The 57,578-nt window shown below is 48.2% G+C and overlaps 2 protein-coding genes across 4 annotated transcripts in view; one reads left to right on the top strand and one right to left on the bottom strand.

The window, feature by feature from the left end:
* GGCT (gamma-glutamylcyclotransferase) overlaps nt 1-1,590 on the bottom strand; it is a 6,486-nt gene extending 4,896 nt beyond the window's left edge. For 2 of the 3 annotated variants that reach the window (XM_040964965.1, XM_040964966.1), the window contains exon 1: nt 1,335-1,590. In XM_040964965.1, the coding sequence (XP_040820899.1) occupies nt 1,335-1,475 (141 nt within the window). In that variant the 5' untranslated portion in view covers nt 1,476-1,590. The remainder of the gene's footprint in view (nt 1-1,334) is intronic. The other variant, XM_040964964.1, reaches the window with a different exon arrangement.
* A 22,258-nt stretch (nt 1,591-23,848) lies between these two features.
* Nucleotides 23,849-56,086, top strand: GARS1 (glycyl-tRNA synthetase 1). Its single transcript, XM_040964583.1, has 17 exons — nt 23,849-24,154; nt 31,134-31,235; nt 31,762-31,864; nt 33,080-33,221; nt 34,273-34,361; nt 35,933-36,009; nt 40,032-40,177; nt 40,856-41,005; nt 43,535-43,697; nt 44,248-44,412; nt 45,115-45,222; nt 46,142-46,287; nt 49,390-49,475; nt 50,282-50,391; nt 53,739-53,832; nt 54,439-54,629; nt 55,790-56,086. Exons 1-17 carry the CDS (start codon nt 23,933-23,935, stop codon nt 55,913-55,915), a joined length of 2,220 nt encoding a protein of 739 aa, XP_040820517.1. The 5' UTR covers nt 23,849-23,932; the 3' UTR covers nt 55,916-56,086.
* Nucleotides 56,087-57,578: the final 1,492 nt, after the last annotated feature.

The raw sequence follows: 57,578 nt of genomic DNA, 5'->3' as shown, positions 1-57,578 counted from the left end.
TCTTTTGTTCCCCGGGTCACTCACGATTTTAGGGAGGACATTTGTGAACCCTGTGGGCAGCTCAGTTTCATGATCATGGCAGCTTGCAGGTCTCCTGATTTGTTGTTTGTTTGTTTAAGCTGGCCATACCTATAACTGAGCAGTTGTCAATTTGATCTCTTTTCCTCCTAACCAAGTGTTTGCTTATTTGGGAGATTCCCTAACCTTATGAACTGAGGGTCTGGGGTTCCAGCGCCTGACTCCATGCATTAATTCTCTCCATTTTGTTTGCAGTCAGGGAGTGGGTACATGGCCAGGATTTGCCAATCAGGACACCCATCTGGGGTTTTGAACTAGAAGCGGTGCCCAGTACAGCTGGGATTCCACCCGGGTGGAGGCTGCCACACAACAGGGCACAGATGTGGGACACTGGCAGGCACGGTCGAGCGCACGTGGTGCTGGTGCTGGGTCCCAGCCTACCAGTGGAGTTCTGTCAGTGCTGCCAGGCGGGCTATCCTAGGTCAGTCCTCCATACCTGCCTATTTGGCCAGTGTGTCCTACTGCCTTGCCCCATTCACTCTGTGAGCCCCTCCAACATCCTGTCAACATATTCTGTCGTTTTGCTTGAATCAGCCAGTGGCTGCTGCTTGCAACTCAGAGTTCTGATGGGGTTAGCAGAAATGACTTTGTTTAGGTCAAAGCTGCCAGAAGAGTTTGTGTGCAACCTGCCCACACAGGTCTCCTGCCCACTGGCAGGCTTCCAAGCAGCCGCTTCCATTGGTCACTTTTGTTCCCTCCTCCCCGCTCAGGGCTGCAAGGAGCTCATGCTTGAATGAACAGATACATTCTTATACTGGCACCTGGGGTTCACCAAGCCCCCTGACCTAGACTGAGCACTCCTGCCTGGGCACAAGACCCAACACCAGCTTCCAGCAAAAGGATGGAAAACAGGATTATTTACAATAGCTGGTGACAGGTAACAAAGCACGTACAGAACAGAACACGGCAGACTCCCTGAATCGGGTGGGAGATTTCTCAGAAGCACCCATGGGTTGGGTCCCAGGAGGATGTCCCCAGGAGTTAGTGGACCCCAGTCGGAGGAGGCGAAAGCCGAACGGAGCCGGCCGTAGTTGTAGGCAGCTCAGGGCACCCGGAGAGGGCCCCCCGCTGCCGCTGGGCAAACAAGTTCAGCAGGGGATGGACACAGGATGGTGGGGAAGCTGGGTCACCCAGGGAGCCCCGGTTCACCCTCATCCTTCAGCCCGTCCTGCCCACGCGTGCCTCCCCCCAGGAAGTGGCTTGCGGCGACGCACTGTCGAGGACAGCGTGGGAGGGAGTGGGGAGGGTGACCTGACCTGCAGGCGGGCCACGCAGCAGAACTTGGCCGAGGGATTTCGGAGGTGGATCCTTTCGGTCAGCAGGTTGCTGCCGTACGCGAAGTAGAGAAAAGTGTCCTCCCCCTGGGCCGAGTCTTCCTCGCTGGCCGAGTCCGCCATGTCCCCACCACACGCGTCGGGGGGCTACGAGCACGAGCGTCAGGGACGCGGAGCGCAGCACGGCTGCCGGCGACCCGGACCGGCCCAGCGGACAGCGCCGCCGCCCGCCGCGGGCGACTCAAGAAAAGGCGGAAAAATGTGGGATGGGCGAGTCGGGCGCTAGCTCCTTTCTGATTGGCCGCCCCCGCCCACAAACGCAGGTCCACAAACGCCCCCCTTTGGTTGGTCAAGCCCACCCTCCTGCTCTCCGCCTTCTCCGGGACGTGAGCGCTCAGAGCGGAGGCGGCCCCAGGCCGATTTCTCATTGGGCAGGCGCGTCTGACAGCCCGCCCCCTGTCTGATGGACGGGCGCGCCGCGGAGGCGAGTGGTGAGGAGTGGACTCTGAGGCCCGGGGCCGCGCGGCTGGTCGCTCACGCTTGGCCTGCGCGCGGGGCGTTCTGCGGCAGTTTTTTGGTCTTGACGGCTCTGCGGCCAGATCTGAGGCGGCGCAGCCCGGGCCTGGCCACGCCTCTAACGGCTCCCTCACGCCGGGGCTCGGCGGCGTCCTTGAGGAGGAGCCGGTGGGCAAGGGTGTGCGTGTGCGCCCCGCTCACTGGCTCCGACACGTGTGGCCGCAGCCGCCAGTCTGATACCTTGATTAAGGACACTTCGAGCCTGGAAAAGCCCCCTCGGAATGCCCAGGGCTTCCTTGCCCAGGGCTTCCTTGTCGTGCCCCGGGTTCAGATCCCTCTTATTGCCCCAGTCACCTAGGCAAGCTGGAGTTAGGATAAGCAAAGACGCTTATGTGGGTCATTTTAAATAAAAATGTGAACTCGGGACCTGCAAAGCAAGCAGGGGCTGGGAGGGGGGACTGGGACTGACCCGTGCACGACCCTTGGACCCCCTAGTATCGTCTCACCCTACCCAGTCAGGAAGCGGCCAAAGTCCAGGTTCTTTCTGGAGGATTGGGGAAGCCGCCTGAAGAACGACCTGGTAAAGGCAACAACTGGAACAGGGGAAAGATAGCAAGGGCTGCAGAGTGACTGAATCTGCCCACTGGAAAGATGTGGACGCCAAATTAAAGATACATAAATGAACCTCAGTTGCCGCGGCGTTGCTGGAAACGATTACAGATCTTCCCTCTGAAAAGCAGTAGTTTCAGAAAATATCTATCCTTTTAAGAGCCATTGCATTGCAGGATAACCCCCAGCAAAAAGTATGACAGCAATATAACACTCAATGCATGAAACGCTTAGCATTGGCCTTGTAGTGTAACTGACATCCTGTATGGGTGCCAGTTCAAGTCCCAGCTGCTCCAGTTCCCATCCTGCTGCTCAATGGTTTGGGCAAGCAGCTCAGGATGGTCCAAGGATCTGGGCTGCTGTACAGACCTTGGAGACCCTGAAGAAGCTGCTGGCTCATAACTTATTTCTGGCCTTGTCCTGGGTTTTGTGGCCATTTAGGAGAATGAACCAAGAGATGTAAGATCTCTTTCCCTAACTCTGCCTTTCAAATAAATAAAAGGAAATCTTGCAAAAAGAAAATCACCGTTTAAAAATTCATTTGGAAGGCAAAAGGAAACACAAGCGAGCTTCCACACCTAGGGCAGGGCCACGCTGAAAGCAGAACTCAGGTACTCTGCACTGGCCTCCCGTGCCGGAAGCAGAGGCTCAAGTTCTGAGCTGTCACCAGCTCTGAGTGAACCGGAAGCTGGAATTGGAAGCCTGTGGTTCCTAGGGACTCAGACCCAGCACTCTGCGTTGATTCATGCCAGGGTCAACTAATGTGATGAAAAGGCCATGGGAGACAGGACAGTCCCAGGATGCCAAATTCTCATTCAGGAATTACTGCTGGCCAGTGAGGTCAGGGGTGGAGTGGAGCTGGAGGAATTTTGTTCTTCCTATATTAACCCGGTTCAATCTTATCAACACTAAAGGTGGACAGACCTGAGCTTGTCTCCTGATGTGTTGCAGTAGGAACCTTCCAGTATCTTCTATAAAGTGCCGTTGCCAAAAACTTGCATTCTCAGCCTCGTGAGGCCATGAGGTCTGTCCTTGATTCCTCAGGATATACTAAGAAGAACCAGCAAGACCCAGAAAAAATGACAGACCCTCCAACTGGACAAATGACCCAGGCACTTAAATATGTCATTGTCATAAATAATAATAATAATGAAACAGCGCTGGGGGAGGGCTGTTCAGAGATGTGATAGACAAGTATAATGGCTTGTCCTTAGTCAATCATGGTTTAACAAACCAGGTGTATTTTAGGAGCAACTGAAGAAATTGGATTTGGATTGAGTTGGCAGGTGACAGCAGACAGCTGTTTTTAGGTGTGGGAATGACATTGCACTTACGTCTGTTTTTAGACATGCACACCGGTAAATTTTAAAGTGAAATGCTTGCCACCTATATTTTTACACAATTCTCAAAAGCACAGAAAATGGTGTTAAATGTTGTGATGTGAATACGAATATTCATGTTATCCCATCTCTTCTGTGTTTCAGTGTTCTCATGGTAGGAAGTTGAGAAGTGGGACAGAGTGGTCTACAGAGAGTGTTAGGCAGAGTGAACCCTGGGTAAATGAAGGATGCCTCGTTGCTCCACGATCTGCAGATCAGAATATTCCTGTCGTTCCCTCCCGTCAGGCCTCACGGCAACCCTGGGAATGCATACTTGGCCGTTTCTGAGAGCATGCTGCTCCTCTTGGCAAAGCCCACTCTCCCATCAGACATTTCCATAGCCTCTGCTTCACAGCACTGCCCTTAAACACGCCCTACTTTTCAAATATCTAAAACACATTATCTCATGATTCTGAAGAATACTTTTTTCTCCCTGTGTTGACTTCCAATCAGTTTTTCTCCGCAGTAGTTGGCAAGAGTTCTCCGAAGTTACGCATCACCATTTCCTTAAACACTGAGCTTCTATCCTTACCCTAGGCCTGCATCTTCTCCACATGGGACTCAGTGCCAGCAAGGAGCAGTAGGAAGCAAGGGTAGCTTTCGATTTTTATTTATTTTATTTATTTGAAAGGCAGAGAGAGGTAGAGGGGAAGGAGGGATCTTTGACCTTCTGGTTCACTCCCTAAATGCCACAAACAGCAGGTCTGGTCCAGGCAAAAACCAGGAGCCTGGAACTCCGTCTAGATCTCAGATGTGGCTGGCAGGGCCCCAAGAGTTTGAGTCAGAGCAAGCTGCCTCCCCAGGTGTGCATTAGCGGAAGTTGGATCCAGAGCAAGGTCAGAACTGGAATCCAGGGACTTGGATAGGGGCTGTGGGCATCCTAAGCAACAACTGAAATGCTGTACCACTTTTGTATTTTTGTAAAATATAACCAAAGCTTGGTTATTATTGACTAGCATTCACTGAGCACTTATTAAGTGCCCTCCATGGGTCTAAATTCTTACCTAGTATGTGTCAGAATAGAAAACCTGAAAAAACACCCCTATATAGCAAGTGTTCATCTGGTACTTCTGTTACAGTTAAGGCAGGTTGGGCCCAGTGGGTTTACTACCTTGCCCCCAGGCTATGGTTAACAACATCTGAAGCAGACACTGAGCCCCACAACCTGCATCCAAAGGCACCCCTGGGTGCTGTTTGGGTGCTGCTTCCCAGATTTCTTACCATTCGTTATTAATGGTGCTCCAGAAGCAATTAGTTGTTGATAACCCACTTTCAAATGCAATCTCTGTCTTTGCTACATGATGAAATAATGATTCCAGGCTTCAGCAACTTGATGGTTTCTCCCAAGTATCATCATTTAATCTAGTGATCTATAAAGGGTGGATATTACATCATCAAAAAGCTCTGTGTACACAATCACAATTGTCTAAGTATGCCAGTGTATATGCATAAATCTAATAGTAGTATGTCATAATGATAATATATACTAACAATAGTACATCAGGATACTTCACCAAGTTTGAGGAAAATGGAATTTAACAGGTTTTTGAAGAGGGAGGGCCAGCATTGTGGCACAGCAGGTCAACCACCAACTGAAGCTTGCATCTCCTTTTGGAGCACCAGTCATGTACTGGCTTCTCTACTTCTGATGCAGCTCCCTGCTAATGCCCATGAACTTGAATTTCTGCCATTCATGTGAGAGACCCAGATGGATTCCAGGTTCCTGGCTTCAACCTGGTTAGTCTTGACCATTGAATAAATCAGTGAACGGAAGACTCCGTGTGTGTGTGTGTCCGTGCACATGTGCAACTCTGTCTTCCAAATAAAATTTAAAAAAGAAAAAACTAGCTTATTTTGAAGCAGAAAATGTTTCACTCTGCATACAAGAGGTATGGAAATGTATATTCTGAGAAAACTTTGAAGAGATTTATATTGTTTTTCTGAAAATAAATCTTGAGTACTCCTAGGAACTGCCCATTTGAATTTTGTTTCAGAGGTAGACACAGAGTGAACTCTGCCCTGCAAATGCCTGCAATGGTAGGGGGCTAAAGCCAGGAACCGGGAACTCAGTCTAGGCTGGCTGCATCACTCGGGTTATCACCACCTCCTCTCTGCTCCCACACTTCCCTCCACACCCCTCCTGCCACTGCCAGCTCCCAGATGACTGCAACAGTGGGAATGATGTGATGTAATGTGCATAATGCATTAACTAAGGCAAGCATAACAAAATACTTTGAGAGCAAAAGTCTTTAAAAACTGTTTTTTAAAGGTTTATTTTTATTGGAAAGGCAGATTTACAGAGAGAAGGAGACACAGAAAGATCTTCCATCTGCTGGTTCACTCACCCAATGGCTGCAATGGTTGGAGCTTAAGTGATCCGAAGCCAGGAGCCAGAAACCTCCTTCTGGGTCTCCCATGTAGGTGCAGGGTCCCAAGGCACTAGGCCAGTCTCCATTGTTTTCCCAAGCCACAAACAGGGAGCTGCATGAGAAGTGGAGCAGCTGGGACACAAACCAACACCCATGTGAGGTGCTGGCACTTACAAGCAGATGATTAGCCAGTTGAGTTATTGTGTCAGGCACTTTAAAAACACTTTCTAGGGCCCAGCACAATAGCCTAGTGGCTAAATCCTTGCCTTGCATCCACTGGGATCATATGTGGGTGCCTGTTCATATCCCAGCTGCCCTGCTTTCTGTCCAGCTCCCTGCTTATGACCTGGGACAGCAGTCGAGGATGGCCCAAAGCCTTGGGATCCTACAGCTGCATGGGCGACCTGAAGGAAGCACCTGGCTCGGATCGGCTCAACTCTGGCCATTGCAGCCACTTAGGGAGTGAACCAGCAAATTGAAGATTTTTCTGTCTCTGTTCTCTGTATACCTACCTTTTCAAAAAAACAAACTTTTTTTTTTAATCTTAAAAACACTTTTTAAAATCCTGCTGCAAGGTAACCTCAGTACTTGCCACCTAAACTGTATGCATTGCCAAAGAATCTTTTATTTTATCATTGGTGTGGTTTAGGTATAAGACTTGCAGGAGCATCTGTGAAATTTTAAGTACACATTCACCAGGGCTGATTTTTCTGGCTCTGCTTGTCTGTGGAGATGGACAAGGGATGTTGGGGACCAAGGAAGAGAGGATGAAAACCCCAGGAAGTTGGCACACATAGAGGTGAGGTTGAGAAGTGGCAAGGGGTTCCTGTTCAGTAGAGGGTTCCTGTTAGGAAACGGGACACAATACCAAGAAGAGACAGACATCATTTATGGGAGGGTTTTGGGTTTCACATGAAGTTCAGCATGTTTTGTGATGATAGGAGGGTCACTTTTGGCTTTGGAGCAGAGATGAGCCTCCTTACACCCGAGGAGATCAGTCTTGTGGCTGGGCTGAGAGTGGCTTGGGAGAGGGTAGAGAGTGCCATGGGCAAGGTCCTCAAAGCCCAAGCCAGGGCAGGCATTGGTGACGGAGTAGACATAAAAGGACAGAAGGGAGTGAGTGAATGAACTTGGCTCATATTCCATCTTATTGTCAAAACTGGTAGAAGCTGTGTTACTCATTATTTTCCAAATGCAGGCTCTTGTGCAAGTCCTGCCTTACCTGATTCTGTTCTGTCTGGCCCATCTGGTTTTTCAGATGGCAAACCCTCTGGGGGCAGGGACCACGCCTTAAGTTTCAGCCTAACCACAGCACTCGCTACAGCACAGAGGAATGATAAATATTTGCTGATTAATTCAACTCAACTCGCCATCTCTCTTACTTTACACAAGCTCTCAAGCCATTCTAATTTTTCCCCACCTTTCCTTGATCCACTGAGAGGCACTTGCTGTTTCATTCTGACTTAAGACTTTAAAATGTAGACTCCATGTGTTAGCATGTTTTTTCTTTTTTGCAAATTCTATCGGCTGTCCTTGTATGTCTCCTTCCAGCTTATGGTGTGTCACATGGCTGGGCAGCATGCCAGAATATAGAAAATCAGAAATATTCTGGAGAATGAAAGAAGGTAGAAGGTACAAATCCAGTAGGCAGCAATTTTGTAGAATGTTTTTACAGATAAGCTGTTTCTTTCCTTCTTTAAGAAGCAGCAAAACAGAGAGGAGAGAGCACAGGAGCCATCACCACTGTCTCCCAGAGTCTACATTATCTGGAAGCTGGAGTCAGAGCTCAGTGTCCAACTCAGGCCCTCCCATTGGGACATGGACATCTTTTCTTTTTTTTTTTTCTTTTTATTATTATCATTTGATGATACAGTTCCAAAGGCCCTGGGATTTCCCTTCTCCTCTCCCCAATTCCCTCCCCCTCACTGAGTTCCCCTATACTATTACTATAGTATAGTTCTTCTTACACAGTTATATGTCAATCATTGCAGGCACAGACAGTGGCAGAGAATCTAGCATCCTATTGTCAAGATATAGTAAACAGTTTCATTGGGAGTCCATCTTTGTCTGGAAGTAGAGATGCATACTGCATTGTATCCTCACATCTGGATGTGATAGTCTCCATTACACAGTTAAATGAAAAGCTACAAAAACATAATCAACAACAGGAAGAAAAAAGAAAGAAATGAACAACACCATGAAGTTAAATAGCATGCTACTGAATGACTAAGGGGGACACAGACCTCTTGGGAGGCAGCTATGCTCACCACTACACCACCAGTGCATAAGACACGGACGTCTTAACTGCTTCAGTGAACACCCGCCCTCCTGATAACTTGGATTCTTTTTTCGAGAGGAACCCTGTAAAGAAGTCCCAGTGTCATTTATTCTTCAGTGCTATCCCCGGATGAGCCCATATCTGCTGTTCTAACTATACACGTGGGGAAGGTGTGCGGCAGGCTCACACCTGTGCTGCACTGCAGGAAGGGACTGGTGAGGGAGCCAACAGAACAGAAACCATTGCCGTATTTTTCTGTCTCCTTTCGTATTTTTCCCCATTGAGTATATAGTCTTGTATTGCTTTTATCATCTCCAACTCTAGCAAATACAAACACTATAAACATTTGGAATCTATCATCCTGCCTTTGGGTTCTGAAGTCAGCACAATCACTTGAGGGTGATGGTTAATGGGAAAACAACACAGCGAATAGCTTCCCAAGAAGTCCTGTTTCCTAGCACATGAATCAGACAATCAGGCCAGACAATCTCAACCTGCCCGAGCGGCTCACGGCTGCAGACACTCCTGGTACCTGTGGTGGTCTGCCCTCTTGGCCTGTGGAGACGTCTGTGAACCCACATGGTTGAAAACAGGACCAGCAGCCGTGGGTCTATGTGTGTATGTGTTCCAGACCCTGCTGCCTACCACTTCTGTAAGTCCTCAGAAATGCATTGATCACAGCGACATTACACAGAGATGCTCTAATCCCCCAGCCACCAACTGGCCAAGTTAATGTATTCTACTTCCTTAGCTTGTACATGCATATATTTCTCATGCTTGAACTTTAATGCAAATTAAAATGGAAAAGAAACATCTTTTCGAGTGTATCTCACCAATAGTCAAAGTGATATAACAACATCTTAAAGGAGAATATAGAATCACTTTAAAAAAAAAATCTCTTGGGTATAAACCTCATCCGTTCCTTCTTAGAAAGCAACGTGAGTTTAGAAAGTCCCTCTGATTCTATATCATGGTTAGATGAGAGCCAAGCATTTCACATGTACCCAGAATAATAATAGCTTTGGCAGGAGGCTGAGATTCAGCATTTGGAAGTGTTTATGGAACGTGAGAGCCATGCTTGAATTCTCTGCCTAATTCATGTGCTCAGAATTCATGTGTTCTGTCTACTCAACACTATGTGATCAATAATGAACACTTCCCGGAGGCTGACACTCCAACGAAGCACTTCAGTTCACTCCAAAAGAAAGCAACTCTGGATGTTTCAGAATCTTTCCAGAATTGCTGATCTAGTGCTGATGTCCCCCTTTTGCCCCACATGAATAATGCCCACCTCCCAATAATGGAGCTGCCCAAAGGCACCTCTGCGTATTGTCTTTGTTGGACTCTTATTGGCTGAGAAGACAAAAGAAATTCTATAGAGCTGAGTGACTGAAACTCAAATGGCTGGCTAAAAACTGCACAGCTACTCATGGGAGAAAGCGGTGGGGGGGGGCGGTGTTGTGTAGTGCAGAAACTTGCTTTGTAGGTCATTCTCTGTGCTCTCAGTGGGTAATGCATTTTATGTATCTTATTTACAAATGCATTCGAAATTGTGTCTCCAGCTAGTTAAATTATGAGCTATTTTAAACACTTTTTTTTTTATTTGAGAAGCAGACACAGAAAAGCAGAGAGCTGTAGCCACTGGCACTCCCACAATGCCTCAGGTATCCTGTTGGGCCACAGGAATCCAATGACTTGAGCCATCATTGTTGCCTACCAAGGCATACATTAACAGAAAACTGGAATCTGGAGCAGAGATGGGACTTGGGCCTTCGGATATATGATGTGGGCAGTACCACCCCCATGCAAACATCCACCCCCATAGAAACAACTCAGATTGCCTTGGAATGCTGCAAAATTGTAGTTGCAAAACTTTCTGTGACCCAGAAATGCCACTCTTAGGTGTACCCCTCCATGGATTGAAACCAACCACTTGTATAGGAATCTTCCTAATAGTACTATTCACCAAAAGTGAAAACTCTCCAAATATTTGTCAATGAATGAGTGCCTGAACAAGCTGTGCTATAGCGATATCACAAGATGTTAGCCATGGGATATGAACCTGAGAAGGCAAACAGAAAACAAAAAAGCAAAGTCATGCTATTTACAGGCAGCCACCTGTCAAGTGAACCCAGTTACATAAAAACACAAAATCAGAAAAGCTGTCCAAATGGAAATCCAATTGGTCGTTATCAGAGACAGAGAAAGAGGCATTGGTGCTTGGTGGGCAAAGGGGCTACTTGATGAGGTGGGTTTTACTGGCTGGTAAAAACATTTTGGAAGTAAAAAGCAGGGAAGGTTGCACAACAGTTGAATGTACTCTGTGTGCCTGAACTCTTCACCTGAAATGATTTGTTATATGTCAACTTCATCTTATTAAAAACAAACCCCAGAAAGCCTTCCTCCCCAGCAAAGCCTGCTCAGTGGTTGTGAGAAGCAAAAGTCGAATGGTGGTGGACGGCTCAGACATCAAGTTCCTTCGATGTGAAATGGGCTGAAGGCTTTCAGAGATCTGATGTGTCCCTCTTCCCACATGCCCTGCACTCAGTATATTTGAGGCCCTTGTTATTTCACACGGCAGAGTGACAAGAGACCTGAACCTGGTGCAGGCCTGGTAGATTTTGTGGGAAGTGAAAATCACCCCTGACCGATTAGTTCCCTCTGTGACCTCTTATTCTCACCACGTCCAGTGCTCTGCTAACTCCTCGGGGTGGTGAAAAAGAAGAGTTGAACTTAACATTTCCCATGGTGTGATCTGCAGGTCACCAGTCCCACTGTGGGTCACCAATCCCACGGCCATGGTGGTTAACGAGCTGGCAAACAAGATGCAGTCATCACTGGGTCTGCTTGGGGATCAGGGTTCACCTTCCCCCTCCCTGACAGGTATCCAAGTCCATGGATGCTCTAGTCCCTTGTGTAAGATGACATAATACTCGCACATACCCTCTGCTCATCCTTCTGCGTACTTTAAATCATGTCTGGATTATTTATAAAACTAGTGTAATATAAGTGCTGTGTAAATATATGTTGCACAACAAAGGTTGTGGACATTTTCAGTACCGATGCAATATTGTTTTCAAGTACTTTCAATCCATGGTTAAGTTCCAGGCTCCCAGCTTTGGCATTTGGGGGGGGGGGGTGGTGGGCAGAGCAGTAGAGGGGAATTCTTTTGTTCTTTGTCTCCCCAAAACCAGAAGTTGGATTCCAGACCTGTGCTTGACTGTGTAGGACTACAGATTCTTATTGTTAATCTGGTATTTTAAATCTGTGGTGGAAGCTGTGGATGCAGCACCAATGGTATTTTGTCTCCGTGTTTCCTCCTGGACCAGTGGGTCATGTGCATTACTGCAAGAAGGGGACAGGAGAATTCCCAGTTGTCAGGTACTCTGTAGGACACCTGTTTTGCCTAGAGTTTCCCAAACCCCTTTGATCAAACGACCCCTTTGATGTGGAAAGCACATGGCAAAGAGCTTGGGGGGTCACTGCTCTGTTGGTGACACCGTGGCCGTTTAGGATGGTGGTTCCGGTTTCTGATCCAGAAAATTGAAGGCAAGCAGTAGCGGGTCAGCAAGAAAGGAAGGATCCCAAGTCTCTGTCCTGTTCTGTTGTGTTCTCTTCTACTATCTCGTTTGCATGTGCCCTTGCATGTGCCCTTGAAGAAAGCTTTCATGATAACAAGGAAGCCATTCTTACCAAGTGGCCCCTGGTGGGTGGGACTCTTTTAGGAGAAGACTGACTCATAGCATGGTTGCATGGCTTTGCTAGTTAAATAGCTAATGAGCAGTTTGAAAATGCAGGGCTGTGGCTAAAGTACCCATCAATGCTAATTAGTACAGTAAGGTTGTAACTATGGGGGGGAATAGGAACCCACTGCAAGGCAGGGAGCAAGGGTCCCTAAACTGGTCCTGAAGTTTTGATTAAATGCCAAATAGACTTGGGACTTCCCATGTCCCATCTGTCTCCCTTTTGTTCCTTTTTTGTTTCCTGGGATTGCCCAAGTCCTTCACCCACTGAGCAGAGCAGGTTCCACAACTTTGTGGAAAGGTACTCGATTAGCGATTAGCGTTGGCAACAGGGGCAGGGCCTGTGGGGCTGGTATGGTTTCTTGGAGCAGAACACTCACGCTGACTCCTGAAAACGTTTTAGTGTCAGGATAGATGCATGTTCCTGAAGTCCACTTTAGAGGACCCTGTTGAGCCTCACGGGACTCAGTCAGTCACTCAGAAGTTGACAGTGATGGAGCAGATGATGGCATTTGGCTCTTCTAGGTCCTTCTACTATCCCGTTTGCAATACCTGATGGTTCCCTGTACAGCTGGCACGGTGAGGCGACCACAAGAAGCCCTGTTCTGGAATGGAGCAGGACTGTTCTCTGGGCTGTCAGCCAGGCCCTTGAAGAAAGCTTTCATGATAACAAGGAAGCCATTCTTACAAAAAGATTTATTTTATTTTTATTGGAAAGGCAGATTTACGGAGAGGAGAGACAGAAATAAATATCTTCTGTCCACTGGGTAGCTCCAGGAGTAGCTGCAATGGCTTAGTATGCCATAGTGCTAGGCCCCAAACCTCTGTTCTTCATGAGCTCCAGCTTCATGTCTTTTGATATAATCACCAAGAGAGGCCTGATTCAGCCTGTGAGAAGTGTTGGCCTCCTGCAAAGACCTTTGCCACTTCATTTTCCTAAAGAATTCTTCTTTCTTCCTCTACATCTAGTACATGTCATCTTGTCCTCCACTTACCAGGGAGGTATGGCCTCCTATATTTGTAATATTTGTAAAATTCCTTTACTGTTGTACTAAAACAGCTGATTTTTAAAAATCTTTTTATCTCTCAGACTATGAATCCCAAGGGGACAGGAGTTAATAGTCACTCAACTCACATTGACCAAATGCTTCCCGTGTGCCAGGCCACCACATTGGTGTTTTTATTCCCTAACAGTAGATCATGCTTACTCCACACTCAGGAGGCCCTCCATAGTGAGCTGCTGGGGGATTGAACAGCTGAGCGAGTGAATGCTGCAATGGACAAACGGGTGCTGCTGTGTAATGAATGTGTGAAAGACCCTAGTTTTGAGGCTTCCCCATCTGTAAAGAGAATCAGCACCTGGGAGAAGCTAAGTTAGCAGAGAGCAGGGTTGGTCCTTCTGTAGGGAGATGTGCCAGCTCAGTGCCTGGTGACCTGCAGGTTTTCAAGAGCCTGGGACTAACAAGGCTCCTTTAAAATCACGTTGGGAGAGGGTAGTCCTGGCCAGGTCCTTTTAAGTGCTGGAATTCTGTGCTGCTCTGAGATAATGACTACAGACTGGCGATCACATCAGGGGAAACCAGGGGCTGCTGTGAACAATCAGGGAGGCAGGTAGGAGTTGGGGGGAAGACAGTGTAAAAGAGAGTCCCGGGGGGCAGGGGCAGTGTGCTGGGCCCAGGCGGAAGAATACTGCCAACCTGAGGCCTGGGATAACAGGACATTGCCAGGTGTTAGCTGCAGATTCTGTGTGGCTTGTCAAGCTCCCTCATGGAAGCCTGTGTTCTGAAAATGTATCCCTCCTCGTGAGCAACATGCTGGACTCTACTGAGCACTTGCAGATCGTCTCTGAAAGCAGAGAATGCTTTCTCAAGATAAGCATGGGACCAGCCCCAGTCCTGACCCACCTTGTCAGCAGTCGGCCTGGGTGTGGGCCAAAGGCCACTCAACTTCATCCTTGATGTGAAGGCTGCTGCTGTGGAGGCTGAGTCCGGGCCATCAGGAGCCTTGCTGCCTGCTTGCCAAGCCCTTTGCCCTGTGTTCTGCACAGCATTTCCAACCCCTTGCCAGAGACATTGAGGCCACTCATCAACAGCAGCTGATATGCCTCGTGTATGAATTCCACAGAGAAAATGAAAATCGTGTGGCACCCCACATTTCTCCTTTCCATACTCTGGCACTCTGATGGTCTTCTGTCTCAGAGAAGGAGTGTGAATGAATTATCCATTGCTGTGTAATAAATTACCCCCAAATGCAACAATGTAGAAGTCTTGTTGAAGAGCTGGTGCTGTGGCTCAACAGGATTATCTTCCACCTGCTAGTGCTGGGATCTCATTAGGGCACCAGTTTGTGTTCCGACTGCTCCACTTCCCGTCCAGCTCCCTGCTTATGGCCTGGGAAATCAGCAGAGGATGGCCCAAGTGCTTGGGCCCCTACACTCCTGTGGGAGACCTGGAAGAAGCTCCTGGCTGCTGGCTCCGGATCAGCTCAGCTCCGGCCATTGTGGCCATTTGGGGAGTGAGCCATCAGAGATCTCTCTCTCTCTCCCTCTGCTTTTCCTTCTCTCAGTTAATCTGCCTTTCAAATAAAAATAAATATTTTTAAAAAATAAAAAAGAGGAAGTCTTGTTGAATCAGGAACTTACAAACAACTTAGCTAGCTGGATGCTTCTTCCCCAGGGTCTCTAGGTGGTTACCCTCAAGGTATGAGGCTGGGAAGCAGCCACAGAAAGGGTGGGGCTAAAGAAACAACTTCCACAACAGGGGGTCGGGGGGGTTACTCACAGGGCTCCCAACAGGAAGCCTCTGTGCTGCACCCCAAGGGCCTCTCCACAGGGTCCAGGCATGTTGTCCTTGTGAAATATCAAGATGGCTTCCCCCAGACTGAACCAGTTCAGAGAACAAATATGGAAGAAGCTGTGATGTCCTTGGTCACTTACTCAAAGCTGCACATTGACACTTTGAGATGGCCTGCTGAGCACCAGCTGCCCTTGGGAGCCTGTGCTAGGAAGGAGGGGACTGTGGGCTCCCCTGGCTGATCAGGGTCTGGTCCTCCATCCATGAGCCCCACCCCAGCTTCCCCACTTGGACTTGGCTCAGCAGTCATGCTATCTACTAGAGTCTTTTCTTTAAGGTCTATGTGTTTGGAAGGCAGAGTCACAGAGACAGAGGTGCAGAGAGAGATATTCCATCTTCTGGGCCACTTCCCAAATAGCCATGACAGTTGGAGCTGGGCCAGGTCAGAGTCAGGAGCCAAGGGGTGGTGGGAGCCCAAGCACTTGGGCCATCTTCTGCTGCTTTCTCAGATGCATTAGCCAGGAAATGGATTGGAAGTGAGGCAGCCAGGATTCAAACCATTGTCCATATGAGATGCTGGCTTTGCAGGTGGTAGCCCAGCCCAATGCATCACAGCACCAGCCCCTCCTAGTGTCTTACCATTGGGTCCCCTTCACGGAGTGTTTAATATGACCCAGTCACATGCCACATTTTACTCAGTATAAGCAATAACCCCGTAAGGCAGGAGACTCCCAGCTTTTCAAACGAGAAGGCCAAAGCTTGGAGGTTTAAGTCCAACATCACATGATTAGGAAGTAGAAAACGTACCCTTTGATCTCAGCCCTGACTTCAAGTTGTGTGTCTCATCCACTTACGTGCTCTATTCTCTGGTCCATGCCTTGGATCTCGCCCCCCGCCTAGCCCCCATGCATCTCTTCTCCTTGGCCTTCCAACAGACTCAAGTTAATCCTCAGGTCTTCCTGCCGCCGTGGGTTACGTGCCATCCTGGTAGCTGGATTCCAGCTGCCCACCGGTGCAGCTTCCCATCTTCCAGCTCCATCCTCAGGCAGTCCTGCAACACAGGTTTCTCCGAGTCCCGGTCCAGTGCTTCCTCTTCAAACCGTTGTCTTCTGTGTTTCACTGGCTCTGAGATGTCGAGTTCAGCATGTCTGAAGTCGACAGGTCTTCAAATCAGTGGCACGTGAACTGGATGGCATCGTAGTCTTGTCATTCCATTTTGTACTATGGCTCGGTTCCTTCTCCTGGGAACTGCACTGTGTGGTGTGGACCCCCCTTAACAGGCAGGCTCTCCTCCACCCCCTCCAACAGCTCCACTCCGAGAACCCACTGACAGTCTGTGTGGGAGATACTGAGGAGATTCCAGGCTCCTGGTTTCAGATTGGCACAGCTCCAGCTGTTAACAGCCACTTGGGGAGTGAACCAGCAGATGAGAGATATTCTCTGTCTCCCCTTCTCTTTGTAAATCTGACTTTCCAATAAGAATAAATAAATATTTTAAAAAAGAAAAAGAAAAATGTATGTAGTGTGTTTCTCCAAGCGTTGTCTGAATCCACATCCAGATAAGCAGTGAAAGGGGGGAGGTCATAGTGGCAGTGACCATTCTTGCTCCCACCCTCCAGCGCAGGATTCCCAACGCCATGGAAATTCCTCCCTTCCAGCCAGTGTCTCACCCTGCAGGACCCATCATTGCCACCAGGTGGCAGCACGAACCTAGCTGGGCTCCGCTCATCCCTGTGCTGGTGGAGCGCTTGGGGGAGGCTAAGCTACAACCTGGGGGTAGTTCTGGGGCTGATGGGCACGTTCGATGAGGGCTTAGCTTAGTGCCTGGCACATGGACTGCAGTTAGTCAGGGTAGAGCTCATGGATAGTCACGGGACCTATGAAAGGCAGCTGGTTAGCGATGCTGTCTGGGCGTGGGAGCTGAGCTTCTTTTACATTGCTTCCTTCTTTGCCAGTTCCTCTCCAGGAGGCTTTGCAATCATAAAAAGGTTGGTGGCAAGGTGCTGGGGATGACGGAGTAAGATGCAGCTGTGCGCTGCTCAGTGACGAACAATTTGTGAGGCACACATCACTGTGTGACTTCACACGCCCGCATGACAGAGTCCTCACTCTGTTCAAGTCCAGGGAGGAGATGTGCAAGGCCCCTGCCACATGACATCATGTTTCACAATTTGTATGTTGTTGCTCAGTGGAAGAGGGGTACTCCAAACTTCCAAGTTAACAATCAAGCAGTGATGTATAGCCAGGCCATGAACCAGCCACGCTGTCATTGTCACGTTTAGGAGCTATGCATAGACCTCTGCAGCCGGCCCACGCAGGTGGCAGTGCTGTGGGTTTGCTGGCACATTATCTCTACAGAACCCCAAGTCGTGCAGTGTTTGGTGGCCTTCTGAAGGCCATAACATCTTGCAGGCGATAGAACATTTTTTTTTCGCTCCTCTGTAATTTTATGGGAGCTCCAATGATCCGTTGTGTGATAGGTGATCACTGATGCCAGTTATTTCTTTTAGAAATTGCGTTTGTGTGTTGTTTCTATGTCTTTGAGAGCTCTCCCCTCTGTTGGGATCACCCCTCAAATGGGGCTGAGCCAGGCTACAGTCAAGGGCCTGAATTCCATTCAGGTTTCCCATGTAGGGGGCAAGGACTCAAGAACCCGTGGCCTCCCAAAGTGTGCATTAGTGCCTGCAGCCCAGACACTCTGGTGTGACATGCAGGGGTCCCACACTACGTACAACTTAACCACTACTACCAGTGCCCGCCCTGATCCCAGTTCTCGTTGATTGCCCGGAAATGTACTTTCTCCCACATATTTATTTCTTTTTGTGTATTTTAAAGGCAGAAAGAATGGAGATCCAGAGATCTTCCATCTGCTGATGCATTCCCCCAAATGCTTGCAACAGCAGTGAGAGCCAAGGCGAAGCCGGGAAGCCTGAGGCCAAGTGCTTTCTGCTTTTGCTCCCCTGTGAGTTCTCGAGGAATCTTTAATGTTGATGGCCTCCTTGGGCGAGCAGTGGGTAATCAATGACTGTTTCCTGAGCAAAATCTCCAAGGTCATCACTGCAGGCTTTCCCAGTGTAAATCAATATCTTTTTTTTTTTTTTTCATTCCGAAAATGTTTTTCCATGTTAAGGTCCAACTTTGAATCCTTTTTACCAAATTCATGAAATGTTCTCCAAACCCTCTCTAGGCGGATTGCTCCTAGTGGGCCAAGTTGGTTTTCTGCAGGTTTGCAGGAAGCTCATCACCTGAGCTCCTTGACCTTGCCCAGGGACGGGCTGGGCTGCACCCTTGGTGAGATCAGATCATGCAGGCAGTGAGTGGAAAGCCAAGGGCTACGATGATCCAGTTGACACAAGAGATGACACCAGGATGATAACACAGGGCAGTGACACCTGCACAGCCTTCCCCATGCTCCTCTGCCTGGTGGGCCCCCCCCGCCCCCGGTCTGACAGCCCTGCCATAGTGGAACCATGCTAGGTGTGAGAGTTCACACTCAGCAGGCCCTTTGTTCTGGAGAAGAGAGAGGAGGAAGAACTGGACCCCATTCCCTAAAATGCCTGTTGGGGTCCGTGCAGTGGGTGTGAGGAACACGAAGGTGTGAAGAGTATTGTTCCATTGCAGGCAGGGCCCAGCAGCCATCTCTACAACCACCTGAATGCAGCTCCTCCTTCCTTTGCATGGACACCGGACCACCCTGTGGAAGAACTCTAATCCATTCAGGCATTGTTTGCTACTGTGGAGTTGGCCTTTTACTCAATGTGAGCTTGGAGGTTAATGTCAATAATAATGTCTTGCAAAAGGGCCTTCTATTATTTCTACTGTCTTGGCTGTCCCCATTGACCCTATGCTAATCAAGGGACCTGTATTTAGGACTTTTTTTTAGGTGAAACAAATGGCAGAATTATTCTTGGATACACCTACTTGACCATGACGTCAAACATCTGTGCCAGGGCTTGTGATTGCTTCTGTATAAATAAAGGGGACAGCTTTCTCGCATTGTCCATTATGATCATGAAATTGTCTTTTCTCTTTGCACCTCATCCACGCACCCTTCACGAGTTCCGAATGCAGCTGGAGCTGGACTCCAGCAAATGCCCCTACTACATACACACTGGGTGTGTCTGGAGAGGTGCCCATCTGCTTGGAGGTATGCCCTGCCCCATTAAACTTTGCAACCTTGCTGACCCCTCCTCTGAGTCTCACATCTGAATTCTTCCTTGTGCAAAGAGGAGAACTGTCTGTCCCCGCCCTGCTAACAAGAGTACAGAGTGAGCCATGGGGAAGACCACCAGCCAGTAGGAGGAGGAACATGAGATGGGAAGAAAGTGGGAAAAAGAAAGGAGCCGGAAACACCAGCTGAGAGTCAGGGTATCTGAAGGACGTTCAAAGAGAAGGAAGGACAAAATCCCCGTAAAGGGAAATGGAAACAGCAGAGTTGAGAAGCACCGAGGGAGACGTGGTATGGGGAGGGCAGTCACAGGCAGCCACGGCTTCTGTAGGACGTGCCAGGTGCCACCCAGGCACAAGACTCCGTGACCAACCCTGGCCTTTCAAAGGACGCTGTGTCCTGTCTCCAGCTTTCCAGATCTGCTGTTAGAATGCACCTTTTGTGGCAAAGGCCACTCAACAAAGGGCCCATAGTCCGAGCGTCACAGTCACGGTCTCACGTCGTCTCTGCTCTTGGGCATCTGGAGTCTTCTGCCTTTGGGATAGCCCCCGTCGAGGCCCTCGTGGGGACATGCCTTCTTCCTGCCCGTGTACCTCAGTGAGACAGCCTGGTTCTGGGTCTGTGCTGCAGGCTGTCTTTCCTGGGCCCGAATGTCACTGGGCTGGAGAGGGGTCCTTGGCTGCAATACAGGTTAAATGAGATCCCAAGGTGGTTGTTTAAGCCATCCAGTTCCTGGTTCCTTGTCACAGCTGCCTGAACTGAGACAGTCGCTGGATATGGCTGTTCCCGAAAAGGCCTCATGCTTGTGTCACTTCCAGAGGCGTAACCAGAACATGTCTATCAGGAATGGGGGATAGGATAAGTCGACCTGAGAAGATTCGAGATTTTACAGTAGCCATTCCTGGACATGATACTTTTCTCTTGCCCTCTGAAAGCGATACTATGCCATGCTGGTGTCCACAACCCACCACAACTGGATCTTAACTTCTGATTTTGCCATTTGAATTTCTTTGTCTTTATGTCTTGGGTCATAAACAATGTCCAATTGCCAAGAGCACTGCTTGCTGCATCCTTCTGCAGCCCACGGGGTCTCTGGACACTCTGTGAATGTGTTATGAGAACATGGAACTCCATTTTCACTTCATGTTCTACAGAGATAAGAACTCCAAGCAGAGGCATAAGGGACAAATGGACGGAGGACTTGTTTCATGGACAGAGTGACCAGACCTGCACCTGCTGGGGTGGGCCACCCCTAACTCCACAGGGACCAGGGAGAAGGGAGGGTGAGGGGAGGCCAGGGACGCCAAAAGGGGGCTACTCCCAGATGTAACAGTTGCCTGTGTGGCGTAACTGAACACTCAAACGGGGTGGCGCTTGGTGGGGGGGATTGGTGTGTGTGAGAGGTTTCCTGGTCATTTCCTGGTGCCTCTGTGTGGAGCTTCACTTCCACATGGGCATCCTGACATTGCCTCCTTCCTGGACCCGGGTAAGGCACAGGTGCATGATGGGCAAGCGAATGGCAGATGGAGCTGCAGTGCAGAAACTGAGAGAACTGTTCCAGCTCTCCTACCCCTAACCAATCTTCCTGTCCATTTCCCCCAGCTGAAGATGGACTTTATTGTTCTCCTGTAGAGTAAGAGTAAGGGCCAGATTTGGTTCAAGTCTCCTGATGCCCGAGTGGCCATGGTGATGTCACAGGAAGTCAGTGATACTGTTTATAGAACCTAGTGTACAAGTGCCAGCTAGGGTTCTTTGGCTAATGGCACCACCACACACACACACATACACACACACACACAGAACTCAAACTCAAGCACACACACACACATAGAACTCAAACTCAAGCACACACACACACACAGAACTCAAACTCAAGCACACACACACACACACATACACCCTCTTGCACCTTGCTCTGCTGCTTCTTACACCTGCTGTGTTTGGGGTGAGCACATGACATTCAGCTGGCCACACGTTGGCGTCTGGCCAGTGGCTACTGCCAAAGCTGACAGGATGGATGCTGGGCCAACCATGACACGGCTGAGCTGCCTTTCCTGTTACAGAGACCCTCCTACTCCTCTCCCTAGGGCAGGTAAACTCCGCATGGCAGGATTTCTGTCCTGGGACATGTAAAGGGCCCCTCTCGCCCATGCACACTTAGCTCTCATGGCAGTTTTCTCTCCCACCTTACAGTATCTGCTGCTGCCTCATGACAGATGTTTGCAAGGTAAAGCCTGTGGGTCAGTCGTGGTCCCCAGCTTGTTTTTATAATGCCTTTGACTACTGATGGTAGACACAGAAGTTATATGCCTTCCGGTGGCTGGTATGTGTGTCTCTGCTCCCCTCTGCTGGACAGACTGAAGCCTGCTGGTCTGTTCTCTTTAAATCCCAGGGTACAGATTCATAGTTGGAGAGACCAGGAAGCCAGAAGGTGCAGCTCCCCTCACTGACCATTGGGGAGACCCAGGCCAGATGGGTAAGTCATGTCTAAGGTCACACAGGGTGGGAGGAGGAAGTCCTTCCCTCCCACACCTGGTTCTGGGGAGGAGCATGGTGTAGGATCCTGGATGTGTGGCTGGACAAAACAAAACAAAAGCACCTGGCCGAGTTCCTAGTAAGGTAGCCACACTTACCTGTGGGTTGGGCCGTGGCAGATGGCACACAAGAAAGGCTGGGGACCCCATTTCTCAAAGACCAGAAGCCCTTGGAGACTGACCCAGAGAGCAAATCTGCGCCACCAGTTCAATGCACTCACTCGACAGAAGCTCCATCGCTGTGTGAGTGAGCCAGCTCTGCCCAAGTTCATACTTCTATAAAGTCACCTGTAAGCAAACCTGTTGTAAATGAAGTCACCCTTTGACCCTCTTTCTTCCCCCTAGGTCTCAGATGCAGTTTTTGTGGCTCTTATTTATTTGAAAGGGAAGAAGCGAAAGAGAATTTCCATCCTGGTGCATTCTTGAAACAGCCACAACTGGCACACCTGGGCAGGGCCGAAGCCAGAGGGGCAGAGTTGCTTCAGGGTCTCCCTTGTGGGCAGCTGGGTGGGGCTGAGTATCTGGACCATTACGGGTTGCCTTCCCAGGTGCCTGTGCAGGGAACTGGACTGGAAGCAGAGCAGCCCTTGGCACTCCGAGTTGGGAATGCTGGTGTTGCAAGTGCTGGCTTTAAACCACAGCACCACAACATGTTAAAGAAATAAAATGTTAAGGTGTGGGAGAGGCTGCTAGAAACTTCTGGATAAGAGAAAGTGAACAAAAAAACAAACAGCCCTGAGGTCCAGCCTCACTTTTCCCTCCGTGGCAGGGACAGCGCAGGGGAGACAGGCTCCCCATGGCTTCTGGCGCCCGGGACTGGGGACACAGTATGCCTTGGGAAGCAAGTGCAAGTAATAGCGACGCCCTTGGCCCCTAGGGCACCTGCTTCGGCAGTTCAAGAGCAGGCTGTGGTGAGGGGACAGATCCGAAGCTGCAGGTGCCTGGGGAGCTTCCTGGGAATGACCTGGCTTTGCCAGAGCTCCTCCCTCCTTCCCCCAAGCAGCAACTAGGTCAGAGGAACCCAGGGCGCTAGGAGGAAATGGTTTTTGACTATGCTGGGGAATAGGAAGGGAAAGACAGATGCCAGCTAAGGAGACTGGGACATGGTGACGGCAATCATGTTATGAGAAAAGAGGGTGAGGGCCCAATGCCATGACTTGGTGGCTAAATCCTCACCTTGCAAGGGTTGGCATCTCATATGGATGCCAGCTCCTGTACTCTGGGTGGACGGAATTTGATTGCTTTAATAAAGCTGAAATAAAAGCAAAAATGGAGGCGTTTTCACATTTGAAAGTTACTTAAAATGTATTAAAGGCCAAAGGATGAATAAACGTTAAATCCTCTTTTTTTAAAAAAAGATTTATTTATTCATTTTTTAAGTTTTTATCGCAAAGTCAGATACACAGAGAGGAGAGACAGAGAGGAAATTCTTCTGTCCAATGATTCACTCCCCAAGTGACTGTAAGAGACGGTGATGCGCCGATCTGAAGCCAAGAGCCAGGAATTTCTTCCAGGTCTCCTAGACGGGTGCAGGAGCCCAAGGCTTTGGGCCGTCCTCGACTGCTTTCCCAGACCACAAGCAGGGAGCTGGATGGGAAGCCGAGCTGCCGGGATTAGAACCTGTGCCCATATGGGATCCAGGCGTGTTCAAGGCGAGGACTTTAGCCTCTAGGCCACCGCGCCGGGCTCTACACGTTAACTCTTGAAATAAAAGATTTACAAGTATGAACTGTTGAATACTTTAGAAAGTTATTTAGCCACACGTCTTACTTACGAAAAACTAATTCCGTAGAGTTGAACCTGGGGACAGCGAGAGTTGGTGACCCCGACTTTCACAGGACTGCTGAGACCACCCCACGCGCAGGGGGCCTCGGAACAGCCCCAAAGTGCGTGCTCCAGCGGGTCGGGCCGGGCTCGGTGCTGGAGGACAAGTACGCGCTCCGTCGTTCTTCCTTCGTGCGCCTCAGGCGGACCTGCGTCCCGGCCCGCGGCCCCGTCCCGGGCCGGCCTGACGCGCGTCTCTCCTCCCTTCCGGGATTTTGTGTCGAATCTGCCGAGGCCGCGGCGCGCGGCGGGGACAGTGCGGCTGCGCGCGCCGCGGCGTTTACGCGGCGATTTCATCATGCTCGGGGCCGCGCCGCTTCCGCCGCTTCCGCCGCCGCCCCCCGCGCACCGCCCCGCGCCGCCGGCTCATGCCCTCTCCGCGCCCGGCGCTTCTTGGAGCAGCCCGCGCCGTCCTGCTGCTCTCGCTGCCCGCCCGGCCCTCGCTCCAGCCCCGCCGGCTCCTCAGCACGCCCGCCCGCGCCCGGATCGCCGTCCCCTCCGCCGCCGCCGCCGCCGCCTCCCGGAGCAGCATGGACGGCACCGAGGCTGAAGAGGTGCTGGCGCCTCTCAGGCTAGCCGTGCGCCAGCAGGTACCGGCGATCCGCGCCCTTGCTCAGCCTTGCTGGCCTCCCCCGGGTCCGGTCCTGTCGCCCTGTCCTTCCTTCCTTCCATCCTCCCCGGGTGGCCGTCCACCTCGCTGCTTGCCCTTCTGCCTTCATCCTTCTTCCTCGTCGTGCCCACTTTGGAGCATGTCTCACCACGCATCAGCCGGCCCCAGGCCTCCCCGTTTTTCTCGGATGACCCCCTGTGTAGGACATTCACCTCGGGACGGCAGCCTTCCTGTGGCCGCCTGCGCCTTTGCTGGCTCCAGTGAGGCTGGATCCCGGGGGCGTCGGGTCTCAGCTCGGGTCCTCGCTCAATGACCCTAACTTGGGCTTACTCTTTGTGTACCCCAGAACTACTGGGTTCCCTCTCCCTGGGCCTGGCTTTCTTTAGGATGCTCCGGCCTGACCCCTCCCTTGGTGCGGAACTGGGTTGGTGTCCAGGGGGCGGTTGAGAAGATGCAGGAGGGAACATGAATGGAACGAGGCGTCCAACTTTTCTTCTGAGAAAGATGTGGACCCTTTGGCCTCCGCCCTGCCGTAATTTCTGGCTCCGAGGCCCCGCAAGGCCGTGCGTGTTTGCTGAGGTCCTCGGCTGGCACAGCCCTGCGTGCGTACTGGGGAGGTTTCTGGGCTGCGGGACTGGGTGTTTTAGTGCAGGCCTCGTTTTTTTTTTTTTTTTTTCGCCTTTGCATACTGACGTGGATTCAGAGAGGGCAGCCGAAGGTGGTTTCTCATGATTGCCCTCATGCAGTGAGTTGGTGCCGGTGGGACCCCCGGGGATTTGATGATGACCTCGTAGAGGAATCGCCAAACGGGTTCCTCCTGCACGGGCGCCTGATGCAATCATTTGCTTTGGCCACTGAGCGTGGTGCTCGGAAATGATGCACTGGGGTAGAGCTGCTGTGAATTCACCGAGTCTTCCCTGCTGCCGGCTGCTCTGAACGGAATGGTTTAATGCTGCTGTGCGGCGATTTTTTTTTTCTTGTTAGTTTCAAGGGCATCGTATGCTCATTCTTTCACTGACCAGGTACAATTAGGTGTGGTTCCTCTGTTTTTTCTGTAACTGTTATTTTTTCCCCCTGTCCTTCCCTGTAAAAAGAAGACTACATCTAATTTGGGAAAAAAAAACCCATAGGCCAAACCCCTCCCCCTGCCACGTTAGCCTGTAGCTGCACGGGATCCCTCCGTGCTGAGATGGATCTAGTTAGCCGAAGGAAAGTTTGATTCCGGACCAGCTTGTGTATGTGTTATGGTGTGTTAACTTGATGGCTGATCTTTAGAGTTTATTTAAGTTTCTTAGTGCATGAGAGGTTAGTGTAAATTAGGTTGGGCTCTTTTTCTAATGATCCAGGGCCACACATCTGTCAGTTACTGGCCAAGAATTTTGAATCATGCCGAATTCAGGGAATTTAAATCTCATCTGGTTAAACCTTATTTACTTATTTATTTTTGCGTGTGAGAAAGTGAGACATACTGTCACTTTTACCCTCTTTGTAGATTTCCAAAATGAAGTCGGTGTCATTGAAGACCTCCCTGGCGTGAGATTTTTCGCGTGCTGAATGACTGGTTTGTGGCGTATGTGCTTCCTGTAAATTTGCTTCTCTGGACAGTGACCACAGGGAGCCTGTGACTTTAAGAAAGCAGCTGTGTTTGTGGCCAGTAGCCAAAGCCAAGCACACAGGACGCTTAGAACTGTGGGGACCCTGTGTGCATAAAGACTTTTCTGACGACTGATGATTCTAACAAAAGTGACTCTTGGGGTACAGTATAGTAAGTGCGTTGATAGTTGGACGGTCTGTATAACTCACTGAACCCATATTTTCCAGATGACCAATGTATTATATTATAAAACCAAAGTATAAGATGTAATAATGGGTGGGGTACAGCATGATGGGTCAGTTGGCTGATTCTCTGCCTGCAAGCACTGGCATCCCATATGGGTGCCAGTTCATGTCCCTTCTGTTCCACTTCCTGTCCAGCTCCCTGCTTGTGGCCTGGGAAAGCAGTTGAGGACAGCCCAAAGCCTTGGGAGCCTGTACCTACTTGGGAGACCCAGAGGAGGCTCCTGGTTTCTGGCTTCAGATTGGCTCAGCTCCAGCCGTTGTGACCGCTTGGGGAGTGAACCAGCAGGTGGGAGATCTTTCTGCCTCTCCTGTCTGGAAATCTGCCTTTCCAATAAAAATAAATGCATATACTCTTAAAAATATGTAATAGTAGATTTAATAGAATACAAAAAATTCATTCCTATAGATTCTGAGTTAAAAATAACCTTAAAAAAACTACCGCTTGTTGGAGAATTGCCATAGTATCAGGGAAGAGTGCCTAGGTGAGGCATTGGAGCTGGCGGCGAGAGCTGCTCATCATGGCCGTGGGTCCCAGTGGAGCGCCTGTGTGCAGGACCTGGCTCCACGTTCACTCCTGCCCCCACAGTGGTGGCCCGGGCGGTTGGGTCCTGGCCATCGGCGCAGGGCCCGGGCTGGAATCTGCCGCTCCGCACTGTGGCTTGGCCCAGGACTGAACACAGGCTTCTCAGAGTGAGCCAGCAGGTGGAAACATACTCTCTCTCTGCCTCCCAATCCACTAAGTACAGTTTATAAGAATGTCCATAATTTTCTGAAATGTTTCTAAAATCATTTTTCCAACTGCATAGGAATCTCTTCATATATTTTTCTCACAACCTGATGTTATAAAAAAAGAAAAAGCATGCATTAAAAATCTCTCTTGTGAAGAACTTAAAAGATATGCAGATTTTTATTATTCTCACTATTCTAAATTTTATTTAGGAAAATAGTGCCATTTTATTCATTTTAGCATGTTCTAAGCTTTTATTATTTTATGTTATTTATTTATTTTTATTGGAAAGGCAGATATACAGAGAGGAGGAGAGACAGAGAGGAGGAGAGACAGAGAGGAAGATCTTCCGTCCAGTGGTTCACTCCCCAAGTGACTGCAACGGCTGGAGCTGAGCTGATCCAAAGCCAGGAGCTTCTTTTGGGTCTCCCTTGTGGGTGCAGGGCCCCAAAGCTTTGGGCAATCCTCGACTGCTTTCCCAGGCCATAAGCAGGGAGCTGGATGGGAAGCTGGGCTGCTGGGATTCAAACCAGCGCCCATATGGGATCCTGGTACATTCAAGGCAAGAACTTTAACTGCTATGCTATCGTGCCGGGCCCGCTTTTATTATTTTAAATAAATGAGTGTTTTTAGTTTTCTGTTTTAATTTTTTTTTTTTAAGATTTGCTTCCTTATTTGAAAGGCGGAATATGAGAGAAAGAAAATTAATCGATCCTCTGTCTGCTGGCTTGCTCTTCAAATGAGACCGAGCCAAGCTGGAGCCAGGAGCCAGGAGCCTCATCCTGGCCTTCCACACCGGTGCCAGGGGCCCAAGCATTTGAGCCATCTTCTGTTGTCTTCACAGGTGCACTAACAGAAAGCTGGATCAGAAGCTACTGAGACTCTGGCACTGTGGGATGTTAGCGTTGCAGACAGTAGGTTAAGCCGCCGTGCCACAGTGCTGACCCTTCTGTTTTCTAATAGAGATGCTCTTTGACTTAGGTCGAGGACTATATCCCAGGGATCCCATTAGAAGTTAAATATCCTGAGGTAGAAATGCATCAAGCACAGCTGGTAGAGGGGTTGTTGCCCGCCCAGTGTGGAGGAGAATGACAGCGTGTAGCCTCGGGAAGAGACGGAAGTTAGTGCGGTCCCTACCCAGGACATCGTCTGGTGCACCGTCATGCGGGCAGGGGCTGTCTGACCACCTACACAGACAGAAGCTTTTGGGGGTCTTCGCTGGTTCTTGGCGCTTCACGGACGTCCAGAGAGACTTCAAAACTTGAATTGCTGCTTTAGGGGAATGAAAGTATCCAATTTATACAAAAATAGGTTTCAAGTGCAGTCTGGAACACAGAGTCTCCCCCGAAAAGGTTCCCCTTTCCATCGTATGTTGGTTTGTCTCCTGACTTGACAGCCATGGTTTTTATCCTGTGTCTTCAATGTCTCCACTTTCTCATTTTCCTACACTCTGCCTTTGGTCTCAGCCACCACCCTTGCCTTGTACCCCAGTTGCTGTGATCAACTTGTTCTGTCTTCTGAATTGCACTGTGGACCGCTCTCTGCTTTCACGAGTTGCTGTGCCTTGCTTGGAATTGGATGCCTCAGTGGGCTGCTCCTGGCGAGGCGTTTTTTTTTTTTTTTTTTTTTTTTTTTTTTCAAATACTGAGCAACTTTTTCCTTAAGGCATCTCTGTAAAATCATAAAGAAAACAAAGTGTATTCTTGCTTTCAATTATATTTTCTAGTGTGTATTCTTGGAAAATTCAAGTTAAGTTAGCACTGTTGGAAAATGTTTGATTAGATGAATATACAACTGAATTAGTTAAGTTTCAGGTAGTCGAAAAAAAAAAAAAGATTTATTTATTTTTATTGGAAAAGCAGACCAGATTTTATGGAGAGAAGAAGACAAAGATCTTCCATGCGCTGGTTTGCTCCCCAAATGGCCACAGTGGCTAGAGCCGAGCTGACCTAAAATCAGGAACCAGGAGCTTCTTCCAGGTCTCCCACATAGGTACAGGGTCCCAAGGCTTTGGGTTGCCGTCTACCGCTTTCTCAGACCACAAGCAGGGAGCTAGATGGAAGTGGAGCAGTGAGGACAGGAGCCAGCATCCATATAGGATCCAAGCACTTGCAAAATGAGGATTCATTGGGCCCAAAATAATTACTTTAAAAACAGTATTATTATTTTAGTATATATATATATATATATATATATATTTTTTTTTTTTTTAAATTTGAAGAGAGTAGAAGAGAGAGCAGCTGGAATATGGACCAGCACCCATATGGGATCCCAGTGTGTGCAAGGCGAGGACTTCAGCCACTATGCTACCGCACTGAACCCAAAATGTGTTCACTTGTTAGAGAGAGTACGAGCAGCAGAGCACTGATCCGCCGGCCGGGTCCCTACTCGTTCACAAGAGCCTGAACTCGGCAAGGTCGAAGCCAGGAGCCAGGAACTTAATCCCCGAGTCTTCAGTGTGGGTAGCAGAAAGGAAAACCATCACCACTGCTTGCTAGAGTCTGCAATTAGCTAGCAGAAAGTAGGAACCACCTATTGGATCTGGGTGCACTGATGTATGACCTGGGTGTTTTAACCTGTTTCTTTATAATTCTTTTTTTTTTAAGATTTATTTTATTTTTATTGGAAAGGCGGATATACAGAGAGGAGGAGAGACAGAGAGGAAGATTCTCTGTCTGATGATTCACTCCCCAAGTGAGCGCAACGGCCGATGCCATGCCGATCCGAAACCCAAAGCCTCTTCCGGGTCTCCCATGCGGGTGCAGGGTCCCAAAGCTTTGGGCCGTCCTCGACTGCTTTCCCGGGCCACAGGCAGGGAGCTGGATGGGAAGCGGGGCCGCTGGGATTAGAACCGGCGCCCATAGGGGATCCTGGGCGTGCAAGGCGAACCTTAACCACTGCGCCATCGCGCTGGGCCCTTAACCTGTTTCTTAACTGCTGGGTTAAGTGCCTACTCCAAATCAAATAATAATCTTTTTTTTTTTTCCACCTCCTAACTGGAACATTCTAAAGTAGCATGAGCTGTGCAAAAAGGAGGCTGTCAGTGGATGGACGGAGTAAAGTGGAGCTTGGAAAATGACAACCGTGAGCAGAAGGGGTGTTGGCAGGCTCATGGGGAACTGGGGTTACAGGAGGCGGGGAGAAGGGGCGGAGGGGTACAGTATGGCGTATGCAGCCCTTGAGGAGTGTGGAAGGAAACCCAGCCTCTGCCACAAGAGGTGGCTTCAAGGACACACCCTCAGGAGCAGGTGTGAGGCAAAACTATGTGAGGAATGTTTGTTAGAGGGATGTTGGAGGGGAAGCACTTAACCACTTGGCTGCAGTGATCACTAGATGAGGGTCAACAGGAGAGAGATTAGACTGGGAAGTTTGAAGTGAAGTTGACCAGATGTTGAGATAAAGGAGGTTAATTTTATGTCTCTGCTTGGAAAATGGTAGATTTTGTGGCCATGAACAGATGGAGACCATATTCAACAGAAGGAACAGTTTTGGATAGAACCAATCTTTCTGTTGGGAGTAAGTTGAGTGGGAAGTGTGTGTAGCCATGTTCAAGTTGAGGTGCTGCATAGCGTAACAGCATCTGACATTTTTTGTCCTCTACTGTATGTTATCTGCTATTGAAACTTCTTGATTTAAAATGTCTTTGACAATTCAGTGACACAACATTTCCCTGATTTTACAGTTGAGGAAATTCAGATGTTTAGAACTTGCTCAGGGTCTCCCAGTTTCCTAATGGGAGATGAAAGCTCGTGTGACTGTTTTACTGGAGCTTTTTTAGATGTGATTTCTGTGTGTGTGTGTCTCTGTGGATCTGCATACACTATATTTCTTCTTTCTTGTGCTTCCTCAACCGGGAATTCATGTTCTTGAGCAGTTGTAGAGAAGTCACAGCCATTATCTTTTCAAATAATTTACTTTCAAATTTTCTTTATTCTTCTGCATTCTAATTGCATGAGAGAGTTAGACTTTTCTGTCTTTAAATTTGTTTACCTCTCCAGTCCCTGAATGATTCTGGATATTTTCTTTAGATCTGTTTTCTAGGTCACTAATTCTTTTGACTACTGTTTTCCCTGCTGGGTGGATTTTTCGTTCGGGAGTTATTTTCTGTAGGATGTATGTGGTTCTTTTTCAAACTGCCTTCTCCATCTGCTTTCCCCAAAGGAAAAATATTGCCATGTGAGTGTCATTATTTGTTGTCTATCTGTTCTTCTGGACAATAAAGGCTGAGGGCAGACACCTTCTGTTACATAAAATGACCCCTCATGTAATAAACATTTCAGTTGCATTATTCTTACACAGATCTCCTGCTTTTTAAAAACACGCTTCAAACCACATTAGTAACATTCTTGTTGTCTGAAACCGATCCTGAACATGAATCTTCTCGGTTGGCTAGGGAGATCTTGTGCGAAAACTCAAAGAAGACAAAGCACCCCAGGTGGATGTAGACAAAGCAGTCGCTGAGCTCAAAGCCCGGAAGAGAATTCTGGAAGCAAAGGTGAGTCTTGAATGCTAAAACAGGAACCTTCCTTAACATCTGATCGCAGGGGAGACCTAGACCGGTTTCTGAGTGTGTCATTTTGTTTCTCCGTTTGTCTGGGGGTCTGCTCCCCTGCATCCTCTACTTGGTAGACTCCCTGTCCATTCACAGCACAGCCCAGGAGGTCAGCTTTCCTGTAAAGCCTAGCTGCCGCCTGCTCCCAGCCCCACCCTGAGACTCAGGGCCCTGAATTTAAAACAATAAGCCTCTCATGGCCAAACTCAGTTTGGAGTTTTAAAGTCATTGCTTTACAGTGGTGAGTCACTGAAAATTCAGGTTAGATTTCTGCTGCCTATCCATCCCTACAACTCAGTAAAGCTAGGCCTCACCGTCTTGGAAGTGTGATTGAAGACATAGGCGGAACCAAAGTTTCCCTCATGAACTTTATGTTAAATGTGTTTTATGTTGAACTGAATTCATGTATGGATATGTGTCAAGTTTCCATTCATCCCTCTGGTCACACCGTCTGATTAATCCCTTGTAGGAGTTGGCATTACAGCCCAAAGATGACATTGTAGACAGATCCAAAATGGAAGATACTCTGAAGAGGAGATTTTTCTACGATCAAGCATTTGCTATTTATGGAGGTAGGGGACTAATGGTGGTGTGGGTGGCTTTAATGTTATTCTCAAGTCATGAAAATGGTCGGCAAGTCAGCGTCTGATTCTAACAGGTCTCATGAAGCAGGACAGGTGTTTGTGCTTGTCTAGAGCTGCCATCTGATGTAACAGTTGTTAATGCTCTCTCCCCCTGTTTATTCTCGAAGTCCGCTTCGTTTGCTTCATTTGAATGGAGGGAGCTGCTAGAGGCAAGTGCATATTGTGAGCAAGGCACGCGATACATCCATGTACTTCCATATGCTTTTTTAAAAAATTTTTTTATGTATTGGAAAGACAGAATCCAGAGAGTCAGAGAGATCCTCCATTCCCCGGTTAGCTCCCCAAATGACCGTAACAGCGGGGCTGTGCCAGGCTAGCTCCAGGAGACAGGAGCTTCTTGCAGGTCTTCCGTCTACTGCTGCTCTGCCAGGGGGCTGGATTGAAGGAGCCTTGTACTCAGCTGGGATGTGCATGTTGCAGGCAGTGGTTAACCTTGCTGCACCGTGACTCTTACTCTGTACACTGGACACACAGCTGTAGTGAGAGCAGTAGTGTCCTAGCCAACTGTCGTGTGCCCCTGCCCACGAGGGCAGTGGCGAACCTTGGGATATACATATATTTTGGTGAATCGCATCTGCCAAGGAGAAATGTTCTTCCGAGGTATGTGATTCAGTCAAGTCTGTGCCCTGCAAAGACATATAGATGAAGACCGTTCATGGGTTAAGTGTGGGATTATATTTCTCACAGTCAACAGAGATCATTGTAGCAGTGTTAACTTTTGTGCACCGCCAGCTTGATTTGAGTTTGGCTGGACAGCTCTTTAAATCTGTGTTCTCTTGAAATAAAAATAGCAGCATAAAGACCAAAGAACATAGCAGACAGTTTAATTTAAAATGTTGTATCCTTGTTAGCAACTGCAGTGAGAATGATTTTCTAATTTCTACGTTAGAAAACTATCATCTCTTGATTTCAGTTTCTTGTATAGAAAGAGGAATGTTTATTGTTTTTAGTTCTGGACTGAAGCGTGGGTGTGGGACCAGTTAGTTTCATCCTGGTGGTGGCGTTTTGCCAGCTGGAGTTGTTGATCTGTGCCTGCTTCTGGGGTGGGTGGGCATTAGGGCCTGCCGTTTCTTATGCCTCCTCGCCTTCCTGGCTGTGGAGCAGAGCCACGTGAAGTGCCCATTCTCTGCTCCTGTCCCGCAGGTGTGAGTGGTCTGTATGACTTTGGGCCTGTTGGCTGTGCCTTGAAGAACAACATCATTCAGACCTGGAGGCAGCACTTTATCCAAGAGGAACAGATCCTGGAAATCGACTGCACCATGCTCACCCCGGAGCCGGTTTTGAAGTAAGATCCACTTGGAGGGGGACATTGCTTATTGTGTACGTTTTGATAACTCTACGATTACAGACAACGACCTGTAGTCACGTAGAAAATCTGGAAAACACAGGAAAAAAAAATACATGTATATCCCTGCTGTCCACACATTTTGTTGGACTCGTCCTCCCTGTCTTTTCCTATGAGTCCGTGTGTAGTTTGCTGTTGGTAGCACCTTGCTGCTCTCGTGTAATGTAGATTTGCATTTATTCGTGTCATTAGATATCGGTCTGAGGCATCTTTAATGGTAGTGTAGCATTTTGTTTTATGAGTGTGTCCTAATTTATTATTGAGTACTTACGTATTTAAGATGTTTTGGTTTTTGACTGCATCTCAGTGGATACACTTGGTGCCTGTCTCCGATTATTCCCTGGTTTAAATTCCTGGCAGTTCTGAGAACAAAAGCATATGCATTTTCAGTCAAGTACTTGGCTGTTTATAGTATTGTTACCTGCATGATTGAAAGCAAGGCGAGAGTTCTTAAACGTAGTACCGTGAAGGAGGAATTTTATTAGTGCATTCACTTCGTGTTGCCGAGCAAGAGCTAACTGTTAGTAACTGAGTCCTGCACACTGACCCTTAGTCGTTTCAGCCTATACAGACAGGGTGAATTGCTTACAATGGATCCGAAAGATCTGGACTGCCTGTTCTTCAGCCACTTGGTCTGCAGCGAGGAGTGGCCAAGGGCTGTTAGCAGTGTGCCTACAAGCCCTGGACAGTTTCCCGTATGACTTTATGATCTCCTGTGAGAAAGTATAACCCAGCTGGTGTCTTTTTTTCCCTGTAGGAAGGAATAATTTGAGTGAGGGTAAGAAGAGGTTGGAGAAAGAGTGTCCTGTGGAATGTCCTGGCCACTGATGCAGGGTGACTGTAGCTAAGAAACTTCTGTCCTTGGACACTGAGCTAGACCCTAGATAAATAAACACATTGAAGGCAGTTGTCTTATGTCTTAAAAGGCAACATATATCTATGTGTTGATTTGTGGGAGAATGACAGATTGATTTTGGCATTTTTAACTTAGGACTTCTGGCCACGTAGACAAATTTGCTGACTTCATGGTAAAAGATGTGAAAAATGGAGAGTGTTTTCGCGCTGACCATCTATTAAAAGGTACAGTTCTTCATCTTCAGTAGGGTAAAGCAAACGAAGGGATTACATTTTTCTTCTCAATCTTTTTTCATTCAGGTTTAAAATTTTTTTTTATTGAGGCATGTAAATTACAATTTTTTTTAAGATTTGTTTATTTTTATTGGAAAGGCTGATTTATGGAGTGAAGGAGAGACACAGAAAGCTTTTCCATCTGCTGGTTTGCTCCCCAAATGGCCACAATGGCTAGAGCTGAGCTGACCTAAAATCAGGAACCAGGAACGTCTTTCAGGTCTCTCATGCAGGTGCAGGGTCCCAAGGCTTTGGGTCATCCTCCTCTGCTTTCTCGGCCACAAGCAGGGAGCTAGATGGGAAGCGGAGCAGCTGGGACTGATCTGGGCCCATCAAGTACAACCTTTTAAAAAAAAACATGTACAGATTTTTTTTTTCTAATTAGCAGATGAACCGAGACAATATTATGACTGTTCCTATAAAGTCAGCCAAAGGAGTGGGACATTTGGTGTGGCGGTTAAGATGCCACTCGAGTCTGCTGCAGTCCACCACAGTGCTTGTGTTCAAGCCCTGACTTCTCTGGCGGCCCAGCTCCCTGCTGCTGCACACCCTGGCAGGCAGCAGAGGATGACCCGAGTACAGCAGAGGATGACTCGAGCACTCGAGTCCCTGCCAGCAGTGCGGGAAACCAGAATTAGGTTCCTGGTTCCTGGCTTCAGTGTAGATCAGCAACAGCCATAGTGGGTATTTGGGGATTAGCTCTCTCCTGGGCTCTCTCCCTTTCAAGTAAATAAATTAAAACTGTTCAAAATAAATTGGTTAAGGTTAGTAGTGCTAGTGCCATGGTGCAGCAAGCTAAGCCTCTGTCTGCAGTGCCTGGTCATCAGTTTGAATCCTGGCTGCTGCCTTTTCATTCCTGCTATCTGGGAAAGCAGCTGAAAATGGCCCATATGGGAGACATGGATGAAGCTCCTGACTCCCAGCTCTCAGCTTTGGACTGGCTTCAGGCATTGCAGCCATTTAGGGAATGAACCAGTGGGTGGAAAATCTCTCTCTCTTTCTCTTTAAAGATTAATTTATCTTATTGCAAAGTCAGATGTACAGAGAGGAGGAGAGACAGAATGGAGGATCTTCAGGCTGATGATTCACTACCCAAGCGGCTTCAATGGCCAGAGCTGAGCCGATCCAAAGCCAGGAGCCTCCTCCATGTCTCCCACGTGGGTGCAGGGTCCCAAGGCTTTGGGCCATCCTCTACTGCTTTCCCAGGCCTCAGGCAGGGAGCTGGATGTGAAGTGGGGCTGCTGGGATTAGAACCGGTGCTCATATGGGAACCTGGTGCATTCAAAGCGAGGACCTTATGTGCTAGGTTATGGCGCCGGGCCCAGATTGCTCATTCCATCTCTCTCTCTTTCTCTGTGCAACTCTGCCTTTCACATAAAAATAAATACATTTTTAAAAGAAAAACAAACCTTGAGATTGATGAAAGAACATTACTCTTTATTTCAGCCCAGCATTGAAATTCAGAAACCGTTGTCCTTTTTCCATTGATTCAAAATGACACCTTAACAACACTGTTTTTGTAGCTCATTTAGAGAAACTGATGTCTGATAAGAAGTGTTCTGCTGAGAAGAAAGCGGAGATGGAAAGTGTCTTGGCCCAGGTGAGTATCCAGAAGGCAGCTGGAGGTTATAAACTCACACACTAACACAGCTGGTCCCTTCAGGCAGTTGTGGTTATTCCTACCGTTGGTTGACTTGCCCAGTCCTTGGCTCCGGGCTTGTCTGCTCTGTCCCTCTCTAGGATCCTACTAGTCGGCTGACGTCCTTGTGTGTAGCATGAGCAGATGCTGTGGGCTCATTCTGCACATTTCCTGCCCCAGCCCCGGGCCCCAGCAGCACTCCTGGGAGCCTGGTCCTTACCAGGGAGGGCATTAGTTACTGGGCTGCATTAGGAGGTTGGTGTTTTTTTAAAGAAAAAAAAATCATCATGAATTAATATTGATATTTCTGCTTAGCATTGAGTTTATCCTAAATGTGTTTCACTTACATCAAAAATCTTATTTCTCAGCAGCACTAACATTATTATTGATAAATCTTATCCCACTATATACATTAACAATCTTGGAATAACTGTAACCATACCACCAATAATATGTCTTTTTTGTTTGTTTTGGATACACTGATGTTCTGTGGTCATGCAGTGTCATAACTGTTAAACTTACTTGCAGTCATTCCCTCTGTATAATTGGGTCACCAGTTCAATATGGAGTTTTCCTTGTATTTTGAAGTTTCATGTTTTTAAGTATTACATCAGATTTTCTTTTCATTTTCTTTCTTCCTTGCTTATTCCCTCCCTCCCTCCCTCCTTCTCTTTCTTCCCTTCTATTTGAGAGACAGAGACAGGGAGAGGTCCTGAGCTACTGCTTTACGTCCTAAAAGTTCATGATATCTGGGGCCTAGGTTGATGGCCAACCTAAGGAGTCAGAATTCAGTCCGGATCCCTCTGTGTGGCAGGAGCCCAGTAAGCCCGGTCACGTGAACCAGTGCTGCCGCCAGCCAGGGTCTGGACTAGCCAGAAGATGAAGTCAGGAGCTGGAGGCGGTTCTTGAACCCAGGCAGTCTGACACGAAATGCACATGTCTTAGCCTGTGTCATCACTGCTTAGCCAAATGGCTGCCCTGGCCTAACTTGGAGCTCCAAGATCAAACGTGAAAGATAGGGAATATTCAAACACATATCCTCCCTTTCCATAGTCCCTTCGTATCCCACAGGTGAGTAGTTCTTAACTTGAAACAAAGTAAGTTTCTTAAAAAAATATATGTGAACAAATATTTTAAAAATACTACATATAGGGTCCAACATGGTGGCCTAGTGGCTAAAGTCCTTGCCTTCAACACACCAGGATCCCATATGGGTACAGGTTCTAATCCCGATGGTCCCACTTCCCATCCAGCTCCCTTTCCCTGCCTGAGGCCTGGGAGAGCAATAGAGGACGGCCCAAAGCTTTGGGCCCCTGCACCCGCGTGGGAGACCTGGAGGAGACTCCTGGCTCCTGACTTCGGATCAGCTGATCTGCAGCCATTGCAGACGGTTGGGTAGTAAATCATCAGTCTGAAGATCTTCCACTCTGTCTCTTCTTCTTTCTGTATATCTGACTTTGCAATAAAAATTAAATCTTTTTTTAAAAGCCATATGTTTGCATACCATCCTTTCCAGGTGAGTGGTTGAGTCCCCTGCATACTTTTCTCCACTGCAGTCTTTCTATGTAGCACAATATCCCAGAGGTTACCCTGTGGCAGTGTGTCGAGTTGTTTCAGAGCTACTAAGTTTCTGCGTTTTGTGGATACAGGTGACAGAACCAGTTCCCCCGGTGGGCACTGGGGCTGGTTCCCATCTTCATTGTGAGCGATGGTGCTTCACTAAATAGCCCTGTGCTTGTATCTTTTCATATTTTTGATATTATATCTTTGGAATTGATTTCCAGAAATGATATTGCTAGGTCAAAAGGTAAATGCAGCTGTAATTTGGTTAGCCATTGCCTAATCTCTTTCTGTGGGGTTTTCACTCCCATCTCTCTCCTCAGGATCATTTTCTGCCTGAATTCTTTTTTCATTCTATCTTCTCCTAAACAGCAGGATGTATTCTTGGCTTAGCCTGGGGGAGAGTGCTGCTCCCTGGACTCTTTCCTTGGAAAGGCAGTGTGGCTCAGATCTGGGGTATTCCTATCTTGGAGGTCCCAGCGATACTGTCTACATGGATCCAATAATCCCCTGGGTAATGGTATGAAGTGTGATATCTTAGGTATTTCCCCCAGGAATTCTTTAGAAATAGAGCTGGAACTCTTAATTTAAAACAAACTTTTTTCATGTGGTTAATGTGAATGGATGATGTAGTTCACTTATTTATTTTTGTCTTTAAATGTATTTATTCGTTGAGGTTAGCATTGTGACATAGCAGTTAAAGCCATTGCTTGTAACAGCAGCATCCCGTGGAGGCACCAGCTTGTGTCTCAGTCGCTCCACCTCCAATCCAGCTCCCTGTTAAAGGCCCAGGAAAAGCAATAGATTATGGCCCAAATGCTGGAGCCCCTGCTGGCCACGTGGGAGACCTGCATGGCCTGGTCCAATCCTGGCTGTTGTGAACATCTGGGGATAGAAAATGTCTTCCCATATTGCAGAATTCTGATTTCAAATAACTAAATATTCAAAATAAAATTTATTTGCAAATCAGAAAGTCCAATATAGGGAGATCTTCAGTCCATTGTTTGCCTCCCCAAGTGTCTGCAACAAGCTGGGTTAGACCAAAGGCAGGAGCCTAAGACTCCAAAGAGATCTGCCACATGTTGCCGGGATCCAAGGACTGGCTGCCTCTCAGGGCGCATGTGAACAGGAAGCTGGGCTGGGAGTGGAGTGGAGCTAGTGCTTGAGGCCAAGCATCCCAAGCAGCGACCGACCTGCTGTGCTAACTGGCCTTTGGATTACCTTTCTGGGCAGTGGAAATGCCTGTTGAATTTTTGAGGGCGGCAGATAGCTGTGATATTTATCACCTTAAGTAGGTACGCCCCGTGCTAGGTTCTCCAGGTGTTTTTATCTACATAGTGAGATGGATTCTGTTCTCTCCATTTCACAGGTAAGCAGACTTGAGAGTTGCAGGTTACGTAACAATTTAATCTTGAGTGACACAATCCATATGTATATCTCAACCTGGGAGATACTTTCTGACTCCAAGCTCTCGATTCTTAAGACCATGAGTCAGTTTAGTGAATTCTTTTGTTTCTGCCAGAAAATTTGTTTCGAAAGTTTTAAGTATTTTTTACTGTTTAGAAGGCTTGTCATTATGTGAAATTCCAGAGCCGGAGGGTGTCCATCATTTTACAGGGTTCACCGTTGGTCATCAGTGTACGGCACGGACAGTACCCATCATGCGTGCTCCACTCCAGCAAGGACAGTGAGGTGCACAGCTCCTTACTGAACAGCAGAGGGCGCCCGACCCAGGGATCTGTTCCGAGTGGTGGAATTCAGCTTAAAAACTTAGATGATTAGATGGTTGCCACCTGGTTAACAATTAGACTTGAGCAAAGGTGTTTGTTGTGTCTTTGATTCTGAGCTGGTGTGTGTGTGAGTTTTACTGCTGTCCCAGGAAGGGACTCCATGTCTATTGATGCATGGCAAGTGTGTAACAGTTGTAACGTGGATTTCCTGAAGATTAGGTTGATTCTGATAGTCTTTTTTTTTTTAAGATTTATTTTAATTTTTATTGTAAAGTCAGATACATAGAGAGGAGGAGAGACAGACAGGAAAATCTTCCATTCGTTGATTCACTCCGCAAGAGGCCTCAACAGCTGGAGCTGCACCTATCCGAAGGCAGCAGCCCAAAGCCTCTTCCGTGTCTCCCACGCGGGTGCAGGGTCCCAGCACCCTGGGCTGTCCTGAACTGCTTTCCCAGGCCACAAGCAGGGAGCTGGATGGGAAGCGGGGCTGCCAGGATTAAAACCAGCACCCGTAAGGGATCCTGGCGAATGCAAGGCAAGGACTTTAGCCACTAGGCTACTGCGCCTGGCCCCTGATTCTGATATTCTTAAATTTTGTGTGAGTTGTAAGAATAGTGTGGCTGGTATACTTTATTTTATGCTTTCTTTTCTCTCATTCTTTTATACTAACTATCTTCCTAACATATTCTTCAGCTTGATAACTACGGACTACAGGAACTTGGAGATCTTTTTGTGAACTATAATGTAAAATCCCCCACAACTGGAAATGACCTGTCTGCTCCCGTGCCCTTTAACTTAATGTTTCAGACCTTCATTGGGCCTGGGGGAAACATGCCTGGGTATGTATCCCTTTCCATTTATTTCTTCTAACTGTGCCTTTATCTAATCTGTCTTTTTTAGAGTGGTGATATTATTGTTATTATCATTATTTTGGCTTAAAAAAATAAATGTGGAATCCATGGCCATGATATCTCCTAGTTACAGAATTATTTTGATACCAGATTGAGTCGGTCCTGCTGGTACCATGACTGATACCGTGTTCTTACCACTGGATTTAATTTATTTACTTGAAAGGCAGTTAGAGTTTGGGAGCAGAAGAGAAAGGGAGATCAATTTTCTATTTGCTGTTTCACTCCCACAATGGCTGGGCTGCGTAGTACTGAAGCCAGGAGCCAGGGACTCCGTCTGGGTAACTCACGTAGGTGGCAGGTGTCCCAGCCCTTGGACCATATTCTGCTTTCCCAGGTTCACTAGCAGGGAGCTGTGCCGGAAGTGATGCCTCTGGGACTCTGGCTCTCACACAGGTTGCTTAATATGCAGTACCACGCTGTCCACCCCATTGAATACATCCTTTAGTACTTATTACAAAATGTTTCCTAATAAAGGCAACATCTATTTCTATAACTTTATTTTAAGGGCCTGAAAAGCCTTGTTGTAGAAGTGGTATATTTAGGATTTGTGTCTGTTGGAAAACTGCAATTGCTCCTTTGTAGCAACCGTCTGACTTATCTTTATAGGTACTTGAGGCCAGAAACGGCACAAGGGATTTTCCTGAATTTCAAACGACTTTTGGAATTCAACCAGGGGAAGTTGCCTTTTGCAGCTGCACAGATCGGAAATTCTTTCAGAAACGAGATCTCCCCTCGATCTGGTCTGATCCGCGTCAGGTACCGACCCCGTGTCCCCCATTTCCAGCAGGCGGTCCTGGTTACGGGTTGCTTCTGGTCTTCTCCGGAAGGGTGTTTTAACAGTTGCCGTTTGCAGAGGCAGGCGGTGTGGAATGAGCGTGGGGCTGGGGTGGGGTGACCATGGTGATGGCAGCACGTGACCTTGCTGGGTGTCGGGTGAGGGCATGTTAAGAAGTTGCTGTTCTGGTCACATGACTTTTGGAATTTGGAGGTTCCGGGAAGGCCAGCTAGCAAGCCTGTCTCCTACTCTAAGGCAAACACCCACTTTTGTCTCTTTTAATACCCTGTTTAGTCTCCTGTGTCCAGAGGAGGATGTGAAGGCAGTATGCACAGTGCTGTTGGGTTCCACTAGGCTTGAGAAGCGGACTCTGACTTAGCTGTGTAGGACTGAAGCTCTTTCTCTTAGACGTTTCCTTGCCATTGCCATCTCTTGGTGTGATGCATTCCATGTGCAAGTGGATTGTGTGGCCACACTGTAAACATGTTCTCCCGGCCCGTGTCTCCCTCCCGCCCCCCGATCCATGTCCTCTGCTCTGTCTCCCTGCAGACACAGTTGTGGGTCATAGCCTAAGCCAGACACTGCGGCTACATCCAGGAGCCCAGAAGGCCTGCCTGAGCTTGCTGGCCCACGCTGCCTCTGTGCCCCAACCCAGCTTGAAGCTGCAGGTTGGGGAGGAGAGAGAGGAGTCATGGCAGGAGAAGCTAGCCTAGCGCAGAGGACACAAAGTGATCCAACTCCTACCAGGAGTCCTAGCAGGGAGACTTCTCAGCTTCCAGGCCAGTGTCCTCTGTCGTGGTTGTGTCTACCTTGGCAGGCTTGCCCAGCCCGAAGGAGGGTGTGTAAGACTAACCTCATCTGCCGCCGCATAGTGGAGAGGTTTCCCATGGGTTGGAGCAGCTATGGGGAGATGAGAAGCCTCAGGCCTGTGGGACGGAAGTGTCGGCCAGAGCCAGGCCAAAGCCGAGGGGGATCCCAGGCTCACTGGTTAACAGCCCAGGGACAGATTGTTTCTAGAGGTTGTTCCTTGGTTGTCACCTTAGTGTCCTCTATGGATTTGTTTCCCACAGAGGTGGCAGGGACTTGGGGCACCATCATCTGTTGCCTCCCAGGGTGGGCATTAGCAGGACACTGGATGAGAAGGGAAGCCAGGACCCCTTTCCAAGACGTTCTGTTACAGGATGCAAGGGTGCGCTTAGCCTGCATATTAGTCAGCCACGTGATGTTTTGAGGTGTGTATCTGTTATGGGATGAAAGTCAAGTCAGGCTCATTGACGTGGTCCATCACCTCACCTCTTTACCACCTCTCATGGCACACGTCAGCTCCACAGCTCCACAGCTCACTGTTACTTCCTGGAGTCTCCAAGCTGGGGTTTCCCGACAGAAGAGATGGGAGGCCGTTGGCTGCAGCTGTTTGGAGATTCTGGGCAGGGCCTTTCGTTTATTCACCTGCCCGAAGTGGCCGAGATTCAGTTGCTGAGTGTGATGAGCTAAGTCAGGACACACCGCTGACATTTTTGTGTGCACAGGAAATGTTTGCTGATTGTTGAGTGACCATTAAAACCTAGGTGCGTGGGACCCAGTAAGCCATCATTAAAATCTAAGCTCGAAAAATACAAGCTCGATGCAGTGCATTCCTGTGCTTTTAGGACTTACGGAAGCAATTTTTCATTCCTTCAAAAATATCTGAAATAATCATGGAAGTGCACCAGTCAGTGTAATTTTTTGTAAGAGAGATTTGATTTTGACTCATAAAATTAACTTAAACCATTTCCCCCGCCAATAGCTGCTAAATTGCAGTTCAGAGAACTCTCTTTGGGAAGTCATTACTCTGTACATGTTGATGCGTCATGCAGTCAACTTGATGTCAGCTCCTTCACTGCAGGCCCGCTGTCCTTGGCCTTGAGTAACACTTCATTTAAGAAGCTCCTGCTGCAGAGAAACCAGCTGTCTGATGCCATTATCAGTCATTTACTCATTCAAGGCCATCATAAAGAAGTAATCAAGCCGCTATCAAAGAGAGAGCCGTTTTAATTCACTTTTAATTTCCCATTTTTGTTAAAAATAAATATCAGGAGCTTCATTTAGTGTAGAATGTGCACAGGCGTGCTAATGCCGCCAAGAAAAAGCTTTACTTGAATGTCATTAGTCAGTATCGTGTGTGTGTGTGAGAGAGATTAGTTTGTGCTTTCCTAATTTTAAAAATAATCTACTTTTCACAAATTGTTTTCCATTAAAGGTTATCATTGTGGATAGGCTCTAGATAAACAGAGCCAGTGTTTGGGAGAAGTTTGAGTGTGCGTAAACAGCAAGTGCAAAGGTTTTTTGTTAATATGCCTAAAGATAATAAACCTAAATGGAAATGTTTTTGGCTGTTCCCTTGGGCAGCCGGTTCCCTGTGTGTCCAGCAGTCTTGTGGGCCCCTGGTTTCCCAGTGCGTTGGAAGCAGCGGTCTTTATGCTTGGTGTGCCTGAGCAGGTGGGCCTTATCCCCTCTCTGTTTGCTTTCAGGGAATTCACAATGGCAGAAATCGAGCACTTTGTAGACCCCAATGAGAAGGACCACCCCAAGTTCCAGAATGTAGCCGACCTCTCCCTGTGTTTGTACTCAGCGAAGGCCCAAGTCAGCGGTCAGTCTGCTCGGAAGATGCGCCTGGGGGACGCTGTTGAGCAGGTGGGGCGCCAGCCGCGAGTGGGGGGCACTAACTCTGTGCGCAGAGGACAACGCGGTGTGTCATTTGAGCAGCCATTTTATCTCTTATTAAGATCATACTTGTTTTAATCCAGAATTTATCCTACAGTAGTGTTACAGTGGGAGAATATTGTCCAAATATCACAATTTTTGAGCCCTCACTAGAAAATTTGTTTAGCAGAGCACTAGGAAAATAAGTCTTGGTTTGAGATGTGTCTGATTCCATTTTTTTAACTTGAAACTTGAATCCCCAAGTTGCTCAGGGGATAGCTTTTTGTTTTGTTTTGTTGAATTGGAAAGGCAGGTTTACAGAGAAGAAGCGACAGAGAGAAACATCTTCCATATGCAGGTTCTTTCCCCAAGTGGCCACAGTGGCCAGAGCCGAGTAGATCCGAAGCCAGGAGCCAGCAAAAAAATAGTGTACTTTGTATTTGGAATTTTGAGGGGAACAGGAATGAGTGATGGACAACAGTCCCTTGCTTTGATGAAAAGCATAAAATGTTGCCTCCTGTTTGCCTTCTGGTGTCCTCAGGGCGTGATTAACAACTCCGTGTTGGGCTATTTCATTGGCCGCATCTACCTCTACCTCACCAAAGTCGGTGTGTCCCCGGAGAAGCTCCGCTTCCGCCAGCACATGGAGAACGAGATGGCCCACTATGCCTGTGACTGCTGGGACGCCGAATCCAAAACATCCTACGTGAGTGGAGCAGGCCGGCTTGGGCCACGTGTCCCCACAGTGTGAGCCTTAGGAGCGTCATTATCAGAATGGCCTTCTGCATGTGCTGTGCCTTCCCGAAAGGCCGAGACTACTCTGTGCCCAGACCCTAGGTAGATGGAGACGGGAGAGGGGGGCAGTGTTACTGACTGCACTCTGCGAGTTAGGAATGGTGATGGGGTCAGATAAAGGAAGTTACTCTGGTAGCAGAGCGTGCGGAGTCCAGAGAGCTTTTGTAATATTGGTGTTTAAATCTCTGGTGACTTCATCTTCACCCACTCTTCACTTGCTTTGCTTTGGCTCAGCAGAGGAAGTGAATGAGGCCCAGATAGCGCTGTCTGATCACCAAGGCGTGCGTTCAGTCCTTCCACTAGTGCCTAGCGGTGAGAGCAGTAGGCACTTTAGCTGAGCACTCGTGGGTCCTGCCCAGCTCCTCTTGAATCCTGCTAACGAAGCTGAGCAAGAACTGCAAGTTACTCAGGTTGCTAGAATACACTGGTTCACCCCACACTTGCCACATGGCAGATGTCTGTCTGGGAAACAAGACTATTTTGTGCATAGTATGAATTCATCATAAAACCACTCCCAGTGCATGCGCTGAGAACACTGGATGCAGGTTCGGAGGAGTTAGAGTCCGCGTTTGTGAGCTAAGTCGTTGTGCTTTCATCTGTCCCATCCTCCTAGGGCTGGATTGAGATTGTGGGCTGTGCCGATCGTTCCTGTTATGACCTCACCTGTCACGCGCGAGCCACCAAAGTCCCACTGGTGGCCGAGAAGCCGCTCAAAGAGCCCATATCCTTCCGGTGGTCTGGAGTGTCAGCAGCTGGAGTGCGAGGCCAGCTCCGTGTTTTGCCTGGGGATTTGTGGGGATGTTTTGGATGTTGTGGGACCACTCCTTAAGCCTGTTCACTCATTGTATGGCTTCTTGCCTGCCATTTTTCTCTGCCATTTCCAATGTACACATGTGTACCTGCCCAGCATGCTTCTTCAGTAAAGAGTATCAGAGGAATTCCTTCCATTTTATGGTAAGTGAAATAATAGCTTTGCTCAGTTGACAGATGAATCAGCATGGTAGAAGTTTCATTTGATCAAGCAGTGAAGTTGTGAGCTGGTTTCTTAGCTAGAGCCAGGTTAGTGACAGGAGACTTGGAGGGCTGGCACTGTGCTGTGATGAACTAGGCCTCCACTCACAGCACTGGCATCCCACGTGGGCTCTGGCTGCACTTCCAGTCTAGCTCCCTGCCTATGGCCTGGGAGGGAAGCAGAGAATGGCTCATGTCCTTGGGCCACTGTAACCAACTGGGAGACTTGGAAGAAGCTCCTGGCTTCAGATCTGTCCAGCTCTGGCATTTACAGCCTTTTGGAGAGTTAACTAGTGTTTGGGAGATGTTGTGTGTGTGTGTGTCTCTAACACTGGCTTTCATATAAAAATTCAAAAATAATTTTTAAAAAGAAATAGATGTTATTGTATTAGGGATTTTAATAATGAAGAAATTGTTACCAGAACTTTTGTAGGCTCTGGATGGGATTACATTGATGGATAGCAAAAAGCCCTTCTATCTCAGCATAGCTGGAGCGTGTCTGTTGATGAGTGGTGGGGAGATGTAAGCAGAGTCTGGGGTGCTGCTGGGGACCCAGGCCAGCTGGGGGTGGCTTTCACCGGAAGCACTATGGTGATGCTCCATTTGTGGATTCCTTGACTACTTCCTACAAAACCATCAATGTCGTCCAGTTTGAACCCAACAAAGGAGCCATAGGGAAGGCATACAAGAAGGAGGCCAAGCTGGTGATGGAGTACCTCTCTGCCTGTGATGAGTGCTACGTCTCGGAAATGGAGGCGCTGCTGCACGAGAAGGGGTAAGGTTTGGGGTGCTACCTTTATGGGGCTCCCTCCGAGGCAGCCTGTCTACCCAGTTCTGACAGTTCCGGGGACGTCTGTTTCTTCAGGACCTGTTCTTGTGAGTGAGCACTGTCTCCTCTTGGCGGGGATTTTTGACGTGATAGCCCAGACATAAGTTTAGAAATGGATTATAAGACTTTTATACTTTTCTAGAAGCTCTCCTAGATGAGGCAGCTCACTCAAGACAACGACTGAGAAAGGATTTGAATCCACATATCTTCTGCTCAAGTCTTTTTTGGTGGTTTCCAATACCCCCATGTAATAGTAAAATACAAATAAAAAAGCAACAAAACATCTTCAAAGGAATACAGCAACGTCTAGCACTAACAGTGTAACTTCCACAATGTTTGGTAAACAGTATGAAATTACAATACAAATGAGAAAGCCGGAAAATGTGACACAAAGAACTGGGGATAAAAGGGTTGTGAACATGCCAGTGAAGCAGTGTGATTCTGTTACAAGGTAGGCTGTGAAAAGTTGAAAAAAAAAAAAAAAAGCACAGAATAGATTGTAGCACAATCACTAGGAAAAAGGCCAAGGCAAAGGAGTGTAATTACTCAACCAGTACTGGGATTGGAGATGTGATGGGATAGTAAAATATTCCTGAAGAAAACAGCAGAGGAAAAGGAGCAAAGAACAAATGGAAAATCAGTGCAATTAGCAGTCATGTTAAATATAATGATCTAAACGCTGGGACTAATGGCTGCTGATTGTCAGACTTGCTCAAAACCTCAAAACCCAATTAAATGGCATTATGCAGGTGAAGCATTGTCATGGTGAGTATCAGAGAGCTTTTTCCTGTACAAAGGCTAATTAAAAGTTAGTGCCAGACAGTGTATTACTATCAAACTTGAGAGCAAGAACAGTGACTGGGAATGAATCATGCTGATAGCGGGGTCAGCTCATCGCAAAGGCGTAGCCTCCAAGTATCTTCATTATCCAAAAGATACTTGGCAGATTGAAGGAAAACACAAAACTTGCCGTGGGTTGGAGATTTCTACACCTTTCTCTCTGTATCTAATGTAGCAAGTGGGCAACAGTCAATAGAATTTAAAAGATAAAGACACTACCCAGTCAACCTAACTGCCTTTTATGGAATAGTCTGATAGCTGGAGTACACATTTTTAAAAGTTCCTTTGAGGGGCCAGCACTGTGACATTAGCAGGTTAAGCATCTGCCTGTGATGCTGACATCCCAAGTGAGTGTGGGTTCGAATCCCAGCTGCCATACTTGCTACCCAGCTCCCTGCTACTTCACCTGGGAAAGCAGCCAAGGATGACCCAAGGGCCTGGGCTCCTGACCTCAGCACAGTCTCAGCCAAGCCCCGGCCACTGTGGCCATTTGGGGAACGAACTAGCAGATGGGAGAGTTCTCTCTAGTTAAGTAAAATAATTAATGTATTTTCAAAAACCTCCCAGGAATTTGAGACCACATATGGCCTGCAAATCGTGAAACATTTTACGTCTGGCCCCTTGCAGAACGTAAATACCAACTGTGGTAGCAGCTTTAGGCCACGTGGAAGAAGCTGGACGCACCGAGTCTGTGAAGGCAGAGTGTAGGGATGGAGGCAGATGGAGGATTGACTGGGAGTGGGGCAGAAGCCCCTTGGAGCGCTGGGCCGGGGTGGCTGCCTGCATCCTTGCATTTATAGAGACGCGCCTATCAGTAAGGTGAGCGTTCACAAACTGAAATTACTGTTATCTACTCTGTAGGAAAATGTTAAAACATTTCTGGTCTTCCAGAATTAACATAAATGTATGCTAAAATGACATCCAAACCCATTAAAATGGACATAATTTTGCTGCTAATTAGATGTCTTATTCACACACACAAAAAGGAATTTGCCGTTTTCTCAAATTATGATTGCTTCCATGTTAATTGCAGCTCTTAAGCAGCTTTTTAAATATTTTATTCTACACTGTGCTGTGCTCAGATAAAATGCTTATGATGCTGTATATGTTGGAGCTTTTCTGGGTTTTAATGGTTTATTTATGTACTTGAAAGGCAGAGAGAGCTTCATCTGCTGGTTCGCTCCGTAACTGGCTGCAGTGCCCTGGACCAGGCCATGCCAAAGACAAGCTCCATACAGGCGTCCCATGTAGGAGGAGGGTCTTAAGCAATTGGACCATCTTCCACTGCTTTCCCAGGCACTTTGACAGGACCCTGGATCAGAAACAGCATCCAGAACTTGTACCAGCACTCGTCTGGGATGCAGGCATCTCCAGGAGCAGTTAATGCCAGCCCCCAGATGGTACCTTTAATGCATACAGACACACACACACAGGAAAACCATTCAGAGGAGACGTGAGATTTATCACTGGCAGCTTGGAACAATATATACCAACATGTGCCACCGACTAAACAGTTTCAAGAACAGCCACACGATGGCGCTCTTTCCCAGCCCTGAGCCACAGCCAGAGAACCTAAATTTAACTCTTCCCAAAAAAGTTCAAATCCGGCTTTTATTTGAGATGCTTTCTGCAGGATGAGGGCTTGGAACCTGAACCTGAACCTGAACGGGCCTATCTCGGGACGTGAGGGTGTCAGTGGTCCAGTGGGGGATATCATTTTCAAAGTTGTTAAAGCTAATCTTCATCAACACAAGTATCAATTTCTGTTGAAGTTGAGTGGGAGTTTTAAAATTCTGGGAGATGACACAGTTGGTTCTTTGCAGTGTTTGTTGGGTCTGTTTGCCGAGGGGGAGAAGCCTGACAAGATGCCTGTCATTTGAGCATAGAATGCCTTAAAAATTGTTTTCCATTTAACATGGATCTCAAAACCAAAGGGTTTTGGTTAAGTCCCGGAATTTTATTAAACTAAGTCACATTTTTGGACTCTTTCCCAGAACCCTGTTTAATGCTGTCATTAGATTAATGCATAATTTATTGTTCATGTTGAAATAATGTGGATTTTAGCTATTATTTCTAGGCAGTCGCCCAAATTGTATTGTACTTGAAATGGAAAACAATTTAGCAATCTAGAAAACTTCTTTAAAAATCAAGGCACAAGGCTGGGTGCATGTTTTAACCAACACCTATTTTGGATGTTTTGTTTTGTAGGGAATTCACTATCGAAACTGAAGGGAAAACTTTTCAGTTAACAAAAGACATGGTCAGTGTAAAGAGATTCCAGAAAACACTACATGGTAAGTTTGTAAAAATGGCAGGAAACCATTTTTTGATACAACCGTTGCACAGGAAGTGTGGAAGAAGAATACTGTTACTCTCACAGCTGCAAATCTGGCCCATGTTTGAGACACTTGGCACCTTTCTTTGCTTCTTACCATCCTTTCTCCTCCTGGAAAATAATTCATCGCAGCACCTTTCTATTTCCCATGGCTTCAGGCATACGGGAAGGCTCTTCTTTGATTAAAAATTCCTCCTTCCTTGTTAAGAAGTCCTTTCACTTCTTAGGCAGAAGAGAGAACTTAGCCCTTCCCTGAGCAGCGCTGGGTCGAGTGGGGGCTCACTCGTGCCACGGGGGCTCCCTCGTGCCACGGGGCCTCGGAGCTGATGTCATAGGGCTGCATCAGAGCTCGGCTTCCCTGGGACTTGAGTGAATGGAGGCATGCCTTGGCCATGCTTCTAAAATACTATCCTTTACGCAGATGAAACAGTAGCTCTGTGTTGTTTCTATGCCTCTTGGGTGGGCAAGGCAGGCGGCCCAGACGGTGTGGCTGGCCAACTGGGGAAGAATTGCTCAGGCAATTCTCCAGTTCATTTTTGTGCTAGGTAAATCAAGCATTCATTTGGTGAAGTAGCTTCCTCTCACGAGGTGTCCTGTTTCTTAACAGCAAACAGCTTTTAGGAATGTTCTGATTTCTTTGTCCTGAGCTGTGAGATCGCAGTTCACCTGGAACGGGTGTTTTTAGTGCTGTGAGCGGTGGAAAGGGTCGGCCATGCATCACGTGGTGTTTGAGAGAACGGGGCTGACTTTCCATCTCCCCCACAGTGGAAGAAGTCGTTCCAAGTGTCATCGAGCCCTCCTTCGGCCTGGGCAGGATCATGTACACCGTGCTGGAGCACACCTTCCACGTGCGGGAGGGAGACGAGCAGCGAACGGTGAGTGCTCCCGTGCAGTGTGAGAAGCTGGACCGTGGGCAAGACGCCGATCACTTGCTATTGACCGTGACCTACCAGGGACATGGACAGTCATCCTCGCCGGTTTCCAAGGCAGAACTTGTGTCATGTTATTCAGCTTTAGGAAGTGTGTGACTCTAGAGGCTGCTGTTTTCATTGTCCCGTGTTCTCTGTACAGAAGCTGTTACTTTTTAGGAGCTTCCTGTATCATCAGTGGAAGGAATGGAACTTTCTGGACACACTTTCAGTTTTTTAGAAAAGCCGGGACGGGTACGATGAACTTGTAGAAGCCAAACAGAGGCCAGCATTCTGCCACTGCCTGTGACGCTGGCATCCCAAACAGGCACCAGTTCAAGCCTGGCTATTTTACTTCTGATCCAGCTCCCTGCTGATGTGCCTGGGAAAACAGCAGAGGATAGCCCAGGTGTTTGGGTCCCTGCACCCAAGTGAGAGACCCAGAAAAGGCTCTTGTCTCCTTGCTCTATCCTGGCCTAGCCCCAACTGCTGTGGCCCTTTGGCGAGTGACTAGATGGAAGATCCCTCTTGCTCTGTCTCTCCATTGCTCGGCCTTACAAATAAATAACAATCAAATCTTTGGGTTGGGGAACAGAAACAAAAAAGAAGCCAAATAACCAAACTGCGCCTCTACCCTGAGGAGGTGTGGAAGGGAGTCCTCTCAAATCACACGAAATGTCTGCAGTCCTCTGGGTTGTAAAGGTGTCAGTTCCTAAGGTGCTGAGCCATGTGTCCCAGCCCCTGGGATCTGTGTGCGTGTTTTTTAAAGTAAGAGCTCCAAATGCTTTCAGTGTGGGCATCTCACACATCCTGAACCAAGTGGTGTTGCCTTCCCAGGTGTCCCAGCCCTGCTGCAGAGAGCTGATACCTCTGAGCCTGCCGGGGTCCTCCGCTACAACTCCCTCTCTGAGCCATGCCTCCTGGGCCCTCCGCTCCGTCTCCCCCTTTGAGCCATGCCTCCTGGGCCCTCTGCTCTGTCTCCCCCTCTGAGCCTGCCGGGGCCCTCCGCTCCGTCTCCCCCTCTGAGCCTGCCGGGGCCCTCCGCTCTGTCTCCCCCTCTGAGCCTACCGGGGCCCTCCGCTCCGTCTCCCCCTCTGAGCCATGCCTCCTGGACCTTCTGCCCTGTCTCCCTGTCCCGCCTTACTGTGTCTTCCTCACTTCCTGTCTTCCTGAAGAAAATTTACTGCTTTAATTTGTAAGCACAAATTTCTAGGAACATCAATCCAAAGCATGATCTGGAAGGAAGCATTGTGGATATCAAATTAATTGAAGGAAATAGCCTCATAGCTTCACAGCCTTTTTGCTAAAATCAAGTGTCCTGTATTTGAAGAAAACAATTTATCAGTAAGAAGGAAAAAGCCTCACCTACTTGACCACTTGATTGATTATTTATTTGTTTGTTTTTTATTGAGAGGGCAGATTTATAGGAAGAAGGAGAGACAAAAAGAAAGCACTTCCATTCACTGATTCACTCCCCATGTGGCTGCAACAGCCAGAGCTGAGCTGAGCTGAAGCCAAGCTCTTCTTGGTCTCCCACGCGGGTGCAGGCAAGACTTTGGCCATCCTCTATTGCTTTCCCAGGCCATAAGTAGGGAGCTGGATGGGAAGTGAAGCAGCCGAGACATGTGCTGAGCCCAACCACTCTAAACCTTGAGTGTGTGACTAATGGTGGGGGTCAGCTCCGTGGTTCTTCCTGGGCCATTTAACCTTGAAGAATGAACCTGGTAAATTCTTGACACCAAGTGTTTCATTTTTAATTCTTTATCCACAATGGCTGGGGCTGGGTGAGGCCAAAGCCAAGAATCCACAAGTCAGTCTAGGTTGGTGATGGGAGACAGCCCCATTGCCAGAGGTCAGCATCAAACCAAACACCACCATGTGGGACATGGGCGTCTCAGCCAGGAACCACACCATCGTAACATGTAGCCAATAACGTGATCATTGTAATTGCTGCCCTGAAGTTGCGTCTCCATTTCCCAACTCTGGGGCAGCAGCTCTTAGATCCTTCAGCATACAGTTAGAACCTGGGCCGGAAACACACATGCCAACTTCAAGCTTGGCTCTTTCCGGGGATGATGGTGTACAGGCAGGCCGATCACTCTTCTTAGGTGTCAAGTCCGCCTCAAATTTTTGCTGCTTATTTTTCTAAAAAGTTTTTTTTGAAAAGCTTGTTAGCTGTTCCTTTGATTCTAACAGTACTGATGTACTTAAACAGTTAATAGGAGTTCCCTAGAAGCTAAACAAGCTTAAATTAGTCACAGTGTTTCATGGATTTTGTGGGTTGCCATCATGAAGAGAAATTTGATTAGGCCATGGGAAGCCAAAAATGCTTCTAACTTATTAGCATCTTGTCTTTCAGTCTCATCTTTTCAATTTGATATAAAAACATTGCTAGTGAAATTTCAGGTGCTATTTCCTGTAAAGCAGGTTGCTGCTTCTCTTGAAATAGAATTATCACAGCATGGATGAGGGAAAGAGCCGCACGCATTCTGTGGTGCAGGTGGCCGTGGTGGGGGCGGCGTACCAATGAGCTATTCACTGCTAACTGGAGTTCGGTTGGGACCTGTGTCACGCGTTATTTCTTAGAGCAGATTTATTCCAAATTCCATGGCCTTCCCTTCAGCCCTTCCTAGGAGCAGACATGTTTGCAACTGAAATTGGCAGACTGTTTTGCCTTCTACAGATAGCCTGGTTTTCTCTCATTCCTGAGTGACTCAGAAACTGTTGCAACAACAAGCTGTGGCCTGGCGGGGAGGCCTGTGTTTCCGTGTGGATGGAGAGAACACCCTTTGGTTTTTAAGCCTCTGTCCTTTGGGTATAGACTGTGGGGAAATGATGCCCTTTTGTCCTGCTCAGTCCCAGAGTGTCGATCCATCCCCTGGAGGACTGGCTGGTATTTGGGTTTGGTACCGCCCCTTTTTATTGAGTACATTGGGGGCAGGTCCTTGGGGTGCTCACTACAGGAAGAAGTGGGGCTTTTGTGGGGAAACACAAAGTTCCCATCTTATACACACACATACCACTTTCCCCCTATTTGACTTTTTTTTGGGAACAGGCCTGTGAGGTAAGCAAAGTAGGGGTTGATAAAGTGAGGGTCAAAAGAGAGGGGTTCATCAAATGGGCCCCCATTCAAAGTGTCTGATTGCAGAGCTGCTGTGCTTCTCCTTTGTCACACCACTCTTCATCCCACGTATGCAGCCTAATCAAAATGTGCGTGGACGCCCAGTGGGCGGTGGCCTTTGGTCTGTGCATGAACATTTGCGTGTTTCCAAGCTGACATGCTTTGTGTCTTCTTTGTTCTTATCTCCACCCAGTTCTTCAGTTTCCCCGCTGTCGTCGCTCCATTCAAATGCTCCGTCCTTCCACTGAGCCAGAACCAGGAGTTCATGCCGTTTGTCAAGGAGTTATGTAAGCAAATCCAATTGCCTAATCGCCATGGGAACATCATCAAATAGACCAAATTTTAGGAAATACGTCATTGATTTTAGCAAAAATATAGGTTGAATAACGAGTGGTTCTAAGGGGTTTTAGCCTTTGCAGCCAGGACAGTGGGCCTGCTCACGGTGTGACTGAGGAATCATGACAGGACCCCAAAGTCAAGTTTAAAGATTTCCATCAGAGTTCTGGGAAGGGGGTGGGGCTTATATTGATCTGTAGCTGCTGAATGGGGGTGCTGTCCTTGTGGGCCTTCTGCTGCCGAATGCACAGCAGTGCAGGGAAGCATGGAGACTGCACTGGGCAGAGGGTCACTCAGGTGCCTGCCCTGGGCACCGACTCGGTCCAGTCCCCTGCGGCCGTATCCGTGGACAGTGAGGGAAGATCTGAGCTTCAGCAAGGGATTGGTTTAACTTTGGAGATTTTTCCTTTTTTCCAGCAGCTAGGATTTGTGGGGACCCTTGCCAGGGTCCCTTTTTATAATTTTTTGAACAGCCTTAGACAGGCACAAAAGCATGTAGATGACACTGGGGACTTCTTTGTTTTCCATTTGTAATCTTCCTCTTGTGTTTTGGGTAGCGGAAGCCCTGACCAGGAATGGCGTGTCTCACAAAGTGGACGATTCCTCCGGGTCCATCGGGAGACGCTATGCCAGGACCGATGAGATCGGTGTGGCTTTCGGCATCACCATCGACTTCGACACAGTCAACAAGACCCCACACACCGCCACCCTGAGGGACCGTGACTCCATGCGGCAGATAAGAGCAGAGGTACCCGACCTTCACCCTGGCATTTCCTGTCTCGGCAGTGGGCACTGCTTCTTACGGTTCTGAGTTGGATTTTGATGTCTTTGTGCTCCTTTTCCTTTAGCTTATTTATTTCTAATGTTAGTTTTGTATCAGACAGACCCCAGACATTCAAATCCCTTTGGCTTAATTATGAAAATATCCATTAGCACGTCTAATATTTCACAGCTCTATGAATTGCTCTGAGCATGTTCCCTGGAAGTTTTGTTTTTATAGTTGTTTGTTTACAGGGCAAGAGAAACATCATCCCAAGAGGTTGTTGCCATAGTTTTAATGGCAGGCTTTGGGGACCGAGACATTTTTCTTCCTCATCCCATATCTATAGAAACGTATACATGGGTGTGGACATGGGTTCCAGTGAATCTATTCAAAATTGTGATTCATCTTCCAGCGACTTGACTTATACTAGAGTGCGAAGGAATCTAAAGTGGGGGGTAAGAAGAGGGACAGCAAGGCCTGTTGAAGGTTCCTGTCCGGCTCAGCTCACCTGTAAGCTCTGAGCACATTTGTCTGGCGTGCCAGTTCTGTGATTGGCTCCAGACAGAGGTGGAGTAACCGGGAGAAAGCAGAAGCCTGCTGCTTCCCAGAGGAGTTTGTCATTTGGAAATCACGGCTTTCTGGCTTGTTTTTCCCAACCCTGCCTGGAAACTCTGGACCTACATCCAAAGTGCCATCCCCGGGCACCTAGGAACTTGTTAGAACCTCTGCTCCAGCCCCTGGGGCCTGCAGAGGGAGGCCACCACAGCCACTGCTGGGTGGGCTGTCCATGTCCCCATGCTCCCCTGGCACCCTTCCTGAAGTGTGTTATCTCGAACTCAGCATGTGTGAGTGTACCTCCAGTGAGGTGGAGATTGGTAACAGGTAGGGAGGCTTGGCAGTGGCGAAATTGAATCATCCAGGGGAGCCAGTGAGGGCCCCCAGGGGAGGCTGGGCAAAGAGCAGGAGCCACCTGGAGACTGGAACACCGAGATATGCTCTGGGGAGCTCCACTGGCCAAGGGCCTTCCCAGCAAGTAGAGCTGTTTCGGCTCTGTGTGGAAGTACAGTTTCCCGAGTTCAGTGAATCGTCTTCTAGAAAACCCAAGGTAGCAGACTGACCTAGGCCTTCTCTTTCTTCCACCCCAGGTCTCTGAACTGCCCACGGTGGTTCGCGATCTGGCCAACGGCAGCATCACGTGGGCTGACGTGGAGGCCAGGTATCCCCTCTTTGAAGGGCAAGAGACTGGCAAAAAAGACACGATTGAGGAATGAGAACACTTCTCACAACTTTTTACTGCTTGTGCTAAACAAGAAGAAAACACCTCTTATGTCCACTTTGCAAAAAAAGAAAAAATTAAACAGCGTTGTGATTGCCCAGGACTGCGTTTCATCCTCAGTGGCTGCCTGATCCTACCCCATAATTAAAGTCGGAGGAATTCGGAACAAGCTGGTCTTCCATTTGCCTGTGTTTTCAACTGTTTCTCCCACTATTGTTAATGTGTTTTTTCTTTTTAAAATACGAGCTGGACAGAAGTGGAGTTTGCACACTGTAGAGGTTTGCCAGTGGGGGGGTATGAACTGGCCAAGCCTGGTTTGCCCCTGGCCTGTGCCAAATGTATGCCAGTGGGTACCATTCCCCGGCCTGGTCTGGGCTGCTCCTTATTATGGTTCTTGTGCTCGCCTCTATCTCAGCCCATCTTCCCACTGACAGGTTTACTCTCTTTCTCAGCAGGTACTTCCCTGGGTGGGCAGCACAACCTCATCCGTTCTTAGCTTGTTAACAGAAGTGTGTTCAGTCCACGGTGTAACTGCATTGGCTCATAAAAGGATTGCAACTGGCAAATGCATCCCCCATAGATTACAGACTGGATGTGAAACCAGCCAACCCTCCCTTTCTCTGCACGCTTCCCCCAGGAGGCAGTGCACGCTTCCTCCTATGAGAACACCTCTTCTGTCCAATGCGATCCATGACTCGAGGCAGGCAGCTGGGCCAGCTCTGTTCCGTGCAGCAAGTCCACTTGCTGTGATGTATCCCAAGCAAAAGGTGGTTCCCTAAGTGGAGAGGCTCAGCCCGTGGAGTCTGCATGCTGTGATCAGAGCCAGGGTCTGTTTTGTGATTGGTGTGACTATAGGTATGAAACTATAGTGAGCTAGCTGGTCAAGAGCAAGATGAGTAACATTGTCCCTTAGGGAAGTTATTCCTGATCCTCTTGCTGAAAAGGATGACGGGAGAGGTCCACGTGCCGGCTGCTTCCAATGCAGAGTGTATAGACTGGAGATGGCTGTGTGCCTTTCAGCAAGTGTCATGATACATGACAACCCCTGGTGGCAAAGTGCTGATGTTACAGGTGGATCTTCCAGAAAAGGAGTTGATCACTGAGTCGGTGACATCTCACCAGTTGCATGACATGGCACTAGATGGTGCACTTGTCCCCACATGGTTTGTGACAAGAACTTATCACATGACTTTGTTTAGTAAGTCACCTGCAGTGGATTCCTTCTAGGTCTTTGTCCCTTGCTCCTTTGACCTGTGTGGTGTCAGGGACTTTGTATGAAGTCTGTTCCCCGGAGAACTCTGGATTGCTTTGGCTGTGGCTGCACTTGTCACACACACACACACACACACACACACACACACACACACACACACACACACAGGTGTCCTAGCCAGGTGGCAAAGGGTCTGTGTTCAGATCACTACTCCTGTCACAGCACCTTGCACCCACGCGTTGGTGCTGATTTTCTGGGTGAGGCAAGTGTTTCTGGTATTTGGTCAACAACACAATGAAATTTAGTTGAAAATTCAGTAAATGAATGGATGAATAATTTTGCTGTGCCTTGAAACTCGCCTCTTGTTGCCCGTTCAATAATTCCTGGTTACTAGGCGGCTGCTACACCATAACTGAGTTAGGACCGTGGGGATGGAGTTCATGAC

This window comes from Ochotona curzoniae, unplaced genomic scaffold (assembly GCF_017591425.1).
Source record: "Ochotona curzoniae isolate NIBS_2020 unplaced genomic scaffold, NIBS_Ocur_1.0 scaffold_3835, whole genome shotgun sequence".
NCBI lineage: Eukaryota > Metazoa > Chordata > Mammalia > Lagomorpha > Ochotonidae > Ochotona > Ochotona curzoniae.
This window is presented reverse-complemented; position numbering and strand designations above follow the sequence as displayed.

What these genes read in the sequence shown, in the direction of transcription:
- GARS1 (XM_040964583.1), top strand. Translation starts at nt 23,933, where the DNA reads ATGCCCTCTCCGCGCCCGGCGCTTCTTGGAGCAGCCCGCGCCGTCCTG. An exon ending in CCTGGGGGAAACATGCCTGG is followed by an intron (nt 40,178 to 40,855) that starts GTATGTATCCCT and finishes TTATCTTTATAG; the next exon opens with GTACTTGAGGCCAGAAACGG. An exon ending in TCTGGTCTGATCCGCGTCAG is followed by an intron (nt 41,006 to 43,534) that starts GTACCGACCCCG and finishes GTTTGCTTTCAG; the next exon opens with GGAATTCACAATGGCAGAAA.